This window comes from Manis pentadactyla, chromosome 5, assembly GCF_030020395.1.
Source record: "Manis pentadactyla isolate mManPen7 chromosome 5, mManPen7.hap1, whole genome shotgun sequence".
NCBI classification, from domain to species: Eukaryota; Metazoa; Chordata; class Mammalia; order Pholidota; family Manidae; genus Manis; species Manis pentadactyla.
In genome coordinates, this window is record NC_080023.1 from 41,753,808 (window position 1) to 41,825,896 (window position 72,089).

A 72,089-nucleotide genomic window follows, 5' to 3' on the forward strand; every position below is an offset into this window, starting at 1 on the left:
TCGAGGTGCTGGGTGGGTGGCGCACCCAGAGAGGGCGTGGATGCCCCACACCTCTTCCCACACACCTTGTCCTGTGCATCTCTTCTGTCTGATTTTTCCTAGGTGGTATCCTTTATGATAAACAGGTAATGGTAAGTAAAGCACTTTCCTGAGTTCTGTGAGCTGTTCTAACAAATTACTAAATCCAAGGAGGGGGTCGTGGGAACCCCCAATTTATAGCCAATTGGTCAAAAGTACAAATGACAACTGGGGACTTGCAGCTGGTATCTGAAGTGGGCAGTAGTCTTGTGGGACTGTGTCTTGACTGTTGGGGTCTGCACCAACCCTGGTGCTTGGTGTCATAACCGAATTGCAGGACAACCCTTTGGTGTCTGGATGGTTGGAGACCTGGCTGGTGTGGGAAAAATACACACATTGGGTGTTTGAGAATAGGAGAAAAAGGGGTTTTTCTTTTATATATACATAGCATTGTGTAATAAGCCTTTGGGTTCCTTATTAAAATTTGCTTTTTAAGGACTTAGTGGGCAAGACCAGATAAATAGATGTGAACTGAGGAAAAATGTGAAAATGATTTGTACAATTTAGGATGGCTTGTTTCATTTGGTCCATTCTCTTAAAGAGCTTTGGTCAAGGATGACGCCAGAGCTTGAACAGCTCATTCTTGAAAAGGTAGCATCCTGGGGTTTGAAAGAGCAGAAGTTTATTTTCCAGGGAGTTTCTTACTTTTACTTTTACTTCCCCACAGGATCTGACTCAGTATTATTCTTTGATTCCTCCCTCCTTGCGTATAATCTTTCAGTAAAGGGTCAAACTCTGGCCCTGGTCCCCCTGACACCAATGAAGGAAAGAACAAGGGAAACTTGGACCTGTAGAAGTCCAGGGAGACCCTTTGTATGTAGGAAATGTGCCATTTGCATTTATTTATTTTATATATGGTTTCAAATTCTTTGAGATCCTCGAGGACTTTGGTTTGGCCAACCGTGGGGCACATCAAGAGAAAGTGTATGTGACCCAGCATCTGGTTGGCCCCCTCTCCTGATCTCTGCTTTGCTCTCCTCTCCAAGACCTGCTTTGTGTTACAGACAAACATATTTTGGAATTTGGCATTAGAATGGATTCTAGGAATTAAAAGTTAAAATAGACCAAAGGTTAAAAAGATGGACTACTAGTCTTGATGGCAGGCATATACCTCATTAAAAAAGAAAATATTTTACATATGAAACTGCCCTCATAGTAAGGAAGTTTCACCCGTAAGGATTAAATTAAGTCAAACCACAGTTGCATTTTAAAATGGTTTTTAAAAGGGGAGGGGGAGGAGAAGGAGGTATTGGGAGTGTCTGTAATATGATATTATATTATATTTAGCATAAACCATGTAACCAGAAGGATTTCAGTGTCTCTGCAGATTCTTCCTCTTCCCCATTTTGCACGCTGTCATTATGTTAATCTTCAAAAAAGTTTACTTTCATCTTAACATGCCAAAAAATATTTACTCCAACCATCTCATTCTAAATTTAAAGAAACTGAAACCCAGAAAGTTTCTTCGGCCAAGGCACACAGCTCCTCCACGAACTGCAGCCCAGATCACCTCATTTCCCATTGAAGTGATATATTTCCTGGTGACAGAGACATTGAGTGGAGGAGAGGTGGAAAAAGAACTCGGAGCCAAGAGAGCTGAGCCACTACCCAGGCACTGCCCTTCATTAGTTGCGTTTGGAGTAAAGTCTAAAATCCTTAGTCTAGCAAATGGTTCCCACCCCAGTCTGATCTCGACTTCTTTTTCTACCCACCTCCAAATAAACTCTCCATGGGAGCAACACTTAACTTCTTTCTGTGCTGCAGATCATTTCCCTTGCCCCCATCTTTGCTTTTGCACATTTGATTCTTCCAGCTTTTTCTCTTCTCTTCCTCCAAATGCCCCATCCCTTGAGACCCAGCTCAAGTGTCCCATATCCAGTATGTCCTCCCCAAGCCTCTAACTTCCAGTTTTTATGGAAAACATGACCAGAGGCCATGTCAATTTCTTACCTGGTCTATGTTAGTCTTCGAAGATGCCCCACAAAGTCTATGGTTGCTGAACATCTGTAACTATGTCAGTCATTCTCCGTCCACTCAAATGCAGAGGAACAGGCAGGAAATGACCATGAGGCTCCTTCTGGGTTGCTTGCCGATAGACTCTCTGGGGAAGTGCTGGTTTCACCCATGCAGTGCCCAAACCAAACTTTCCACATGAGCATCAGTCCCCTCTACCCAGGGTTAAGGCATGTTGTGCACCAGCCCCTTGCATGGGTCCTCAAGGCATCCAGGTGCTGGACATGTTGCATTCCCCAGCCTCCCCTAAATGTCTCGCATCCGATTCAGACTGACAACATCCACTCCTAATCAAACCAGTAAGGCTCACTCTCAAGTTCAGCTAAAAACGGGGAGAGCAAATGGGGCGGAAGACCTGTCCTGGAGTATAACCCCATGTGTTCAGCAGGCTGGCCTGACACCTTTCTGTAGAACTAAGAGAGATCAAGGAATCACATATCTTATCTTGCTAACTTCTAACCTCCAAACTCCAAACTCGGAGGTGCACCTTGTCCCGTCTTGCCACAGAAGCTCAGTGCAAATGGGTCCGCAGCTAACTTGGGAGCCCCTAGAGCTTCGGCTCTGGGTGCTCTGAGTTCTCCGGGCACAAAACAAAGTAACAGACATACTGTTATGGAACAGAATGCCATGCTCAGAAGCTCACGGTAACTACTTTGAACTGAGCATGTGTGCTGTGCCTGACCCCAAGTGTTTTCATTTAATCCTCACAGCAGTCCAATGAGATAGGCACTATTATTACCTTCAGTTTTTTTTTATGAAACTGAGACTTGGTATATTCAAGAAACTGGTTTAATGCTTCTCAGCTAGTAAATGGCAAAGAAAAAACCCCAGATCTGTTTGACTTCTAAGTCCATTTCATATATATATATATATGGGTCCTAATAAACGAACTTCATGTATATATGAAGTCAAATAAACACACCTCCAAGGGCAGTTCCTGACTGACCCGTTCTCTGGCTCATGGGGTGAGCTGCCATACACCTTGGAGAATGGGCTGCCTCCTTCTCCAGCCAGGACTAGAGGGCCAGTCCACCTGTAGCCAGCCAGAACCTTTCCACAGCTTTCTGTAGGCTTTGGAAGATAACAGGCACACTTTGGCACACACACACACACACATATATAATATAATATATAAATTTTTTTTCTTATTACCAGGAACTAAAAACTGAACATTTTTAGTTAATCCAACTCTATTTTTTAATAAAAAAAAATAGTGAAGTTCCCATTAATAGGCACTCTGCCATTCCCATTGTTATCATGGGTTTGTTGTATATTCTTATGGTTGTATTCTATAGCTTTCTACATAAAAGTTTATGTGTGCATCCACTAGCAATATAGTTTGCCAGGCATATGTTTAAAGGTTTCAGAAATGTCATCAAAGCAGGTGCTGGCCCTCCCGAAGCCTGTCAGTCTCACTTTCTGGGTTCTCACCAGTTGTCACCTCGTGTCTACACACTCGGCAGTGTGGCTGTGGGGACTAGCAGGCTGTCCTTGGACGGCAGTCGCTGCCGAGCAGATCAGCTCCTGGTTCTGCTGCAGTGCACCTTCCCCTGGACCTCTGAGTGCCTGGGTATGCCAGGCCCTTTAACGGCATGTGTGTATGTGTTAGTGGTGTTTATGCCAAGGTGGTTTGAAAGTCTCCATTTCAACAGATGATACCATCAGTCAGGGTCTGAAAAACTTTGTTTATTCCAGGGCCATCTTGTGCTAAAATCCTGAAATTTAAACCAGTATCCATGGGATCACTACAGGTTCATTTGGGGCCTTTATCAGCAAGGCTGGTATAATAAACAGCCAGATATGGGTCTGGGTCCTAATAAACAAACTTCCAGAACTATAAAATCTACCTTTTATTGATTTTAGTTACACTTCTTAGGGTGATTTTTTTTTTTCCCTTATGGCCAAGTCATCCTTCAATAACAAAAATTTTTTCCAAGAAATGTGTGCTGCCAAAGTGTGTCTGTTATCTTCCAAAGCCTACAGAAAGCTGTGGAAAGTCCAGGCCAGCTGCAGATGGACTGGCCCTCTAGTCCTGGCCAGGGAGGGAGGCATCCCATTCTCCAGAGTAAGCCAGAGTGCGGGTCAGTTGGGAACTGCCCTTGGAGGTGTGTTTGTTTGACTTCAAAGCCCATTTAAAAAAAAATTTGATATCTCTATCATCCAGAGCCAAAACGTAACACTTAATATGTATCCATCAACAATACAGAGTTTGCCACATTTTTGCTTGAAGATCTTATAAAATGTAAGGATTGAATGAAGGATTACATACAATGCAATGTACACTGGTCTAGGTTTTACTTTCAGTACCTAAGGGAAATCACGTAGAGCTGTGTTCTTCCCAGATCCTCCTCAAATAGCCCATGAAGTACAGTATGGAAATGTGACACTTTAACTGTAATAGGAGGTACAGCACAGAATGGGCACTCAGGGCGTACACAGCTAGTGGGGGGACAGTCAGCCTCACCCACACAGATACAGTTCTGCATGGCACAGAGCACAACGCACGTCAGAGGTTCTCCGTCAGGAAGGCATCCTCCCCTCCGAGGACACTGGGCAATGTGCAAAGACATTATTTTACTGTCATGACTGGGGGTGGGGCTGCTACTGGAATCTAGAGGGTAGAACTCACAGATACTATTCAACATTCTACAGCACACAGGAGAGCACCCCCCCTCAACACACACATACAAATACTTACCTGGTCCTAAATACTAATAGTGCTGTGTGTGGTTGAGATTATGTGGTATATATAACTTTGTTTGTAGTGATGTGTCTGCATAAATGCACCATGTTCAAAAGGATCTGTAATTGAAAAGTGTCTCTCTAAACACACAGTAAAGACTCACAGCGGTGAGCCTTTCTGGCCCACCTCAAGGTTTCCCTCCCATCTCTGAGCCACTTGCTCACAGACTGAGGGATGGATGGTGGAGCTGCCTGCACTCAGACTTGTCCAAGTGTGTTCATGCTTGGGCTTGCTCAAGCAGGTTCTTTCTTCAGCTATGGAGTGAAAATTCCTTAAATCATATAAAAATAAGCCCTTAACTTTGGAATCTTCAATGAACCAACAACTGTAAAATGGTTCCTACTTCTACTTTTCCTGAAAGTAGTTAATTATCAAAGTATTATATCATAATAATGGAAAACTTGGATAATATAAAAAAGTAGAAAAAAACAAAACAAAATAAAAGGCTGCCCATAAGGCCACCACCCGGAGAATATGACAATTAAATTATAGTGGGGTCCAGTTTTGTTTATTTTATTTTGTTTTGCATCCAGCTTTATTGAGATATAATTGACAGCATGTGTATGTTTAAGTGTACAGTGGGATGATTGAATATACATATATATTGTGTACATATATAAAATACACCCATCATCTCATATAATTGCTTTTTTCTTGCGGTGAGAGCATTTAAGATCTATGCTCTTAGCAACTTTCAAGTACATAATACAGTATTGTTAACTAAAGTCACCATACTGTGTACCCTTTTGTGTTCTTTTAATGAATGTATATTTTCCTCTGCTTGAGCTCATACTATAGTTTTACTTTTGCACCTTAACTTTATGAACAGTTCATGACTGTATAATTAAATCATGTGTATTACAACATATTTATTTCCTTTTGGCAAAAATTTAAGATTGTTTACACTTTTTTTGCTGATATAAATTGTACTGCAGCGAACATTTTTGTAGCTGACCCTTTTTCTATATTTTTGTTTCTTGATAGATTTTCACAAATTTATTTACTGGAACAAAGATCATGCACCTATTAAAACTATTAGTGTACATTAAAAAAAATGTGGTGTCTTAGAAAGAGAAGGGTCTGTGGGATCAGATACAACTTTATAGAAATCAGATGCCTACCTCAAGTCTTCAGCAATTCTGATAGTCATTAGAAATCACTACTAAGTACCTAGGGCACCACACCTATTTCCCTTCACTCTCTGAGCTAAGAAGCACCAGCCTAAGATGCCCCAGGGATTTCTGAGACAGGTTGCTTTCTGAAGCAACAGCTCTTTCAAGGAAGAAGAAAATGGTTGCCATGGGGATGGGAGTACAGCAGGGAGAATATAGCCAGTGATTCTGTAACATCTTTCTATGATGACAGATAGTAACTGCACTGATCGGGTGAGGATTTAATAATATGGTTACATGTTGAAACACTGTGTTATATATTTAAAACCAATATAAGACTGCATACCAACAATACTTCAATTAAGAAAAAAGAAAGAAGAAAAGAAACACTAAAGATCAAAGCAGAAATCAATGAAATAGAAAATATAAAAATAATAAAGGAAAATTAATTAGAAAAAGAAAAACTTAAGATATAATGCCTTTCTCCCAATTTGAGTAGTCCTTTGTAAATTCTCAAACCACTGGTGATTAAAGATCAGATTTTTTTTGTTTTTCACTTTTTATCATCACAGAACAATACTTTTGTGAAATATAGAAAATTCCTTACTAGCAAAATTAAATGAAAAAATACAAAATACATGGTCAATTTATCATGATTATTAGATTCAACAGACATAAAATTACAATTCAACAAATGTAGTCAGCACAAACTAATATAAAAAAAATCAGAAAAACTAAATGTTTCTTGAAAGGATAGGTGATTAAAACAGAACTGAAATTATATTTGTATATTTCTACTTTCTGCTATCATATAAAGTAATTAATGAGTGAAATAGCCCATATTAGACATCTATATGCACACTTAGCACAAACCCCATGTATATTAATTTTTAAGTTATAATATGAATAATGAACTAGTTGCTTGCTGAGTAATTTCTATCACCTAAGCAGGATTGATGGCAAATGATTCTCACAGAGGATAATATATATCTAAGTAGTTTGTATATTTTGTTTTCATAACACTCATAGTATAGAAATTAATCTCACAGAAGCATGTTGATAGGAATAGAAGATGAGATTTTAAAGCAATTTCAGCAAGTTTAAGATACTTACTTTTAATTTCGTCCAAAACTAAGCAAGTAGTGCTGTAATTTCAAACTTTTCATCAGTAATATGTCCACTTACACACATACATCCTAGCTCTGCTTCAGACCCCCTCCTACCACTGTATCTAGCAGAACAAGAGCTCAGAGTCAGAAATGAATATGGGTTATGGAAAACTTGCCAAGTTAGATTCCCCTTATGTGGGGGTTGGTGAAAAGAGATTCACATCCATTAAATATTTCAAATATCAAAAATGTGACTTTTAATGGTATCTTGTGAAACTTATAAAACCTACCAAGGACAGTTGTTTTGTTCGATCTGATTGCTGAGCACAACCCCTCTGAATCTTCAAAAGCACTTAGCTTTGGTAAAATGTCTTCCTTTAATTGGACTTCCTTCTTGTGTATTTAATGTAAAGAAGAAACATACATTCCTGAGAAAGAAGTATTTCATAAGGCGTTAGATTGGGGACACAGCCAAATGGAACATGGTAAGATGTAAAATGTATAGCAGTAAAGGTGAAGGGGCAGCTTAGCCAGTCACCTTGAGGACCTTCTTCAAGGTCTGTTTAAAGCCCAAATAAAGCCCAAACACCAAGCACTGGAAAAAAAGAGGGAAGCATCATACTGTTTCTCCATCATCTCTTTTAGTTACAACTGAACTTACTTAGCAAACAATGAATAAGTAAATGGAATAAATTTTTCTCTTTTTAATAGCTGACATTGCTATTTTGATCTTGCCCCATACAATAACAGAGGCAATAGTGCCAATAATAGATTTTTTTGTTCAGTGACATTTTCTTGAAGGAGTCCCAAGTTTAATAAAGTGGAAACATTTCTTCAAATCAACATAAAGCCTTGTGTCTCTGTAAGTAATAAAGTATGGAAGCAAACACCTCTAATATTTAGTCCAATGTTGGGGCTTTTCCCCAGGGTGGTTGATTAACAAACACACGAAGCTAACCATAAAATTCAGTGATGTGTCTGCCAACAAGAAAAAATTGTTGCTGAATCTGATGTGAGAAGTAACTAATATAAGGCAAAAAAACAAAACTATGGGATTAGGAATTGGAGAAAAAGCATTAAACTATTCTTGATTCACTTAAAGGAGCTTGTATGTTTCAGTGAATTACACTGGAGAACATTTACCCTCGGCATCTATTTTATTATCCACTAGGAACCCATGCAGATACCTTGGTTAACCTCTTCCTTGTCCACCAAGGCAAACACATGCCAAGAAGGGATTGGGTTTGGCCAAGAATGAAACATTCTTTACTCCTTCAAGTGTTTCTTCTCTTTGTCATAAAGGAGTGCTCAGCTGGCACTCCAAAGGCACACGTGTGAGATAGACTGACCTCTGCCTGGCGTGGTGGCTCTTCCTGCCTCGGTATGCTTTCATGAGGGCTGTGTCTTTCCCCAGTGGGACTTGGGTGATTTATAGCTCTGGAGAGAAGCTTACACTCCAACTAATTGGGTGGTCAACATTTGGACTCAATTTTGAAATTGTTTTTCCTTCTTCTGTCCTTGTCAAACAAGTTGGATAAAACAAGTATAGTTAATCTGGTTGTGTCTGGTCTTTTCATCCATCTGTACCTTGCAGCTTCAATGTAAAAACAATTAGGTCAGAAGACACTTGCAGTCAAAAAACTGCTCTCTTACAGGATGTGTATGTGATTGCAGGAAAGAAGCAGGAGTTACTGGATTCAAGCTCCTTGAGGGCAGATTTCATTTTATTGAACTTTGTTTCTCTCATGTCTGTAATGTAGTATCTGATACATAGTAGACACTCACAAAATGTTTAATTCAGCCGCTTTCTTATTTAATTCTCACAACACCCCTACGAGGTAGGCACTATTATCCCCACTTTATAGCTGGGGAACAGAGATGCAGAGAGGTTAAGTAACTTGCCCAAGGTTGCACAGCTAATAAGGTAGGAAGCCCTTGCAGCCTGACTCTCACACCTATGCTCCTAATCAGGCCACACCCGCATGCTCCCTACAGCACCACAATTCTGTCTGTACACAGTACAGGGCTGGCCCGCTACCCAGTACTCTATGTCTGCTTAAAGTCAACTTTCTTCTTCGCCCACAAGTGTAACTTCTATAATGAAAGAGAGGGTTTGTTTAAGCTCTACTGACTAGCAAACAAACAAGAGCTTCATGAACCAAGTGTAAGGATTCCATTTATGCAACCCTGTGTGTGCCTGTGTATGTGTGTGTGTGTGTGTGTGTGCCTAAACTGAGGTACAAAAGAATTGTTACCAAAACATATTCATATCTCAAGACAATGGGATTTCAGGTGAATTTGACCTTTTCCCTGTGTTGTTTGATTTTTCACAATGAGTAATATACAATTTATATAAACAAAAAAAAAACATGCTAAATCATTTTTATTGCGCAATACAGAGTGATGACTATGGACCCACCTTGGACTTGAATCACTTTATTCCTAAGGTTGGGAGAGTTTCTTACCCTCCCTAGCTTAAGCTTCCTTTTCTGCAATCAGGGGCAAATGACAGTACCTGTGCTACATTAGTGGAGGGAATGAGAAGACAGAATATAGCAGAGTTCTCCCCACAGAGCGGGACCCTTATTCCCACAGGCCGAGGAAGGATGGCAACGCAAGCTGGCCCTTAACTGTTCCAAAGCCCCTGCAGGGGCTTCTGCAGAGACAAATGAAACTTACACCCTAAGATGGCCCACTGGCTCCCATTTCCAAGGAAGCCCAGGCCATCACGTGGCCACAGCTGGCTCAAGCAGGTAGACAGGTTCCAACTCCTTTCTGTTGTCAAACCCCTTTCTGTTTTGTATCAGGAGTGCAGGACAGCCCCAGGCAGCAGCACTCCTAATGGCTCTACCCTTTGCACTCCTTACATGGGAGTCTGCATATGAACAACATTCCAAAATGTTTAGTTCTATTTGTTCTATTTGTCTCCTTTTATCTGGCCAAAGAGGAAGCATTTCATATGAGATAGGTACAGTAGTTCTGTTCTTGAATGCTGTTGCTACACATGTTCGCTCTTTGCAAAGGGCGGTGACTGGCAGTACAACTCTTCCGTGGAAGAGATGGAGGGTGGAGAGAACTGGGGAGCTTGGGTTCACTGCTGCTTGTGGATGGGGACCTCCTGGAGATGGCCACAGCAGTTCAGAAAAGAAAAACACAGGAGCCAAGGGTCTGAGCAATAAAAACCACACCTCATCACCTTCCCTGGTTGCAGAAGAACTTTAGGGGGAAATCCCAACTTCCAAGGCCAGGTTCACTAGGAATCTGCATCCTTTGGTCCCCAGAGCAGACAGAGCAGGGCATGTGACAGGGGCTCCTCTAGTCACGCTCCCTCGGGTGAGACTTCTACTTTGGGGGCCTGTGCTGTGGGTGAGTGCCACCCTGGACGTATCTGGTTTCCAGAGGTGTCAAAGGTTTATAAAGTCAAGGGCCTGGTGGGGCAGTGGCCCAGAGGTTTTTCCAGTGTCTGGTGGGGCAGTGGCTGCAGTTTCCTCCCCAGGTGATCCTGTGCTTGGTTTGTGCATGGTTCCTGGAAGCTTAGCTTCAAATCAGCCAGTATCTTTCTGCTAAACTCTTCCTGCTTAGTTGGCAGCAGGCTTCTTTATGTGTAACTGAAAACCCTGAAAAAGACAAGTGCCGAACACTAGAGAATATTTTTCAGCCTTCCAGGAGCCTGAGGACCACTTATGGGCAGAGCTACTGCGAGCAAGTTTGCTCTTGGGGACTGGGAGCACAAGCCCTCTCTGCCCACTGCTCCGCGTGGGCCAGGACGCAGCCACCTCAGGAAGCCGGCTCCCCGGGCCACACGCTCTGGGGTTTCGGCGCCCTCACTGTTCTTTACACATGTTCCCATACCAGTGGTTCTCAAATTTTGCTACACATTACAATAATCTGGGGAGCTTTTAAAAACCTCTAATGCTCAGGCCATCCTCCATACACATTAAATGAGTCACTGGAGGTGGGGCCCAGGCATCATTAATTTTTATGTAGCCAAGTCCCAGAACCAATGTTCTAATCGGTGTTTCTCAAAGTGTGCTCCGTCCTCACCTGAGTGCTTGCTAGAAATGCAGTTTCTTGAGCCCCACCCCAGACCTACTGAATCAGAAACTCTAGGGAGTGTTTTGTCACCCCACAAATGGCAAACTATTTTTTAATAAGCCCTCTGGGTGGTTCTGATGCTCAGTCAAATTTGAGAACTACTGGACTAAATCACTCTCAGGCTGTCACTTAGGCATTTTTAAAGCTTACTCTTTCAAGTCACTGCTTAAGAAAACTTTGATTCTTGCAATTAATATGTCGGGATAGAACTTTCTTCATAGAATTCTCTGTGTCCCAGGGTAAGACAGATTCCAAACCAACTCTACCCCTCCTACACAAGTTTAGAGTGAATTCATTTTTTTAAAAAAAAAACTAAAATATCAGTTTCATTATGTTTATTCAACCAGACTGTATTTACTTAATTCTGAAAGGTTGAACTAAAAATAAAATAAGGGGGGATGGTTAGCATATAGAACACCACCAGAGACTTCTTGAACTATAGCAAATACACACACGTGTACATGCATGTACACAAATGCACATATCCACACATGTACAGATTCTCTGTGCACAATTCCATAAGGTGAATATTGCCTGTCCTTAGCAGCATTCCTGGACCTCAGGGACAGGAAGAAATTGGTGGTTGACTAGGAGAGACCTATATAAGATACTGCTTAGGACAAAATCTTACCATCCAAGGTGAGGAAAGGTTATCCTGTGACCTTTTCTGTGTAAGAGAAGATTGGTCTTGCTTTCAAAGCAGCCTCTTCTACTTCACAGCAATGAAATGAGAATTGTAATTTCGATCCTATAGTAGTAAGTCTCATCAATAAGTGGTTTTATGGTTGTTAATTTTATTATTGCTGTTATCATCATCATGGCAGTGAGATCCCAGAATGCTTCCAAATATAATCAGCCTCTTGCGATTTGGAAGCACACAGAAGGATTTCCTCATCAAATTAATTTTTTTTGTCCAATCCTCAAAAAGGAGCCTCCAAGGAAGCCTGAAAGAGAGGAGAGGTTGGGCAAATTTCAACCACAACCTCCAAAATAAAATAAAGCAACTGCATTTCAGGAAATCATATAAGAAAGTGAGCGATTCATTTAAGAATATTTGTTATAAGAAGTCTATGTAATACGCTCTTATTTGCTCTTTTTAAGATAGCCTAGCTATTAGCAACCAACATCTGTCCAGGAAGGGGCTATTACGGGACTAGAAGAAAAGGAGATGTTTAGCCATGTCTGTGCAGTGGAAGGCCTTACAGTAGGTTATAGCAGTTTAGAAATGATGAAAGCAGAATGCCAGGGGTTTCAGAAGTAATGGTTAATAATCACAACCAACAAAAATTAAACATTAATTGTTAGACCCTGAGATAAGAACTCCACCTCATACAATCATAGTTATGCCCCATGTGACAGATGGAAATTGAAGCACAGAGAATTTATGTAAAGTTTCCCACCTGGTGAATGGCTGGGTTTGAACCTGTTCTCTGCTCTGGACCATCCAAAGAGTAAGAGGTGACTACCCTCCTCCCTGTGCTGAAAATCTCTGGAGTCCTGCTCATCTCTGTTCTAAAAATGCCATTGTCATTATGATTAGCACACATAATTTGGGTGTGTGGGGGGCACAGGGAAGGCAGTACAGCACAGAGAAGACAAGAAGTGACTCTATAGTATCTTAATAGACAGTGACTGTAATGGGGTATGTGGTGGGGACTTGATAAGGGGGGGAATCTGGTAACCACAATGTTGCTCATGTACTTGTATGTTAATGATACCATAATATAATTAATTAATTAATTAATTAATTAAAATGCCATTTTGTTTACTGCCTACCAATTATGCACCAAATGTTGTCTTAGTTTGGGATGAATATAATGGTGGGTGAGACAGGCCCAGGCCATCTCCAGGTAGGCATACAGAAACAGAATTGCAGTAAGATATGATCTTGTCACCCTGGGGGCTTCTCAGTGACAGTTCTCGCTGAGCTGGGACCTGAAGGAGTTATCACTGGCCAAGGAACGCAAGGAGAATCCCAGGCAGACAACAGCCCTTTGGAAAGCATGGCCCCTTAGCAAGTAAGAGTTCAGTGTGGCTGGAATGCCGGTCAAGACCCTTACTGGTTTCCTTAAGGGCTTTTGTTTTAACCTGGCCAACTGAGGAGTCATTGAAGGGCCTTCCATAGGAAAGGGTCCTGATCAGATTTGAATTTTAGAAAAATTGTTCTGACTCTTGCATAGAAAAATGTATTAGATTTGGATAGTTGCTGACCAGAGGCAGGGAGATCATTAACAAACGTTTACTGAGTGCTTACTATGTAACCATCACTATTTCAGCTTTGGGTTCTGAGGTTAACAAGACAGCAAGGGCCTTGTTCTCTGGAACTCACATTCTAATGGGGGGGAAGGAAAAAGAGTAAGTCTCCACAGACACAGAGGCCAGGGTGATGCTCCTTCAGGCAGCAGACTGGACTCCTCTCCCCCATGGTGCTCAAACTGTCTGCAGCGAAGGATTGGATTTTTTTTTTTCCAAATCATCCCAGATCAGTATGTGATTCCAAAGGGCCTGATTAGTGCACCCCCACACTGCATTGACCTGCCACTTGAGTCTGACAACACCTGAGTTGGCCTCCACTCCAATTCATTCCAGGAGACAAAGTCCACTGATTTTGCCCATGGATGTTGCAGCAATGTGAAATTGCAATAAATGTTTTACACCCTTACCCTCAATTGCTCACAACTAAGGGAGTTATGAGATAGAAGCAGATCTGGAGGAGGGTTCAGTTTGGAGACATTGATTACAGGTCGCCTGGTGAAATACTAGAGATGTCTGGACAGTTGGGCTTAAATTTTAATTTGCAAACTCAGGTGGGAAGAGAAACACGCATCGTCATTTCCATTAGTTCCTTCAAATCAACTTATATCTGATTCTGAGTCACTGTCCCAGCATCTTGGGTCAACTAATTTAAATGACAGAGCCCATTACAACTGACTCATAGCGAAAAAGAAACAAATAATATTGCAAACTAAATTATATTTGGGAGTCTACTTAGTGAGAATGTGGTGGGGATGGGAAACTGGGTGGAACAGATCTAGAAGCAGTGTGATTTTTAGTATACACAGTGTAGTGAACTGTCCTCTGTTGGTAGGAAACTGCATTTTTCCAAGAGGCCTGGACTCCCAGGTGAAGTCCTGGAGTCTGTGTTCTGAAACCTGACCAGAAATCCTTGTTCCTTCATCTGCAGGAAGCAGAGGCAGCCCCGGCTTTCCCTGTGGGGCAGCCAGCAGTGGGAAGTTGTCTCGGGGGCCTTCCTTCTGTCCTTGCAGCCACGATCTGAGATTAGGACTTGGCTCCAGGCTCTTCTGGTAGCCTGCAGCCCTGGGACAGCACCTGGGGGTAACCTGCCTATGCAGAGGCACCTCAGGGACCTTCCTATACCCAAGAGAAGTTTTCTAACAAAGATGACGTAGGAGGGAAGCCTACAGCCTTTCACCTCGGTTGCTGGGGTGTTGGGAAGGCTAAGCCCAGGGATGCTGCACCCCAACCTCCCCTCTTTCTTTGCTTCTCCTCACTCACCCTCAAGGGTGCTCCTGAGAATCAGTCTCCTCCGTGCTATCAAGGGCGGCGCAGGGGCAGGGGAAGGGGGAAGGCTCTCACCTCACCTCCCTGCTGAAAAGGGCTTTGCCATCATACCCAATATGGTGCTGGACGCAGTCGCAGACCAGGATTTACTAAGGGAGTGAAAGAAGACGGCCACTATACCCCTTCACTAGGCCAAACCACCAGCAGTTGGCTTTGATTTATATTTTTACAAATCTAATTATTCTGTGGAAGCACAATTACAGTATATTGTATTTGTGTGTGTTTAAAAATACCAATCAGCAAAACAGAAACATATTTTAAATATCACAAAATGACCATTTCTTGCAAAGTAAGCCAAGAATCTCAAATAATGGAAATTGCCTGGCTTTCTGTCTCCTCGGAAATCACTGCTTCCCCGTCATCCATCCACCTCTGGGAACCTGTTAAGTTCATTTCCTTAGTTAAAAAAGGAAAAAGAAGGCAACGATTTTCCCAGCAGGGGGCAGCAAGACACAAAGAATATGACCCTCGAGTCAGCTTCTCCAGCCCCCACCGTCGTCGGAAACCATGGAGTAGAAGTGTTTCAATTGAGAAGAGAGCCATGGGGGAGCAGGGATGGAATCCAAACCGCAGAACCGAGATTCATAAAGTTAAGTGGATGCAGAACTTGCTGGGACAAGATTTACGAAGGACGATAGCCAGAGTGCCATTTTTTTTGAAGCTCTATGGAAGAAGGAGGCCCAGTGGAATTTTTAGAGAATCTGGTTTTCTGCAGTGATACCCACAAAATTGGTAATATGTTATTTAGAAAATATCCCCTGGATAAGACAAAAGAATGTGGTTCACTTTAAATAAAGCCCTACAGCCTATATTCACGCTGCTATGAACTGGGAACATGGCTCTCCCAGGCTGGGAATACCGGGGCAGCTGACATGGAGGGTACCCGGCCCTGGGCTTCATAGGTGGGACTCACCTCATCGGGTGAGAGGACATGTGGGATGCTGGAAGAGGGTGGGGGCAGGTAGGCGTGTGGTCCAGGGCTGAACCTCTCACTAGCCCCTGATACTGGAGGTGTGCAAAACTGTGAACCCTGATACAAAAACTGTGGGCCCAAAGGGAGAGTGTAAAGGAAACGGGAGAGGAACTGATTGTGATGGGAGGTACTGCTTAGGAAATGAACGTTTGCCTGGGGTCCTAAGCTATAAATGGTGTGATTAAAAGTCTTGGCAACAGTTGCATACAACACATGGGCTTGGTTCCATTTCAGGGACTCTGTTGTTTCCTGGCTGCCGTAACAAAGAACCACCAACCCAGTGGCTATAACAACAGAATTTTGTCCTCACACAGTCTGGAGACTAGTCCTAAATAAGGTATTGGTGGGGTCACACTCCCTTGGAAGTCTCTAGGGAAGAATCCATCCCTGCCTCTTCCTAGCTTCTGGTGTCAGCAGCAATCTGAGGAGTTCCTTGGTTTGTCACCACACTGCTCCAGGCCCAGCCTCCACCTTCATCTTCCCTGTGTGTGTGCATCTGTGTGTCTGGATCTCCCTGCATGTGTGTCTGTGTGTCTGGATCTCCCTCCCCTTTCTCTTGTAAAGAGACCAGTCACTGGATTTAGGGCCCACCCTGATCCACTGTGACCTCATCTTAATGTAATCAATTATATTTGCAAAGACTCTGTTCCAAACAAGGCCACATTCCGAGGCTCTGTGTGGACATGAATTTTGGGGAGAACAGTATTCAAGGCAGTATAGGCCCCAAATAATAGTCATGTTGTGTCAATAAAGCTAGACAATATTGCTCTCAAATCCTGCCTCAGCCTCCTCCTGTCCCTTAGCCTCCCTCAACCTTGGCATTCTGGTCTGTGAGATGGTAACAAGAATCCTTAAAGGGGTTGTGAGATGGATGGCAGACGCGGGTCTGATGCAGTTGGTGCCCAATAGTAGCGCAGTGGAAGGGCCGGCACAGCAGCAGTGGAGGCTCCTCTCTCCCATTTGCAGGCAGCCCCGGGGGCCTTAGCCAGACTCCCCAGAGTGTGCCAGGCATCTTCCCAGTGGCCTTGCCCCAAACTTTACTTTCAGGAGCTTACCACACTTCAGCTTGGGATCCAATACATTGAGCTTTAGATGTGAGTTGGTGTGTACCTCCTCCTAGGTGTGATAGTTCAAAGGGGATATTTCCTACTTAGACTCTGCTTCACCCTCAGTGAGAGCTGGCGGGAGACTCCGGATGGCAAACTTTGAGCAGAGCTGTGATTCCTCAACCCTCAGTGACATCTGGTGGAGACCACCCAACCTCGTCCTTGTGGGGCCCTCCCTGGCCATAGCTGGGTGCTGTTTTGGGAACCTGGTGTAATTATCAGTCCCAAATCCTGAGGGCAGACAGCAGGATCATTCAGAGTGGTGCTGCAGGCCTTTTATGGGAATAGTTCTTGTTTCCAATGGCTTTTTCTTTGAGACTGCTTAGGCACTGTTTCTGCATTTAGAGTCCACGCCGACTCACTGAGACAGATAGCTACAAAGGTTATTTGATATTTGATATTGGTATTCACTCATTCACTCATCTGAAGTCTTTATTGTGCCTCTGTTGGACGAATTTATTGATTCTGAAAGTGGATTTTTCTTGGGCTAACAACTTTTTTTGTATAATCAAGGAAAGTTGGTTTTTTTTTATAAGCTCAAGATTTCAGTAAGCCTGACTCTTCTTGAGTGAGTTAATAACAGTCCACTGGAAATGCTTACCTTTCACAGACAGATTGGCAGAACCCAACTAGACACAAATAAACACTTTAAGAAAGTGCCCTCTCCATGCCCCACTGATTCAACAAAACTGCAAGAACATCTCAGTTTCTGATAATTAGAGCCTTCCAAAAATGGACCTTCACTGAAACATGCCTTGACCTACAAGCATCAACCAGATAGGCTGACTTTGTCAAGTTTGTTTCTTTCACAAAAATTGGCTTCAGACTTTCTAACCTCATTTATCCAGTTATTCATTCATTCAACAAGCATCCAGGCATTACATGGTGGAGCTTCTGAAATGTCTCCTAACCATCCCTACCACCTGGTACTATGCACTTACATATCCCCCTTCACCTGGATGTGGGCTGGGCCTAGTGACTGGCTTCTGGCAAAAGACATGGAATGTCACAAGCTTGGGTTGCAAAAGACTGTGACTTCTGTCTTGCTCTCCTTCTCTCTTTCCCTTTGTCTTTCTGTCTCTCTCTGGTCTTTTTCACCTGCTTGCTCTGATTAAGTAAGGGCCATGTTGTGAGCTGGCTGCCCTACAGAGTGGCTTGTGAGGTAAGAAATTAAATCCTGAAAACTGAGTGAGCAAGCTCAGGAGCATATCCTAGCTCAAGTCTAGCCTTGTGTTAATTGCAGCCCAGCTTGACATTTTCATTCCAGTTCTTGAGAGACTTTGATTTGGAAGACCCAGATTTCTGACCCACAGAAACTGTGAGATGTTAAATATTGTTGCTTTAAGCCATCAAGTTTTGGAGTAATTTGTTACACAGAGATAGATAATTAATACATACTTTACTGGCATTGAAGATAAAAGTTGAAAAAAATCCATTATCTTTCTCTTAAGACATTCATTTCCACAGGAAGAGGTAAGTGCCCTCATTGAATCTCATTCTAAATGTGGGGGTAACATAATGAAAATGTAATTTGGGTTCTTAGTCCAAATATATAGGATTCATGAAACTACTTTTTAATTATGTAAGATATTTCTGATTACTTGGAAATGACTTACTTTAGACTGAAAAATATGTATACATTTCAGAATAAAAGGTGTCTGAAACTTGGAATAGGAATTGTTTCAGGAGTTGATATCTGCCTCCACAGCACTCCTCTTCATTAATGGAACCCCCATAAACACAGCTGGAAAAGGACATGATGGTCTTCCCACCAATTTCTGTCACTTCATTTTCAATCAGTATTATGTTTCTTGCTCTAGAGCAGTTGCAGAACATAAACTAAAAATTAAGTACACAAATAAAATTTATGCCAATAAGAATAGAAAGACTTTGAAGGAAACCTGGAGGAAAACCTCTTGATAAAATTTTGGTTCGTGATGCACGAACTCAAGATACTGAACTTTAGAATCTGTTAGAAATTTCCTTCATTTCTGTTCCATCCATACCTGAGTTTTCAAATTTAATTCCAGAAAATTAACTTGGTACTTAAATGGGGCAAATTTAGGTAGTTGAATATCAGTCCTTCCATGCTGGGTGAGATCTCCAAGGGAGTGGTGGTGATAGAGAAGAAAAGATCCAAAGACTGAGGGCTCATAAACTCCAGTGTCAGGAGGACAAGAAGAAAAGGAGAAACAAAGAAAAAGGAGAAGGTTCAGTTCAGCCCCATCCAAAGCAGGTGTCACTGGGAGAGGGATAAAGTTCACATTGACTCATGAAGATCTCCATCCTCTATGCTTTCAAGGTTAGTTATATCATTTATTCTGATAACCATGAAAATTCCTTTCCACAGAAATGACTCCAAAGTCTATGTCTTTGTTCCTACCTTCTGGACTTCTCTACCTACATATCTGTACTCAGGTGGCATCTCAATGCAACGTGTCCCAAATCAAAGTGACATAAATCTCCACATATATGCCATCTTCCAAGAGGCCCTCCTGGATCACCTCACCTAAGAATGCCACTTGCCCTTCCGCAATCATCATCTTAATTTGTCTTGTTTGCAGTAATAGCATTTACCAACACTGCATGCTATGAGCTTATTTCTTTGTTAATCCCCTCTCTCCCACACTGGACTATAAACCCCATAAGGACTTAGCCTCTTTGATTCTTGTTATATCCTTAGTTCCTAAAATGGTCCCTAGCCATAGTAAGTGCTCAATAAATATTTCTGGATTCAGATTATTTTGAAGTCTCTCATGGATGGACTTTAAAAATTAAACTTATTATTTTGAGATAACTTGAGATTCACATGCAGCTGTAAGAAATAATACAGAAGGGTCCCAAAGTACCTCTTACCCAGTTTCTTTCAGTGGTAACATCTTACAAAACTGTAGTGCAATATCATTACCACAGGATCGACATTGATACAGTGAAGGCATGGAACATTTCCATCACAAGGGTCCTTTATGTAGCCATTTTATGGCCATAACTGCCTCCTTTTCACCCCTACTCCCTCCTCAACCCCTGATAAGCACTAATCTGTTTTCCATTTCTATAATTTTGTCATTTCAAGAATGTTATATAAATAGAATCATATAGTATGCAAACTTTTGGCATAATTCTCTGGAGACTGATTCAGGTTGTTGCATGTATTAATAGTTCCTTCCTTCTTTTTGACAGCAGTAGTATACAGTATATGTGTGTTCATTTGTTTAACTCTTCAACCATCGAGAGACTTCTAGGTTGTTTCCACTTTGGGCCTATTACAAATGAAGCTGCTGTAAAATTCATGTACAGGTTTCTGTACAAATTCAAGTTTTCATTTCTCTGGGATAAATGCCCAAGGGTAAAATTGCTGGGTTGTATGGTAGTTAAGTTTTTTAAGAAACTGTCAAATTATTTTTCAGAGTAGCTGTATCATTTTACATTCCTACCAGTGATGTATGAATGACCTGGTTTCTCCACATCCTTACCAGCATTTTGTGTTTTCACTATTTTTTAGCTTTAGTTATTCTGTTAGGTGAGTAGTGATATCTCATTGTGGATTTAATTTGCATTTCCCTATAGGTCAATGATGTTGAACATGTTTCCATTTATTTATTTTCCATCTGCATATCCTCTTGGTGAAATGTCTGTTTTGGTCTTTTACCTATTTTTTAATTGGATTATTTGTTTTTTAAATGTTGAGTTTTCAGAGTTCTTTATATATTTAAATGCTAGTCTTTTGTTACATATGACTTGCAAATGTTTTCTCCTAATCTGTAGCTTGTCTTTCCTCCTCTTAACTTGGTCTTTCTCAGAGCCAAAGTTTTTATTTCAATGAAATCCAATTTATCAATTTGTCTTTGATGAATCATGTTTTTGGTATGACATCTAAGACCTCTTTTCATAACTCTAGATCTTTCAAGTTTTCTCCTTTGCTTATTTTTTTTATTAAGGTATCATTAATGTACAGTCTTATGAAGGTTTCACATGAGCCACATTGTGGTTACTACTTTCCTCCCATTATCAAGTTTATTAAGTGCCCCCAACATACCCCATTATAGTCACTGTCCATAAGCTTAGTAAGATCTCCTTTGCTTATTCTTTCTAAACGTTTTATAGTTTTACATTTAATCCTATGATCCATTTTGAGTTAATTTCTGTACATATTGTGAGACTTAGGTCAAAGTTCACTTCTTTGCCTATGGATATCCATTTGCTCCGGTACCCTTTCCAGAGAAGGTTATCTTTCCCCCATTGAATTACTTTCACACATTTGTAAAAAATCAGTTGGGTGGAAAATGACAGCCTCTTCAACAACTGGTGTTGGCAAAACTGGACAGTTACATGCAAGAGAATGAAACTGGATTATTGTTTAACCCCATACACAAAAATAAACTCGAAATGGATCAAAGACTGGAATGTAAGTCATGAAACCATAAAACTCTCAGAAAAAAACATAGGCAAAAATCTCCTGAATATAAACACGAGCAACATCTTCCTGAATGCTTCTCCTAGAGCAAGGGAAACAAAAGCAAAATGAATACATGGGACTACATCAAACTAAAAAGCTTCTGTACGGCAAAGGACACCATCAACAGAACAAAAAGGCATCCTACAGTATGGGAGAATATATTTGTAAATGACATATCTGACAAGGGGTTAACATCCAAAATATATAAAGAACTCACATGCCTCAACACCCAAAAAGCAATTAAACCTGATTAAAAAATGGGCAGAAGATATGAAGAGACAATTCTCCAAAGAAGAAATTCAGATGGCCAACAGACACATGAAAAGATGCTCGATATCACTAATCATCAGGGAAATGCAAATTAAAACTCCAATGAGATATCACCTCACACCAGTAAGGATGGCCACCATCCAGAAGACTAAGAACAACAAATGCTGGCGAGGATGCAGAGAAAGGGGAACCCTCCTACACTGCTGGTGGGAATGTAAGCTAGTTCAACCATTGTGGAAAGCAATATGGAGGTTCCTCAAAAAACTAAACATAGAAATACCATTTGACCCGGGAATCCCACTCCTTGAAATTTATCCAAAGAATACAACTTCTCAGATTCAAAAAGACACATGCACCCCTATGTTTATCACAGCACTATTTACAGTAGCCAAGATATGGAAGCAACCATCAGCAGATTAATGGATAAAGAAAAGGTGGTACATATACACAATAGAATACTATTCAGCCATAAGAAAGAAACAAATCCTACCATTTGCAACAACATGGATGGAGCTGGAGGATGTTATGCTCAGTGAAATAAGCCAGGCAGAGAAAGGCAAGTGCCAAATGATTTCCCTCATTTGTGGAGTATAACAACGAAGCAAAACTGAAGGAACAAAACAGCAGCAGACTCACGGACTCCAAGAAGGGACTAGCAGTTACCAAAGGGGACAGGTGTGGAAGGGTGGGTGGGGAGGCGGGGAGAAGGGGATTGAGGGGTGTTATGTTTAGTACACATGGTGTGGTGGGTCATGGGGAAGACAGTGTAGCACAGAGAAGGCAAATATTGAATCTGTGGCATCTTACTACACTGACTGACAGTGACTGCAATGGGGTATGGGTGGGGACTTGATAATGTGGGTAAATGTATTAACCACATTGTTTTTTCATGTGAAACCTTCATAAGACTGTATATCAATAATACCTTAATAAAAAAAGTCAGCTGGGTGTAGTTTGGGGGTTCTACTTCTGGTTTTTTTATTCCATTGATCTGTCTATCTGTCCCAGCAACAGCACACAGGCTTCCTAACTATAGCTACTTAATAAGTCTTGAAATCAAGTAAACTGATTCCTCTCACTTAATTTTTATTGTTCAAAAATGGCTTTAGCTATTGTAGTTCTTTTGCCTTTCAGTATAATTTTAGGATAATGTTGTTATATCTACAAAAAAAATTTTTGCTGGCATTTTGATAGAAATTGCATTAAATCTGTATGTCACTTTGGAAGGAATAAGACATCTTTGCCGTGTTGTCTTTTAATCCATGAACATGATCTATCTTTCCATTTATTTAGATCTTCTTTGATTTCTTTCATCAGGATTCTGTAGTTTTCAGTGCACAAGTCCTGTACATGTTTTGTTAGATTTATACCTAAGTTTTTCTCCTTCTCTCCCTCTCTCTGCAGTAAATGATATTGTGTTTTTAAATTCAATGTCCACATGTTCTACGTTTTATGAAATATTTTTGCTTCTATTTTATTAAGAATTTTTTTGTATCTATATATTAATGACGCATACTGTCTGTAATTTTCTTTTTATGTACTATATTCATTTGGTTTTGGTATCAGGGTAATACTAGCTTCATAATGAACATGGAAGTTTCCTTCCTCTTCTATTTGACATTGTGCAAAATTGGCATTAATTTTTCTTTAAAGTTGGGTAGTTTCTGCAATGAAACGATATGTGTCTGGAGATGTCTTTTGGGGGAATTTATAAATTGCATATTCAGTTTCTTTAAAGTGGTGGAGTTATTCAAATAACCTATTTCATATTGGGTGAGGTATGGTTAGTTTATATTTTTTGAGGGATTGTTCTATTTCATCTAAGTTTACCAACTTAATGTCAACATGATGTCAAATTTGTTATTTCAACAAAAATAAAATTTATGTGTGTAGAGGTATTCAGAGTATTCCCTTTTTATCCTTCTGGTACCTGCAGGGTCTGTAGTGATATTCTCTGTTTCATTCGTAATGTTGATAGTTTGTGTCTTCTCGTCTCAGTTTGCTCTTCTTTTCATAGATTCTTAAAATGGAGGTTTATATTATTTATATGAGACTCCTTTTCTAATGTGTGCATTTAGTGCTACCAATTTCCCTCTTAGCACTGCTTAACTGTGTCCCACAAATATTTTTCCAGTTTTATTGAGATATAATAGACAACTAAAAATTATATTTATTTAAGGTGTATAAATTGAAGTTTTGATATATGTATACATTGTAAAAAACCACTATAATCAAGCTAATTAACATATCTCACCTCACAGTTACCATTTTCTTTCCTTTCTTTCTTTGTGGTGACAATACTTTAGATCTACCTTCTTAGCAAATTTCATGTATATAATGCAGTATTGTTAACTATAGTCATATTGCTGTACATTAGATCTTCAGAACTTATTTATGTTGTATAACTCAAACTGTCCCACAAATTTTTATATGCTGTATTATAATTTTTATTCAATTTTTTATTTTAATTCCTTGAAATTTCCTCTTTGATCTTTGGATTATTTATAGAAGTGTGTTGTTTCCAAGTGTTTGGAGATTTCCCTGTTTTGTTTTGTTTTTAAATTGATTTCTAGCTTAATTCTCTTTTTGAGAACACTGTATGATTTCAATTCTTTTCAATTTGTTGAGCTTTATTTTATAGTCCTGGAAGAGGTCTTTCTTGGTATATATTTTATGGGCACTTGGAAACAATGGGTGTTCCACTATGGCTGGATGGAGTGTTTTATAAATATCAACTATATCTTGTTGGTTGGGTGTTGAGTTCTTTATCTTCACTGATTTTATTCCATTTGTTCTATCAATTGTTGAGAGAAGGCATTGAAGTTACCAACTCTAATTGTGGATTTGTCTATTTCTCCTTTCAATTCTATCAATTTTGCTTCACATATTTTATACTTCTGTGGGATACACATTTAGGATTGCTATGTTTCCTTGGTGGACTGGCCCATTTATCATTAAACATGTTCCTCTCTGCCTCTGGTAATTTCCTTTGCTTTGAAGTTCATGTATCTAATATTAAAATAGCTGCTCCTACTTTCCTTTGATGAAGGTTTGCCTGATGCAAATTTTTCCATCCTTTTGCTCTCAACTGGCCTGTACCATAATATTTGAAGTGAATTTCTTATAGACAGTATAGAGTTGGTCCTGTTTTCCAATCCATTCTGCCAATCTTTGTCTTTTAATTGGCATATTTGGATAACGGTCATTTAATGTAAGTATTGACGCTAGTGTATATGCGTGCCATTTCAATTCCTGTTATTTGTTGTCACTGATTTTCATTTCTCTGTTTTTGTTTTCTTTGCTTTCTGTGGATTGCTGGAACATTTTACAGCTCTCCAATTTTGGTTTATCTATAGAATTTTTGAGTGAATATAGATTTTTTTAGGGGTTGCTCTACATATTACTGTATATACACATAAATTAACACAATCTACTGGTGTTGCCATTTTACCAGGTTGAACGTAGTATAGAAAACTTACCTTCCTGTATGTCTCTACTCTTCCCCATTTGTAATGCAAACTGTTGTATTTCTTCTGCATACGTTTAGAACCATAGCGACAATGGTATCCTTTTTGTTTCCAGTATCAAAAATAATTTAGAAAAGAGAAGGAAAGCCTATTTGTATGTCTGTATTTTTGCTGTGTTCTTTCTTCCTTCTTGATGAGCCAAGTTTTCTTCCTTTATTGTTTTTGTTTAGAGTTAGCCATTCTTTTAGGGCAGGTTTGCAAGTGTCATATTTTCTTCTTTCCTTCATCTTAGAATGTTTTGATTTCTCCTTCATCCCTGAAGATTATTTTCCCTGGGAATTAGATTCTGGGTTCATAGTTGGTTTCTTTCAGCATTTGAGAAACGTGCCACTGGCCTCCACAATATCTGATGAGAAATACAGTGTTTTTCAATTTGTTTCCCCTTTCAGTAAGATTTATTTGCCTCTCACCACTTCAAGATATTTTCCTTTGTCCTTATTTTTTCAGACATTTGATTATGTTGTTTCTTGGTGTTGATTCTGTTTGAGATTCACTCTGCTTCTTGCATCTGTAGACTTCTGTCTTTTGTCAGATTTGGGGACTTTTCAGCCATTATTCCATTAAGTACTTTCTCAGCACCACTCTTTTTTTGAAACTCTGATGACATGAATGTCAGATCTTTTGTTATAGTCTGACCATCTTTAGTATAAGAAATGTCACTCTGATAAGTTGCAGGGATGACATTTACCATTTTTCTTACAGCACTGCCTCTAGCATCTATGCAAAAAGAAATCCATGCCCATTGTGAATCCAGTTCTGTCACAATGCAGTGACCTTCTGTTAGGACTCTGATATTTCTTTCTTTATTAAGGCATGTTGGGACTTCACAGCATTTAATGGGTTTTTCATCTCTTAAAGAAAATCTTATAAAAGAGATAAAGAAAAGGCAAAATGAAACTTGGAATAATGGAAATAATTTTTAGAGAAAAAGGTCAAAGTGGTAAAAAGATTAAATATAATGTTTTGTTAAAAGGCTGGCTCTGAACATAATACTCCCTCAAAGATGTTTGAAGAGAAATAAAATGGTGCTAAAAATTCTTAATGGAGGCTTCACCACAAAGTGATTTCCACTTGATTAACAGCTGAAAAGCCCTGTTATGAACGAGTTTGAGCCTCCCTTTTTGAAGACAGGTGCCGGCAGCTGAACAGTTTATTCACATTTATAAAGATGCCACGTCCATCATGCGTGTAAGCTCTGGTATCCTCATTTGGGGGCTCATGTCTTTGCCGCCCAGCCAAACTACATCCTACTTGATTGACAGGTGAAGAGTCTAATGGTGCCAGAACATTATCATATGTTCCTGGAACAAACCAGAGAGCATCCCCCAGCCCCCAAAGTGACTCCAAAGGCCCTTGAACTTCCCATAACACTTGTAACGCTTTGCTGACACTCCTGCTTGAACTACACCCCCCCATAAGTAGGCTCCTTGCTCTGTAAGGCCTGATGAAAATTTCATCTTTTTTACCAAGCACAAGGGGAACTGAATAAGTGTTTGTCTAATAAATGTCTTAATGAACAAGATCTCTCTATAGGCATAGAAAAAGATTTACCCACTTCATTCTCTATAGCTAATTCATTTAGTTATTTATGCCAAAAAGGTTTTAAAGAATGTCTACTATATACCAGGTAAGGTGCTATGTACTATAAGTGCAAGAAAAAAGAATAGAAGTGATTTATATTCTGGCCAGGAGCGCCTGTGGAAATATCATTTCTGACCTATGCTTCCACAGGTTGGCATGGGCTCCCATGTGTGCCCCTAGATTAGGGGTTGGCAAATCTGGCCACCACCCTTTTTTGTAAATAAAATTTTGTTGGCACATAACCACACTCATTCGTTTATGTATTGTCTGTGGCTGCCAGTAATGACTTGCAAAAGCCTAAAATACTTACTCTCTGAAAATTTGTAGAAAAACTGTTGTCATCCTCTGCTCTGAATCATAGATTGGGGAATGTCTGATAAACCCTCCCCTAACTTGGAAATTCTTTCTGTATCAAACAGACAAAGTCAGTTCCATCCTTTAGCCAACACATCCTTTGGTCAAGACTTTTGGGGGAAAATACTTAAATAATAAGCAAAATACATATGTTGTCCCCAGAACATTGCCAACCTAACCCCCTGACTTTATTTGAATATATGGGGGAAGATGTATTCATATTGGAATAAATACACTCTTTAAAAATGCTAGTGATGTAGTCAAATACCCTAGGAGGTTAAAACATAGTAAAATGTACTTGCCAAGTAGGCAAGTCACATTAGGACTGAGCTCCCTGCCATTTCTTGGAAATAAACCATGATGTCCCAGCTTGAAGAGGGGTGGGTAGAGAGGAGGAAGGCCAGACCTGACATGAGGCAGGGCTAGGAGGGCAGCACAGGGGAATATTGGCTGGGCAAGTAAATGCTATCCAGGGAAAAGGCAAGAAATACTAAAATGCAGCAGTGGACTGTAGTGGGCTTCCAAGAAGAAACAGGAGGATTCCAACAGAGGCAGGAACATAGTGATGGAAATAAGGCATCTTCTGAAAGGTTTTTCTATGGCTAAGGCTCACCAGCAGAGCTCAGACCTGTAACCCTGGTATCCCCACCTGAATGCTGGGCTCTGAAACCCTGGCCTCCCCTTGCCCACACACCCCAGCCCCTGGGCCTCTATTTCAGGAAACTCCCACAGCCCAGCCCCCTTGTGAGGGAGGTTTATTCACCTCACCCATTGACAGGTGGTCAAGTTCTCTGGCTCAGGAGTCCAACAGCACGGATTTCAACACCAGCTCCTGCCCTGCTGTATGACAGTACTTCTCTCATGCCTTCAAGACTCAGTTTTGTGATCTATAAAACGGGCACATCAGGAGCACCTCCTTCTCCACATTACTTGTGTGGCATCAGTGAGACTAAGCACTGAGCCTGTCACATACTGAGTGCCCCTGGGATGGCAGCTGTGACTATGATGAGGATGCAGACTGCCGCTCAGTCTTCTTTTCACCGCTTGTCTATCAAACTGAGTGACTGTCTCTTGTAACACAGAGAAAGATAAAATGACTCTAAACTTCCTTTTGTAGTTTAAAAACTGGCAATGAGTGCAGTTCTTTAAGAAGGGTTTTGTGGGTTTAGCAATTACATACGAGGTTTCTATGGAAAGATCTTGGAAAGATGGTCCTTGTTTGCATGTAAGAATTCCACTGTGTTATTAAACAACAGACTCTGGCTTTAGAGTCAAGACTAGATGTATGAGATGCAAAACTCAAGAAGGGGAAAGGAATAACTTCTACTACCATTGTGAGAGTTCACATATCTAGAGCAAAATCGTTTTGCTTCAGAAAATGCTAGTACAGGCAGCCTTGGTGTTAATTTTTCCTATATGTGCAGCCCACATGACTACCTTGCCAAATGCCTTTTAATTCTTTTTAAGGAAATGCTGCATCCATTGGTTGTCCAGTCCCTTACCTTAAGGAGAAGTCGGCATGAGGGTTCATAGTAAGGCACCCTCCTCAAGCTCTGATCTGATTTCCTAAACTAGCAGAAATACTTCTGCAAAGCAAATGGTATAATGTAGCAAAAGCAACAAAACTTTTAGAAATTCTCTAAGGAAATGTTAATCAGAAGGCAAAAACTATATGAAAGAAGATGCTTCCTGCAATGTTATCCAAAAGATAGTAAGAACATGAGTAGTTAATTAATTGCACAACAATGTTTAGTGGGAATAGTTAATGGGAATAGTTTAGTAACATGAAATGTTGTGAAAACATTGAAATTTTAAATATAAAGGCTTTGGAAACAAAAACCACTTTTGATGTGATGTTAAGTGAGGTGGCAGAATACAAAATAAGACATTGTTTTATGCTTCCCAGGGCATACAATGCTTGTGTGTGGATGAGCACGGGTTGATAATGGACGAAACCGAAACATTACTTTAAGGTGCTGGAAATAGAATTTGTCCCTTTAAAATATTTGTTGATGCTGTTGCTATGACAACTTTTCAAAAATGTTGAAAATAATTAAGCCAAAGGCACCAAAGATGTGGACTCCCTGAGGCTGGGCGAGATGATGCACTCTCCCTTACTCTGCTTACTGGAGACAATTCCTCATCTGTTGCTTTGGCACAGGTTATAGAATTCAGTCCACTCTTAAGAAGCAGACATTGCATTATAACTGACAGTAACTTGGACTATGATTTTTCAAAGGACAGATTTTTCCCACAGATGGATATTTCTTACATTTCCCTCTACCAAAAAAAAAAGCAAAATCACTTTTTCCCACCAATAGCACTTCTTTGAAAAGCTTGACTAATAGATCCCAGACCTGTTGTTTTTCTAATGAGCTGACTTTGTTCAGGGCTGGGACTTAGGATCTGAGAGGAGTGGGGTATGACTATGCCATTTAGACAGCCTTTCTAAAAATCCTATGTCTTGATCACACACTTGGCAAATGTTAAACTGCAATCAATTCTTGGATGAATTATCTGACAGGTGCTCAAGGTGATGATATTCTGGGCTGTTGGTTAAAGAGTGATAAACTGCAATCAATTCTTGGATGAATTATCTGACAGGTGCTCAAAGTGATGATATTCTGGGCTGTTGGTTAAAGAGTGATCCACATGCTTCAGGTGCCAGATGTGCAGGCAGCAAAGTCAACAGTCAGTTGAGAAAATGTAGGAACCTCACTGATCTTTTTCCCAGATGGGCACCTGCAAGTGAATGAGGTGTTTTTTTAGAGGTTAGGTCATAAGGCAGGAAGAGATCATTCCAGCCTGGAAAAATAGAAAGGGAATTCAAAAATCATTTTTAGTCTGCTTGGATCTCAATCAGTTTATTTTTAAATGACTTACCCTTCCATTTGAGAAAATAAATGCAAACTGAATACCTACTATACTGTGGAAGACAGGCATTTTAAAGGTAACTATAATATAAAAGAGAGGGTAGCTATTCTGTATTGGCTGCTCTTCGTAACACTACTCTGAGCCAGAGTAAGGCTGTTGGCTAATGGAATAAGGCACTTGGGTTCCAAAGAGATCTGTCCTCAAATTACACATAAACTCACCATATGCAAAACACCATACTTAATTTTATGATATATAATCAAAGAAAGGTGACATCTATCTAAAGCAGTGATTCAGAGCTGGGCCATTCTGCCTCCCAGGGGACATTTGGCAACATCTAGGGAAACATTTTCTGTCGTCACAACTTGGAGGGTGCTACAGACATCTAGAGAGGAGGGGCCAGGAGTGCTGCTAAACACCCTTCAGTGGACAGGACAGTACCCTCCCAAACCCCCCACCCCACCACAGCAAAGAAATATCTAGCCCAAAGTGTCATAGTGCAGGTGTGGAGAAGTCCTGCTCTCAAGGGAGCTGTACGGTCACCTCATCTTTCTAGCCTACCTTCCTGGTCAGCTCATGAATCTTGACCATTGTATGTTAGTCTTTCTGTCTGCAAGTCCCTCTCCTTTTCTTGCTGGCATTTCTTAGCTATCCTTCAAGACTATATTCAAATGCTAGACACCTCCCTCATGACCCCTTCTCTGATCCCCTTCTTCCAGCCCACCCTTCCCCTGTAGGCAGAGAAAATGTTCTCCTCTGCCTCTCTCTATGGCACGTATCACATTGCATAGTGATTTTTGCATTGTAGAGAAAACTGAGCTCCTGTCCTCTACATCTCTGTGTTCGTAAGACCTGGCATCACACCTAACACTTAGGAGGTGAATGATAGTTTTATGCCAAATTACTCCTTTAAAAGGATCCCCAAGTGAACCCTCCTATACTGTTGGTGGGAATGTAAATTAGTTTAACCATTGTGGAAAGCAATATGGAGGTTCTTCAAAAAGCTAAAAATAGAAATACCATTTGATCCAGTCATCCTACTCTTAGGAATTTACCTGAAGAAAACAAGATCCCTGATTTGAAAAGACATATCCACCCCTATGTTTATCACAGCATTGTTTGCAATCCATATCAACCTAAGTGTCCATCAGTAGATGAATGGATAAAGAAGATGTGGTACATATACACAATGGAATATTATTCAGCTGTAAAAAGAAAACAAATCCTACCATTTGCAACAATATGGATGGAGCCAGAGGATATTAGGCTTAGTGAAATAAGCCAGGTGGAGAAAGACAAGTACCAAAGGATTTCACCCATTTGTGGAGTATAACAACAAAGCAAAACTGAAAGAACAAAACAGCAGCAGACTCACAGACTCCAAGAAGGGACTAGCAGTTACCAAAGGGAAGGGGTTGGGGAGGGTGGGTGGGGAAGGAGGAGGAAGGGGTTAAGAGACATTATGATTAGCACACATAATGTAGGGGGGTCATGGGGAAGGCAGTACAGCACAAAGACAAGTAGTGACTCTATAGCATCTTACTACACTGATGGACAGTGACTGCAGGGGGAGGAATTAATAATATGGGTGAATGTTGAAACCACAATGTTACTCATGTGAAACCTTTATAAGATTGTATATCAATGATACCTTAATTTAAAAAAGAGAGAAAAAGTACTGCATAATAAAATCTAGTAACTGAAAAAAAAAAAAGATCCCCAAGTAGTATGCCTTTCCCACAGGGAACCCAAATCTCACAATAGAAACAGCTTTTATTGTGACTCCGGGAGAACTCGTGTTGTCTGGGTTGTACGGAAATCACCTAGCACAACGGCAGACACGGAGGTTTCATTAAACGAGCATGGTTTTCCTTCGGTTCCCTTCAGAGCCGCAGGGAGCTCCCTGAGATGCAGAGGGAATATGCAGGTGAGAGGGTATTGCACCACTGCTAGTACAGACTAGTGATTGCCGCTGAGCAGGTATATCCCGCCCAGTTCTCGTCATTGCCTCTCACCTCTATTTTGGGCCTTGTTCATGCGAGGCGAAGCGACCAAGAGTGCAGCTAGACCCATCCTTCTCTTCACTGCTCAGGCACAGCGGGAAGGGGCTGCCCGGTTCAGGCCTGCACTGACTAGCCTCCTTGGAGCTTGCTGTGGGCAGAGGACTAGTTCTTCTCAACAGGAAACAAGCAGATGTGATGTGGGGGCTGCAGCCCAAATCATTTCAGTAGCAGGCACCTCCCCACACACTCTCTCCTCTTCCGCTGGCCACCTGCAGACACCAGGGGGACCCTGGGGGATGGCAGAGACCATGAGATAGGTGGAGCCTGGGTCCCTGGATCCCTGAATTAAGGAAAGCCACTGCCAGAAACCTTGGACTATTCCATTAATATGAAATAACCTTCTGTTATACCTTACGTTTTAGAATCAGCTTATTACAGCAGTTTAGCCTACCTTAATCAATACACCATGTTTATGTTTTTATAATTAAAAAATGGAGCAGTGTTCAAGCTGACAAGCTGACGTGTTTATCTCCTCTCTCTCCCAAGGTTACATTAAGGTGGCACCAAGTCACAGGAGGAAGGACAAGAGGGGGCCCATCAGAGTGTGAGAGATCTTAGCACGTTCCCAGGAGACTGAAAGCAGGCGGAAGAACACTGGCTAATGAGGCAAAGTGGGCAGTGCAGCACCTGTTCCTGGCAGGTCCGGAAGCACGAGGGCTAGAGAGTCTTCAGGATCCTGCAAACTAGAGTCCTAAGGACATGCCAGCCTTGGAAACTGCATGTGGTGTAATGGAGGACAGGAGAGAGACATGAGAGAAAATAGAGGTGATACTACATGGTCAGTTTAAGGGAAAAAAGTCCCTAGGAACACCCCCGCCAAATCTTTGCTCAGGGGAACCAGCAGCCAGGCATTTAGCTCTCCCACCCGCAAAAATATAGAGAAAGGATTCTTCTCTAATGAGACCACATATGCTGCCTAGAAGCAAGAATATGAGAGTTACTGTCACATGCATCTCTCTGCATTCTGATGTTTGCGGTGCCCCCGGGGTTACAGACAGCTTTCTTCTTACCCTAAAGTGAAACCTGTTAGCCAGCAAACTTTACTCCCACAGACACAGTTCTGAGCCCTCCTGTTTATTGATTTGTATCTGAAGATGAATATGTAATCAAGGATCTCCAGAAACTTGAAAACAAACTGAAATAATAAAAGACAAGGCTAAGCAACCCCCTGAGGAAACAGGGAAATTCAGAGAACTAAAGAGACCCTTCCTACCAAAACCTGTAATGGTAAGGTCAGGAAATACAGTCCCTATAGCACACATGAATGAGCTCCTGAGAGAAAAGGACAATCTGAGAGCAAGTACAGGATTTTGGAAATTAACGATGTGGCTGCTTTGCTGGGGAGAAGAGGCAAATAATTTGCATAGATGCTCCACCCTCAAAGAAGGGGAACATAACTCCCCACTCCTTAAGTGTGGTCTGCGCACAGCGACTTCCTTCCAAAGACTAGACTGGAAAAGGGGAGGGGAAAGAGTGATTACAGAGGAGAAACAGAGGTACCACCTCAGGCTGGTGATCCAGGCCAACAGCTGTTCTGAATCATGTCAAAGGAATATGCCCCTGATAGATGGGATGAAATGGCACTCCACCTCTGCAGGCTTCCTCCCAATAATCTCCAATCCCAGTTTTATCATGAGAAAAATATCAGACAAATTCCAGAAGAGACATGACAATCAAATGCAATGTGGTCTCCTGGGTGGGATCCAGGAGAAGAAAAAGGACATTAGGTAAAAGCTAAGGAAATCTAAATAAATGGGAACCTTAGTTAATAATAATGGGTCAGTACTGGTTCATTCGTTGTAACCAATGAGTTACTAACATAGATGTTCATAATAGGGGAAACCGGGTGTGCCCGTATGAGAACTCTCTGCTATCTTTCCAGTTTTTCTATAAACCTAAAAGTGTTGTAAAACAGTCTATTTTTTTAAATGTGTGGCTACTGAATTCAAAAAGTCAATAGACAAGTTGAAAAAGAAAACTGAAGAATTTTTCCAAACTTTGAAAACAAAAACAAAGAAACCAAGAAAATGGGAGATAGTAGTATAAAGGTAAGAGAGAGAAGTGATTATCTGGTTTACTTACTACTAATATGGATTCTAGAATGAGACAAATGGAAGAGACCATGAGAAACATTTATGAAATAAGACATGAGTCTTCAAAATAAAAGTATCCACCAAACGTCAAGTGGGAGAAATGAAAATAAGATTATTAACTGTGAAGTTCAGTTGTTGTGTTGTTTGAGAACATGCAATCCTGCTATAGGAGAAAAGAAAACAAATAAGATGGATGAAACTCAATACGTGACTTACATTTAGATAGAGCATGTGTATATTAAATGGGATGGATGGAAGAATCAAAGATAACTAATATTCATTAGATACTAAATATCTATAGGGCACCTGGGTACTAAATATTCATGACATATTGAATATATGCCAGGAACGAAATTCTCGTAATTCACTGAATATACATAAGCCATGAAGCACTGAGATTCCTGAGCCCTAATTCACCCACCCATTAGTGACGCCCATTCTGGCTACGTGTCCTCTGCTCAAGAAACAATAATAAAACCATGGCTACTCAGCAGGCTCCTTGGCTAGCTGCAGCTGAAGCCAGGCATCCTCGTCCTGAATCTCTCCAACAAAACAAATGAGCACCACTGGCCCAGGGCAGCTTCCAGCTGTGTGCTCCCTTATTTAAACACCATCCAACTCTGGTCCCACAAACCTACCACCAGTGGGAGAGGCTGGTGTGGCAGAGAGAGACAGAGGGGAGTGGGGGACATATGTACATTGTTCCCTCGGGATTAGCAGTGTTCTTCTGCTGGCACCCTGTCCTAAGGGTTGCCCTATCCAGTTACTTTCCCTCACCTTCTTGCTGTATGCTTTAAACTGATTTAATAAAACGTGTGCTCTGAACATTTAAATTCGTCTGCAAGCCTTTCTCACCCATGACTGCTGGAATAGTACGCTAATGCAGCCTGTACTAAGAAGTGAACTTGGAAGCGACATGGCACCTAGGCAATTTTCTACCTGATGATACTGGACACATCATTATGAAACGTTGGAACATTAAGGATGAAGAGAAAATTCTAATACTTTCAGAAAGACAAAAGAGTTCACTTACAAAGAAACAAGGATCAGGCAAAAGACTTCTCACTGACAACAACTGAGACTAGCAGACAAAGGAGCAATGCCTCCAAAGAACTGAAGAGGAGTTAGGTTCAGGCAGCAAGGCTGTACACTACCAGACATCCATGAAGTCACTGCCGGGCATGCAAGGATTCTAAAAGCTTACCTCCCTCCCACCCCAGCAACATGAAGGAGTAAAACAAAAATCAGGAAGACACGGATATAGGAAACAGGAAAACAGAAAATGCATGGATGTTTCTAGATGTATAATACTATGCATGAGGCTTAAACGTCAACTCAGAAAAAAATAAAGCTAGTAAGAAACAACAGATTATGCCTCAGAAGATTGGAGACTGACGAAAATTAAGCTTGGGCTGGACTAATGATTGTGCATTGAGCATTGTCTCCCCTATACAGAATTTTATTGTCGTTAAGAACCATTTGATCAATAAATATGAGAGATGCCCTCACAAAAAAAAAAAAAAGAGGACAGACTTACAATGGTAAAATAAATAAGTAACCGGGAGGTAATGTATAGCATAAGGAATATAGTCAAGATACTGTAACAGCTTGGTAGGGTGATAGCTGGAACCTAGAATTATGTATATAAATGTTTTATCGCTGTGTTGTACACTTGAAACTAATGTAATGTAATACTGTGCGTCAACTACCCTTCAATAAAAAATAATCATCTAAAAAAAAAAAGAAACAACAGAAAAAACTAAATCTACATAAAGCCAAAATGTAATGAAAGCAAACCATCTGACACCACATGAATAATCTTTTTGTAGTCATAACAATGTAAGCACTATTTGCCAACTGTGCACAGTTAGAACTAACCTATAGACACGCCTTACTCATGCTCACAGAGAGGAATCTAAATGTCATCATCAACCATGATGATGTAAAGGTAAGACAACATATGGCAAAAGTTGGAGATAAAATGAAAGAAGAAAGCTGCAATTGGGTGCAAGGGACTAATATTTTTATCTTAGAAAAAGGGAGTCAAGAGACAATCTTTGTAATTGATAATTCAAGAAATAATGATGTAAATAATTTTGTTTAAATGTCCAGAAGTAACCAATTTAGGAGCTAGAAAGAGTATTAAAACTGTTTGGGGATGAATGACAGGGGAACTATTTTAGATGGATAACCCTCATCTATCAGAGGGAAACTGATAGATAATTTCTAAAATTGGTAAGTAGTACAGTCATATATTTAGTGACATGGAGGAACCACCAGAAGAATTAGAAATAGAAACTATTAAACAAACTACAAATAATTGTCTTTGGAAAGCCTGTCTTAGGAAGATGTTGGAGATCATTGCTTTTGGTTCTAAGTTCTTATGTATCATTTTTATAAAACCACATACTCATGTTGCTTTGATAAATATTTGCATGCTCTTCATCCTGGGCTGGCACCAGGCACCTGGTTCAGCACCACCCCTTTGCACCCAGCCATAAGGCCTGGAGCTGAGATGCTGGGCACTGCCTCTCAGATTAAGCAAGTCTTGGTTAAGGTGGAAAGCAGAGAATAAAGTAAATTTTCAGCAATCAGGGTTATGCACAGTTACAAGTTTAGCCCACACATCCTGCAAGACTTTGGGTTCCTGCTGAGGGAAAATGCAAAAAAAAAGAAAGGAAAAATTGATCTTCTTCAATCTGTTCACCATGCATTACAAATTCTTTTGTTCTCTTCTCTCCTGAAAGTCCCCCTGTACCTACCCCCACCACCTCCACTACCACACACACACACACACACACACACACACATACACACACACTTATAAAAAATCACACACACAACCAGATACATTCACATGCATAAAACACCACCCTACCCACACATCCACACACACAAATTCTTGCTCAATCTATTCAGTCCGCACTCCTCAATGGCTTTCTCACCCACCACCCCCACTGTCACACACAGACCCACACACACATTTGCATGCATATTTTATCCACCTGACAAATTCCTAGTCATCTCTCAATCATTCTGGAATGATGCCTGGCCCATGTAGGGCCTGAAGAAAGTGTTTACTGAGGCAACGTGCCAGGCCATGCCCAGGGTGTGAGCGTCTGCTTCTCCCTGTAACTAATTTCCTTCAAAGCTGATGCTGTGTCTTCCATGACTCCATAGCAGGGTGATTTAGGGCTTCAAAGCAAGAAATGGAATTTTGAATACACATTTATTAAATTGAAAAGTACTGAAATTAAATACCATTAGGTAAATCAAAGTGTTTTTAACTCAATAGAAATTCCATAAATGTCAATGTTTTAATCCACCATTAATTCACACATTTTGGCTGTCATTTGTCTCAGGTTAAACTTAACACTCTGAGTTCAAAACAGTTTTTTTTCAAAATAGCTGCCACCACTTTTGCACTTTGGAAGATATTTGCTTTCTTTATAATGTAAACAGTCTGTATTTGTTGTTTTTGGTGGTGAGGACCAAGCAAAAACATGGAGTCACCAAGGATTTGAGTTTTAGAGTTAATTACCTGGGTTCAAATTCTTATCTTCGCCACATAATAACTGAGTATCTAGAGCAGATTCCTTGACCTCTATGTGCCTCAGTTAAAAATAACCTATAATATCATCAGTGTATTTATTTTTAATAATAAGCATTCCTTCCAAAGTCACGAATGCCAGATGCTAGCTCCCCTAGTACCTAGTAGTGACGTGATGAATGACTGAGAAATAAAATCAGCAATCAGAGGATTGCTCTTGGTAAGCAAAGCTCAGATCACAGAGTGGTCTCAAACAGCATTTCACAAGGAAACAGTCCTACAGAAGAGTCCTCACTGGCTCCCCGCATATCCAAATATTCACATAGGGCTTTTTCCTTACTTTTTTTGCTCACTTTCTCAGAGAGCAAAGAGCAAAGTCATGCCAGACAAAAGAACTAAAGCTCAGAAAATTAATCTTATTGAAATTCTGCTTCAGTCTCTGGAGGTAGAAGCAAATTTAGAAAAGTCAGACTCCTGGCTAGATACTATTTAGGGAGTAGGAAGCACCAGCAAGTATTTGCACCCATACTACATATTAAGCACTCTGCTGGGTATTTGAAAGATCATATGATATGTAATCCTCACACAAAACAATAATGTTTTATTATTCTCTAATTTTCAGATAAGGAGATTAAGTGCAGAAGCATCATTGGAGATCTAAGCAGACCACACATATGGCCAGACTTTGAAGCATGTCTAATTATAAAACACAATTATTGGAGACTTCTGAACACATAGATCTGTAACTATTAAGAGTCTACTACCCTCAAGAGAACTCAGTAGTTGTGTAGATGGAATAGAGTTATCTATATTCTAACAAATACTAATAATGAGCAAATATTTAGTGTTGATGTAGTCTAGAGTTTCTTATATGTGAACGCAGAGATGGAAGGACAACCTCAGTAATTTGTCATTAAAACAAAAGTAGCTGTGATTTAAAGCTTATTTATAATGTAGGCTGTGTCCTTATGCTGAGGTAAAGAGGGCCCAGCTGAATCAAAATAGATGTTTTCTAATTAAAAGCAAATGTAACTCTTTGGCGAATGTGATTAGTACATGTTTGAAAGAAGGAAAGATAATCTGAGACTGTGTGATGACAAACATCTGGATTAGGGGGAATGGCTGGCTGGCTGGACGGAATTGCCCATGTTTGGACAGCTGGATTTGGTCCTATTTACGGCAGTGTCTTGCCCTGGCTTCCCACCAAACAAATGTAAGGTACTTCTCCAAAGCCATCCTATGCCATGTTTCCAATTTCCCCTGGTGCGCAGATGGTGGGGGCTCGATGCCGTCACTTATCATGTGACTGACCAGCAGTGCAGGCTACCAGGGTTGCACAGGAAGCTGAAAGCCTTCCAATTACAATCTTAGCATTCTGGAGACTTCAGAAATAAGTCTCTGTCTTGGTTTCTGAGAGCAAAGTCATGTCATCTTGCTGCTGTTCTATTTCTCTTTGCTCTCTGCTTAGAGAAGGAAACAAGGTCATCATCAGATGCCAAGTTATTTTTCTATTTCAACTAGTTCCCTATCTAAAGTAGTGACATTTTGAAATGCCCTTGTTCTCCCTTCAACATCATTTGAGCAGTGGCTGTTTGCTTGGCTTCCTGCAAGATGAGGAGCTAAGGAAGAGATAAAAGGTGTGTTCCCTGTTCGTACATTAGAATTTTCATTGTAGATGTGTTCATCATAATGAAAAAATGGAAACAGCAAAAATACCTAGCAATAAGAGGTTGGTTATATAGATCATGGAACATCCATAATTATGTACTTTGAAGCTCTTAAAATTTGTGCTTTAAAGAAACAATTATGTCATAGAAAAATGTTCATAACAAAACACATAAATTTTAAAATAAACAGATTATCCTCATCATGATGGTGCTGGTGGGTATCAGCAGAAGAAGATGAAGAAATGGCCTCCATGCCTCCTTAGAAAGAACCAGGAGGTTCTGAGTTGCTCCTCCCTGCCATGTATAGCTTCTCGATGGTCTTGAGCAAATGGGCACTCTTAAGCCACACCAGTGCTGCCCTCACAGTTTTGACAAACTCATGTATTATCTGTACTATTATTTGCGCCTTTAAATCTCACACTCTTTAAATTCAAAGAATATTATTTTTAAAGGAGATTTTTGTTTATTATTAATGAGAAATTTATTTTTAAAACATATATTATTACAAATGAAAAACAATGCATTACTTGGTGTAAATTAGAAATGCCAGCAGAATTTTAAAAGGCAAAAACAAAACTTCGTAATTAAATTCTTAATGTGCCCAAGCCTCTGAGCCTGCAATCTGCTCATTCTTCATTAAGAGTGAACCCGAAAAGCGTGAGAACGTGGTGGAGCATCACAGTGCTCCACTACGACTTTGCCTTTCATGAGCTCTGAAGGACTAGAAGAGCATTGAAAGACAATGGCTTTCTTGGTATGTGGTAAAATGTCATTTAATGGCACATCTGTGTGTCACCTAAAATCATACCACACGGTTTGGAAACACTGTTTGAGGGAAGAATTGTTTCCATGCACCTGGAACATTGGGTGCTCCTGTATTGTGGGAATGGCGGACCCGTGAGGGCAGAGGCAGCATGAGAGGGAAGAGAGGCGGAGAAACAAAAGGGCAGCTCTGTTTGCAGAGCAAAGTCACTGAGAGATGGGGACAGGCGGTTTGGTAAAAATACCTGTTTTTACTTTTTTTTTTTAAGTGCCATTAGCAAGAAAGAAACCATAAATTCAGGGTCAAGAGGTCAGGGAACAGAAAGAGAAAAAGAACTTTGATACCACAAGCTTTGTAAAATGTCCATGTGAACAAACAAATTGTCACCAGCAGGGTCACAGAACACTGTCTGGGAAGTGATGGATGACTGAGGTGTCCTCATCTGTGGAAATGTGAAAGCGTGCATTTCTTTTCTATCTGGAAAGAAAACCCAGAACTTTGGAGTAGGCTTTCCAATTTATGTGGCTGATTTCTTGCATGTTTAAGAGTCTAATCCTGTCTTCAACAGTAGGAACATTTTTTTCTCTGGGAAGTTGATGGAAGGGGTGAGACACTACATGGATGTTCACACAAATATTCTCATGTTTATCTTCCCAGCAGCCCCAACAGATAGGTAATGCTAGCTGCACTCTTACATATATCTGAGGGTTACAGAGGCCAGTGAGCAACTAATCTGAGATTCACCCCAAGTCCATGCCTTTGCCACCATCCCCACCACCCCCAGGTAAAGTGAATGACCTTTGGTGATTTTTGTGTGTGGCTTTTCTTCTTTGATTGTGCCCCTAAGGACTTCTATGCTCAGCATTACCATTAGATGCAAAACGCAGCCCTCAGCAATTTGCTGTTTTCTCTGCACACAATTATTAAGCTGCCTAGACTCTGGTCAGCCCACAGACATCTCAGATAAATGGGTGGAAAGCAAATGCCCAGAACTGGATCCAAATAATATCCAGAAAACCCACTGAGTCATCTAAATCTTAAGACTGAGGTTTTCATGTTGTATATATACATTTCTTTTTAAAGGGGTTGTTATTCAGGACCTGGGAAATGTCTTTTGGTTTGATGACTAAATATTAGCATCCTCAGGTAACCTTTACCAAGTGCCCACACAGACTGTGAAGACCACAGTACTGCTGGTGTGCATGCAATTAATTAGTGGTTTAAATGTTAATAACAAGTCTCTCAGGAGCACATCAAAAGGAGTTGCCAAATAAGTGTCTAAAGCTGACTTGAAGGGAAGTCCTGTGATTATAATCAGCACAGACGTACCGAGCTGCTTCCTGTGTTCTAGGATAACTTTCATTCTCTCACAGGCTCTATTTAAAATACCCAGGAAGCAAATGTAATGTCACGAAGTGCCTTGTGTTTATCCACACGTTTCTGTGCTCAGGAACTTTTCTGCCTGCCTCTGAAGATCCACACAGTTTAAGGACTGTCCATGTGCCCAGATCGGTTTTCACAGAGGATCCAGATTCCCCAGTTTTGTTCAACAAGCAGACGCTCACTTGTTCGAGTGATATATGAATGGGGATCAAGATGATAGATTTCTACTTCCACTTTGCTAACTTGCTGGATCTTGTGAGATGTGTTATACTTTACCTCTTCAAAATGAGGAAATGAGCTGGAGTCCCTCCAGTTCCTAAAGCTAAACAGATAATTGAAAAAACCTGAGATCTCTGGAGCTTGAATTTTGATGCAGAAAATCCACAAAAGAGCAGCGTTTCTCAGTGTGAATGGTACCATAGGGAAGCTGACACATTCACGAGGCCTGTGATCGGGTCTACAAGCTGGAGGAATGTCATTCCCAAGTGCTCTGCACATGGTCATTGCTGTTCCACTGTGGGGTTTGAAGAATGAGGAAGAAGCAAGCGCAGATGCCTCACTAGAACATGATGCCTCCAACCAACTCCACCCTAGTCTATTTGGGGTAAATGTAGATTGCCCATGAGCAGAAGGGTTAAGGTGGCAGCCCTGAAATCCCTTAGAAAGCAACCCTTAGAAAGGCCTGCTTGCAAGGTCAGCCCTTAGCTGGCATTGGGGAACTTGGTGCTTGGGATGTCCCGAGTCAACAATGAACTGATATTGGAAACAGCAATCTTTGCCACAGAATGCAGGGAAACAGTGGGGGATCATTTTTTAAACCGAGAGCAAGGTTTTTAGACCACTGCCTCGATTCTGTCTACTTTCCTCCTGAGAGTTTGGAACTTGGATACCTGCTGGACAGAGGGTGCCTAAGATGACCCTCTTCCCTCAGGTTGCTGAGTCTCTACTGGGCTTCACCACACAGGCAGCACACACAAGTTGCTGCATGTTCATTGCTGGGGGAGAGTGAGTTCTGTGTGATCCCTCACAGGAGGCAGAAAGCACAAAGAAGCCTGCACAGGAATTCCTCCAGGGTCCACTGGTTTTTTCCCTTCTGATCAGTTGTGTATCCTTATTATATGGCCGTAACAGATCTTAGCTGTGAGCACAGTTATATGCTGAGTCCTGTGAGTCCTCCAAACAAACCTCTCGAAGTGGGGGTGGCACTGGAGAAAGGGAGATGGTTCAGGACCAGTGGGGCGGCTCCACAGTGGGAGGGACCTGCTGCCGTGGTTTGCTGTCTTCAACGGGCTTCTGGACCTGTGGCCCAGGATGACCTTCCTTATGTCTACATTCCAACCATCAGGAAGGAGGGAAGGAACAAGAGAACAGCAACCCTCCACTAATTAATTATAACTCCAGTTATACAACTACATCCCACTCACCAGAATTTAGTGAGAGCCACACCCAGCTGCCGAGGTGGCTGGGAAATGTTGTTATCTTTATTCTGGGCAGTCACGTGTCCAGCCAGTATCCTGGAGTCCTGCACCGAGAAAGGAAAAAATGGATATTGGAGAACAAGCCTCAGAAGACAAGGCAATAGTGGGGGATTATTTTGTCAAATTGAGATCAAGCTAAAAATCTTTATGCCAGTGATCAACATTAGACAGCTCAAAGTATTACATCGATTTTGAGCTGGATTTTCTAACAGTGAAAAAGAGGCAGGCTTCTTGCCTATTAAAATATTTATTCTGGGACCAGTGACCAGCTGCTAAATCATTTATAAGCTACTAAATGATTTATATGTGGGTGGAATTGATAATTATTGGACATTGAGTCCCTACCATTTTCCTCATTCTCTCTTTCACCTCACTTTCTAAATATTTCTAAAAATAAAGTATTTTGACTAGAAATTTTTATACCAAATGAAAAAATCAAGTCTATATACTTGGTTCTTATACATTTCATAAAACACCTACTACATAGGACTGTACCAGCCCAACATATTATAACTCCTGTCCTCAAGAAATTTCCAACTTAGTGCATGACAATATTGAATATCATGATGTATTTTTATGCAAATGTCCTATACACTACCAGCCGCAGAGGCCTGGGTCATAAACCTGGGTGTTCACAGATGGACTGCAACATTATGTGTGAATGTGTATTTTTCTACAATTTCATCATCTGATCAAAGGAGTCTGTAACTCCCAGTGATTACAGGTCTTCCCACTCATCTAGAGATGATGGATGTGCTGTGATACATTCATGTTAAATTCCTGGAGTCTAGTAATGAGGGGGAGTTCACCAACCAGACAGGGCCAGAGATACAGTCTGGACAAGAAGCAGAGCAAGTAACAGGCCCTAGAGGGTTAAAACTCATGTGCTTGGTCCTAATTATAGTATAGATCTTCCAAGAAACATCTTTTCTGAGAACAAGTCACTCTCAAACAACATGCCTGACTCTGACTCAGGAGGGCTCAGTCTCCTGGATCAGCAGTTAGCGCCAATCCAGAGACTCCTGTTTTCCATAGAAACCCTGGGTGTCTCCCACACAGATCTCCTGCAGCAGCTCCTTTAAATGTGACTCCTGCTGTGTCCTGGTGATGGCTGCAAAGCATGAGCAGGGTTAGCAGAGCAAAATCCAGAAGCCCAAGTCCAAACAGGCAATAGATCACATCTTCATGGGTGACCTTCAGTAGCCAAGGTCAGTGAGATTTGGTATTACAGTCTGTGTTGGGGAATACGGGTAATAAAATCACTCACTCTCGTTTGTCATGTTTCCTTCTCTGTACATTTGATCAGAAGGTTGCAGGGCAATGTAATGGCAATCTGAGCTATTCTGCTCAGTGATGGGAACACAGACTTTTTCTCCTGAGGTTAGCAGTTTGGGTACAACGGTAGTTACAGTCTTCTACCATTTGATGTCAGGTATATGCAGGACATGGTCTGACATCTGATGGCCACAGGAGACTTCTGAAGCGACAGACACATCCAGGACCACACTGTTTAGGGACTAAGCGCGATAATGCCAGACGGCAAAGGGGCCTTGCCAAGGGGCCACTAGGTAACCCAGTACAATGGCACTTTTTATATATCTAGATGGGACAGCTCCCACACCCCAGGATGCTTTGACTACTGCTCTTCCATAATTATATTAGGCAGGGAATAATCTAGGAGATTAAAAAACAACAATGGTTTAAACAAAAAACAGAGGTTTCTTTCTCACTGACTGCCCAGAGGTAGGTGGGGGGTACAAGTTCCACTCCCCCCAACTGTCCAGGAACCCAGGCTCCTTTCAGCTTGCTGCTCTACCTTATCGGGGGGCCACCAGGGCCAGGACCACGTTTCAGGCTACAGAGGGAGAAAGAGGATGGAGAGCAGGCAATCCCTCTGAGTATGTGATGTCCAGGTTGCTCACAGCTTCCTCTGTTCCCATTCTACCGGGGACGAGTGAATCACAGGGTCACACCTGGCTACAAGGCAGGTGGAGAGATGGAAGCCACAGAGGGGGCCGGTGCTCTGCTCAAACTGCTCTGGGGAGGGAGAGAGCCATTCCTATTACTAGAAGGAAAAAAGGGAGAATGGGTTCTGGGGAACAACGAGCAGTCTCTGCCCTAGCATGGATTCTCTTACAGAGCTAGTCAGAGGCAGTAGAATGCAGTAGAAAGATCATGGGCTTTTGAGTGAAACAGACGCCTCTCAATCCTGTGTCTCTCACTTAATATCTGAATTTTTAACATATGACTCTACTTCAATGAATCCCAGTTTCTTAACTATAAAATAGGAATAATAACACCATTTAACTCACAGACCTCTGAATATTAAATAATAATATACTCACAGTGCCTGGTATGTAGAAAAAAAGAGGTGGTATATACATAGACACGCACCTATCTACATCTACACCTATACTTATCCTGTGTCCAAATCTATCTATAGTTACTTTTATCAGGTCATGCAAGGAAAAAATACGAAAAAGGCAAATGAAGGTTGCTTTGACCTTGAAAACTAAAACGAGAAATGGGATAATTTTCCTTTGTAAAAGTTCCATTTAGTCTGTGCCCTTACCTAGAAAGCACACTCATTTCTGAGGAAAAATAGAATGAAATGCTTCCCTTGTGTTAGTAGACCAGCAGATTTAGTCTAAGATGCCATCAACTAAGGAATTGAGAGTCCCTGAGTAGATGTTACACTTAAAACCTTGGGTAAAGCTTCACTAGGAATGTTAAGACCTTGAAGTGACTATTTCTTCCATACCTGTGACATAATTTATCCTCTCTGATTTTCAGAATCCTGCTCTTCCAAGGCCTCGCTGATGTGCTAACTCTTCTTCTGAAACCTTTCCCTACTTTCCCACAGGCAGGACCAATGGCTTCTTCCACTCGAGCTCCACACTATGTTTTCTGCCCCTGGTAAGCCCTTCTGCCTACGTGACTGCTAGTGGCTCGCATGTCCGCATTCTCTAGAGGACTCTAAGCAACTTGAGGGGGAAAAAGGAACATTTTATATTTTATTTATCATTGTCTCCCGCCCTCTCCAGCCTCTAGTACAAAACTTCACATATAATTCATGCAGAATTATCAATTGGTGGCTAAATGAATAGTTGAAGGAATCCTTAGTTGGTCGCTCCAGGTCAACATTCCAAGGACTGTATATTTGGAATAAAAAATTAGGACTTGTTATCTGATAAAGAAACATATCAGGATAAAGAACAGATTGCCTAAAACCTTAACTATCCCAGGAAAGACCTGAAACATTTGGTTAAGTTCAAAGGTCATGCATGTCTCAGTGAGTTAATAAAGCTTTAAGTTTGGTTTGCCGTAAGTCATATAACCTATACAGCTTCTCATTCCTCTCAGTCCAGTGCAGGTCACAGTACTTGACCTGCCTATTACACAGGGCCACTGCGATGAGGAGCAAATGAAACCACAATGTGGTGAACTCTCTTTGGGAAATTTTAAATCACTGTAAGATCTGAGGTCATGGTTACAGAAGCAGCTTCTCATTTTATGGGACATAAAAGTTAAGCTCCTAATTTTGACCGTCTGGCCCCATGGTTCCATAATCCTTCATAGCACAGACTGCTGTTTCTTCTAGTTTGGGAGCAGTGCCCTCTCATCTTTCATAGCTAGGAAGTTTCCAGACTGGGAGGTCTCTTGAAAAACAATTTTGCGTTAATCCAGTGAATCAAAGAATTCAATGTCTGATTCAACTTCTCATTTTACCCCCTAGAGATCAGACTCGCTATTTCCTTTCTCTCTCTGTGATGGACTTTCCTCTCTCACCCTCTGCCCTAGAATGTACAATAATCTACCATCTTGAAAGGAAATTCTGCAAAAATAAAGTTTCACTGAAATGATGGATGAAGGCCACCCTCGCTATTATGACATTAGATTTCCACAAAAGCAGAGCTGACTGTAACTTTGAACTTAACAGGCAGCATCAATCTAAGATATGGTCTAGTTTCCTAAGGCTACGATCTATTAACATTACAGGGAGAGTTGGACAAAGGACTTAGTTATATGGTTTTAGAATTACACAGAAGAGGAGGAAGGGGAGTGCAAAATTCTCCAGGAAACGGGAAAAGGTCTGGAAGATCACAAGCTCTTGTCTCCAAAGTAAGCTTTCATTATTTATGCAATTCATTTTTAAAAAGCAGAAGGGCCCAGAGGAGGCACAGTAGATAAGTAGCAGCACGTACAGGAGGCCTCCTCTTGTGTCTGAGTGACAGAGGGCACAGAAGAGTAATTCAGCAGAAGCTGCTGGAGGAGGAAGGAGAGTGGATGCTGCAAAGCTGTGAACTCTGTGAATATGATGACTTTTTAATAGTTTCCCGTGTTTTTGAGCAAGGTTTCTCAGCCTCAGCAGTACTGCTATCTGGAGCCAGATAATTCTTCACTATGGGAGGCTTTCCTTTGCACTGTAGCACGTTCAGCAGTCTCCCTGGCCAGTAGCACCCTCCAATTCTCACACCAAAAACATTCCCAGGCATTGCCAAATGTCCCCTTGAGGACAAAATGGCCTTTTTGGCCAAGGAGCTGACACTAGACTGCATCCCCTGTCTCTAAGTTTGATGCACTTTTCACTGGCTGCGCTTTATAATTGCATTTTTACTATGCACCAAATATTTTACATAGTGGTGTTCCCTTGAAATGCTTTGGGCTGCAGAGCTGTGTAGAGAACTTTATCTAGAACTTAAACAAGGATCTCCTGTTACAAAAAGTCCAGAGGTGAAATGTCTTCAGGTTTGAACAATTAAGTAGCCAACCAATGTCACTGGGCACCTTTCTATCCTCACCTTTCTATTCTGCCATTCTCAGTAGGTTGTTTTGACTTAGTTAATTCCTTTCATGGCTCCAAAATAGCTGCCACAACTCCGAACATCACAACACAGGGGCAACAAATCACTTCCTATATACCCTGGCCAAAGGAGAGAAATCACTTTAATTGGCTTCCCTAAGCCTGGAGATGGAGCTCAACTACCTTGAGCCTGTGTTTCTACAGATCTCCAAACAAAATTGTGATCCATTAGCAAGGAAAAAGTGGAGAACTACTATTGAGTCAGCATTCAAGGATATCTACTCTATCTACTACATAGATTATTTAATTTAAACCTCACTACAATTCTATATGGGAGGTACTATTATTAACTTCATTTTACAGATAAGAAATTTTGGCAAAGTTAAACACCTTGCCCAAAGTCAGTCGGTAGGGTAAGTGATGGGATAAGGTTTCAAATAGTTGGTCTGACTTCAGACCTCATATTTCTTAAGCCACTCTATGCTGTACTGATTTGCACCTCAACACATACCCACACACAATATTTGTACTGACTAAGCTACTGCTAGTACCCTGGTCCATTAGTTTCCAGAAATAGGTCACATTTTTAAGGTCTTATCTGAACAACTCATAAGTTTTTTTAAGGGAGGTGTGTGTATGTGTAAATACAAAAGCTAACAGAGTTTTTCTTTGCTTTTCATTTTCTTCCCTCTTTTCTTGCAACAAAACATAGTAATTTAAAGTCCTACTCTGTCTGATTTTTCTTAATTCATTAATCAACTAATTTTTAAACAGAGTTTCAATGTCTACATCTGCTTTAAAAAAAGAAAAAGACCCACTTGCTAGAAGTCAGTTCATGGAGCTATTTAAGTACTTAGGGAGTGCCCAACTCCACTTCTTGGTACAAGTGCATCTCCACACAGACTAAGTCTCTGAGCCTTATCTTTCCTATCTGAACATAAGGACAATGATTCCTCCCTCTATGCAGTGGTCATGCTCAGTGATAATGGAGACAATGTGTGTTGAGCACATAGTAGAGTATGGCCCGTGTAGAAATGCAGTTCACTTCAGTTCTCTTCACTGTCCTCCTTGCTTATCAGAAATTGCCTTCTCTTGAGGTCCACCCCTACTTCCTACCCCTGATTTACAGCAGAGCTCGGGAATACCAGCTTTCGGTGCTGCCATACTTCTTTCCTCCTCAAACAGCTTACATACATGCTGCTCCTTCGCTGGGGAACACTTCCCCCTCCCCGCCCCAGGAGTCTTTCTCTTAAATAACTCTTCCTCTTCCTCTGTGTCTCCTCTTAAACATCACTTCCTTAAGAAAGCCTCCTCTGATTGCCTAGACCAAGCCATGTTCTCCTGCTGAATACTTTTTTGACCATGTATTTGTCTTTCATACCACTTAATACCATTGACCCTTGAACAACACAGGAGTTAGTGATCCCTGCACCGTCAAAAATCTGCATATAACTCTTGACTCCTCCAAAATTAACTACTTATAGCCTGCTGTTGACCAAAAGCCTTACTGATAACATACCCAGTTGATTAACACATACTGTGTATGTGATATGCATTATATATTGTATTCTTACAATAAAGTAAGCTAGAGAAAAGAAAATGTTTTTTCAAACCCTTTTTCAAATCTCCAAAATATTTTCCAATATATTTGTTGAAAAAATTCGCATATAAGTGGACCCACACAGTTCCATTCAGTTCTCTTCACTTGGGTGGGACCCACCCAAGAGTACATTAGTGATCAAAGTACTGGTGTGATGAGTGACTTAATGTCTATCCTCACCTGCAGACTGAGAGCCCTCTGAGGGGAGTGACTACATCTGTCTTGTGTGCAGTTGTATCAGCAGCATATAGAAGACACTCATAGAAATACCAAGTCAACAGATGAATGAGCCCCCACTACTCCCCTGCTTCTATTTAAGAAGTAAGCTTCATGTCAAAGTTCATCACAGCTCCTGTAAGATGGACGTGGACCAGGCAGGAGGGCCTCACACTTTAAAGTGTCCTGCTCTGGCCAGCACTGGGTGACATCTCCTCCCACTAGGTGAGGAATCTGTGCACCAAGAGGATATGCCTCAGGAGTGCCCCCAAGAATTGACTGCACCCAATATGTTTGCACCCCTACACCTGAGAAACGATGGATTGTGGAGCAGCTGTTTGTAAGTGTGTGGCTAGAACTGGGATAGAAAAGCTATGGTTGTTGGGATGGGACTGGGGATGGGAGGAGAAGAGAAGCAGGCTGCAGCCTGTGGCCAGAAATTGACTGACCTTTAGTGCCATGTTCAAACTCAGATTTCTGAGGAGTCCAAGTATTTTGAACTCAAACCTGGCCTTCCAGTCTTATAAAGGTACAGTTGTCAAGGGCAAAGGACATGAATTTTATTTAACAATTTGTTAAGTCAATTTATAATTTCTAAATGTTTAGATGTAAGGTATACAAACCTGTGTTTATACCTTGCCCTGGGCCTTGCGAAAATGTGGGGCAGGCGTATGTAGCAAGAGATTGAAACTATCTGGGTGCCCTTCATTTCTTTGTGAGTTTTTTTTTCTTTTGGTATTATTAATGTACAATTACATGACCAACATTATGGTTACTAGACTCCTTCTATTATCAAGTCCCCACCACATACCCCATTACAGTCACTGTCCCTCAGCATAGTAAGAGGCTATAGAATCACTACTTGTCTTCTCTGTGTTACACTGCCTTCCCCATATCCCCCAACACTACATTATGTGTGCTAATTGTAATACCCCTTTTTCTCCCTTATCCCTCCCTTCCCACCCATCCTCCCCAATCCGTTTCCCTTTGGTAACTCTTAGTCCATTCTTGGGTTCTGGGAGTCTGCTGCTGTTTTGTTCCTTCAGTTTTTGCTTTGTTCTTATACTCCACAGATGAGTGAAATCATTTGGTACTTGTCTTTCTCCGCCTGGCTTATTTCACTGAGCATAATACCCTCTAGCTCCATCCATGTTGCTGCAAATAGTAGGATTTGTTTTCTTCTTACGGCTGAATAATATTCCATTGTTTATATGTAGCACATCTTCTTTATCCATTCATCTACTGATGGACACTTAGGTTGCTTCCATTTTTTGGCTATTGTAAATAGTGCTGCGATAAACATAAGGGTGCTTATGTCTTTTTCAAACTGGGCTGCGTGTTCTTAGGGTAAATTCCTAGGAGTGGAATTCCTGGGTCAAATGGTATTTCTGTTTTGAGTTTTTTGAGGAACCTCCATACTGCTTTCCACAATGGTTGAACTAATTTACATTTCCACCAGCAGTGTAGGAGGGTTCCCCTTTCTCCACATCCTTGCCAACATTTGTTGTTGTTTGTCTTCTGTATGTTGGCCATCCTTACTGGGGTAAGGTGATTTCTCATTGTGGGTGGTTTTAATTTGCATTTCTCTGATGATTAGGGATGTGGAGCATCTTTTCATGTGTCTGTTGGCCATCTGAAATTCTTCATTGTTCAGCTCCTCTGCCCATTTTTTAATTGGATTATTTGCTTTTTGTTTGTTGAGGTGCATGAGGTCTTTATAAATTGGATGTCAGCCCCTTATCGGATATGTCATTTATTTATAAGTATATTCTCCCATACTGTAGGGTGTCTTTTTGTTCTACTGATGGTGTCCTTTGCTGTACAGAAGCTTTTTAGTTTGATATAGTCCCACTTGTTCATTTTTGCTTTTGTTTCCCTTGCCCAGGGAGATATGTTCATGAAGAAGTCACTCATGTTTATGTCCAAGAGATTTTTGCCTATGTTTTTTTCTAACAGTATTATGGTTTCATGACTTACATTCAGGTCTTTGATCCATTTTGAGTTTACTTTTGTATATGGGGTTAGACAATAATCCAATTTCATTCTCTTACATGTAGCTGTCTGGTTTTCTCAACACCAGCTGTTGAAGAGGCTGTCATTCCCCTATTGTATGTCCATGGCTCCTTTATCATATATTAATTGACCATATATGGTTGGATTTATATCTGGGCTCTCTAGTCTGTTCCATTGGTCTATGGGTCTGTTCTTGTGCCAGTACCAAATTTTCCTGATTAGTCTGGCTTTGTAGTAGAGCTTGAAGTCAGGGAGCATAATTCCTCCCGCTTTATTCTTCCTTCTCAGGATTGCTTTGGCTATTTGGGGTCTTTTGTGGTTCCATATCAATTTTAGAACTATTTGCTCTAGTTCATTGAAGAATGCTATTGTTATTTTGATAGGGATTGCATTGAATCTGTAGATTGCTTTAGTCAGCATGGCCATTTTGACAATATTAATTCTTCCTCTTCATGAGCACGTGATGTATTTCCATTTATTGGTGTCTTCTTTAATTTCTCTTAATGAGTGTCTGGTAGTTTTCAGAGTATAGGTCTTTCACTTCCTTGGTTAGGTTTATTCCTAGGTATTTTATTCTTTTTGATGCAATTGTGAATGGAATTATTTTCCTGATTTCTCTTCCTGCTAGTTTATCGTTAGTGTATAGGAATGCAACAGGTTTCTGTGTATTAATTTTGTATCCTGCAACTTTACTGAATTCAGATATTAGATCTAGTAGTTTTGGAGTGGATTCTTTAGTGTTTTTTATATACAATATCATGTCATCTGCAAACAGGGACAGTTTGACTTCTTCCTTACCAATCTGAATGCCTTCATAAGGGATTTTAAACTGTAGTCTCTTCCTCCTCCTTTTTCTTCTTTTTTATTTCCTAAGTTTTGCATACAAGTTTTTCTGGTTTCATAGAATGAGTAGAGACTATGTAGAATTGGCATTATTTCTTCCTTAAATATTTGCCAGAATTCACCAGATACATCATTTAGACCTGAAATATTCCTCTTAGAAAGTTTTTAACTATGAATTCTACTTCTTTAATGTGTGTAAAACTATTCAGGTTATCTTTTCTTCTTGTGTAAATTTTGGTAGTTTATGTCTTTCAAAGAATTGGTCCATTTCATCTAAGCTATTGTATTTACAGGCATAGAATTGTTTAGAGTATTCTTTTGTTTTATTTTTAATGTCTATGGGGTCTATCATGATATTTGTTCTTTCTTTCTGATTTGGTAATTCATGTCTTCTCTCTGTCAACTCAGTTTGGATTTTATACAACTTTTCAAAGAACCATCTTTCGGTCTTACTGATTTTCTCTATTGTTTTCCTGTTTTCAGTTTCATTAATTTCTGTGTTTAATGTTTCCTTTCTTCTATTTGCTTTGAGTTTAATTAACTCTTCTTTTTCTAACTTCTTATGGTATACTACTAAATTTTTATATGAAATCTTTGTTCTTTACTAGTAAGTTTTAATGTTTTTAATTTAATATTTTTATTTAATCTTTTAACTTTTCCTATAAGCATTACTTTAGTTCTCTCCCACAGATTTTGATATGGTGAAATATTTTTAAATGTTTTTGGCTAATTTCTACTCATCTATTTTCAAGTTACTTGACTTCTCTGTTATCCACATTCTGCTATTGAACCATTCTATGGGGCTTATCATATCAGTTATAAGATTTGAGGTCTAGAATATTCATTTGATTCTTTCTTAGAGTGTTTATTTGCTGAAAACTGCAATATTTCCCTTCATTTCAAGGGCATTTGCCCTTACTTCAGAAAGCATAGATGTAATAAATGCTTTAAAGTCTCTGGTATTTCCAATGTCTGGATAATCTTGGGGTTGGAATCTGCCAATTACATTCCCCATAGGAATAGTTGAGATTTTTCCTGGTTGTTTGTATGTTGAGTAATTTCAGAATATATCCTGGATATTTCAAATATTTTGAGTCTCTGAGTCCTTTTTAATTCCTTTGGAAAATGACACTTTTGTTTTAGCAAACTGTCAATCTGATTAAGTCTACAGTGCAACTCCTGATACACCTTTGTGTGCTGTGGCTTCAATGTCAGTTTAGTTTTCAGTCTTTGCTATATTATCTGAGTCTCCGCCATGTGAGCACTGGGACCTGAGAGTTGGCATACACTGTAGTCCAGTTCTCCAAGCTTTTGCTATGCTGCTTCTGATCAGTTTCATGCAAGTGCAACCCAGTGATGAGTCCAGGGTTTGATACACAGATTTAGAGGACCTCTTTGTTCAGTTCCCTTATCTCTGTGATATCATTCATACTCTCCAGCAATAAGGGTCCCTTTTCCAGGTACTTAGCTAGGAAACTGGATTTTTATCCTTCCTGCATTGTCACCTACTTCCTGTGACTGAGTCTACTTCAAGCACATAGCAATGAGAGACCCCAGGGTCCACTGGCCAGAGAGGAACATTGTCCCTCAGAGACTGGAAGTAGGTATTTTAGATCTGAGATTCAGCTCTCTCAGGGATTTAAGGAATAGTCTCTGCTGCCACCACAGAAGGACAGCTTCATGATGGGCGCTTGTCTCAGGGTAGGACTGAGAGAGTAAAAAGAGAGAAAATAAAGGGAAAGGACAGTTCTTCCCCATGCTTTGTCCTGCAAGGGCCCTACTGCCTGGTCCACTAGCCAAAATGTGAGGGATTTTCTTGGAGCTTTTTCTGTCCTCACATGCTACACAATTCTAGGATGCAGGCTGCTCTCCACTACAAACCAGAAAATAGGGTGGATTAGAAAGAAAAAGACAGAAAGAAATTTACCACTGTATCAGTCATTCTTTAAGGTTTTACTTTTCTCTCCAATATGCTTACTATTATTTATTTTTCAGGTTCTCAGACAGTTTTTATATAATGTCCAAAGTTTTCACTTATAATCCAAGAGATGGGGTGGAGCATGCTTAATCCATCACAGCCACTCAAAATTTACTTGACTATAAGCTATTTTCATTTTATTCACCAACTTTGGAATCTAATCCCTGATTTTAGATTCAACCTCCCCCCCAAACCAATTTGTTTTCTAATTCTTTTGTCATAACAGTGTTATCAGATTTTGCTGGTTGTCCTTCCTTACATGAAAGAGTTTTTAAAGCTGCAAAGGGATTTACGAATAATAAGAACATTGTGTCATGAGAGGAGCATGTGGTTTGAAGTCAGAGGGACTTGAATCAAGTCCAGTTCTGCTGCCTATCAGCTACGAGATTTTGCATAAATTATTAAACTTCTCTGAACTGCAGTTTCCTCATCTGTAAAATAAGGAATAGCATACAAACCTCGTAAGACTGTTGTGAGGATTAAGTCAGACATTATATGCGTGGGGACTGCTTATCCTAGCCACTCAGGAAATGGTAACTATATTTATTGTTAGAAAGAGTTTGCTGATGTTTCTTTAGCCAGTTCTGGTGGAAAGACACTCTTCTTTGCTTTGTGGTTTTGATTCAGTGCTCATTGTAACAATAATCTTGCAATAATGCAAACTATGGGTGAGACCAGTCAGAAGCATCTTGAAAAGGAAGATACACAAGGGTTCTCTTTGCTTGTATATTTTCTGAGGATGTGGTTATGGCTGACAGCAGTAACCCAAAAGTGTCATTGGAGCAACATTTTCCAGGGGTCTGAAAATCCAGAATTCAAGAATCAAAATGGTTGTAGAAACACGAAGAAGGGTATGAGAGTGGAGTGACATATTTTACCTTTGGCATCAATATTTTAGCCAGTAGCCTTTTAAAAAATTGTATTTTAGACTCACTTAGTTCTTTGTTCCCTGAAATATCCTGATGCCAATTCTTTTCTGTTCATCAATTCTCATTGTAAGTTTGAAAGCTTGCCACTGTCTGGAATTTCTTTGTTGAAGTGGAAGCAGCCTTTTTAGGATTTCAGCTTTTGCAAGGGGCTCTAATTATCTTTTTCTTTTCTCTAATTAGTGGTCATAACTGCTCTTTTTCCCCTTTCTCATACCTGACAGGCTATAGCTTGTTTCTGTGTTTGCATCTTGATTCTATTCTTCTTGCTCACTCTCTTGTTTATGACCTTATACTGCTTGCCTGGGACTTTTTAATTGCACTATTTGAACACAAATGGCTTCTGAACTTTTTATTCTTTGCATTTCTGTGACAATAATAAGTAATAGAGTCAAGTTTAACTAAATAAGAAGAATATTGAAAGTTCTCTAGAGCAGAACACAGACTAACACAGCATTTCATTAGTTTTCAACACCCACACTAGAAATCTCACTTGCTGATAATTCTTTTCCATTCCGTTGCTATTGCTCTTGCATTCTCAATGTCTGCTATTATTTCAAAGGTGCCAAAATAGGGCAATGATTCCTTCCACAGGGAAATGTAGGGCTGAAAATGAGCTGACTGCTAAGGAAAAGTACCAGTTTTACTAAATATTGAAATTCCACATCAAGCAATAGCAAAGGCCTATTGTCTATATGAGTGCCTACTGTATACTTAGCAATGTATGAAAATGAAAATGAAATATGTCAAAAGTTCCTCTCTTTTCTACATCATCCCCTGTTTCCTTTCATTCTAGCCAACTGATTATCATCCCCAGTACTCTTTCCTGAAAACCATGAAACTCTAAAGTTCCCAGGTTAGGCTTTCTAGCACCGCAGAATATGTAGGTACAAAGAAACCGGAGAGCTCAAAGGAGTGGGCCACCAGAGGCAATGCGGTATCGCCACACTGGTGTGCATGGGTTTTGCAGAAATGGCCCAGACGCAGGACTGAATTGTGAAGGAAGGTACAATTGCCGTCCTCTGTTTTGGCTGAGGAATATGGAGATCTGCCCTAAAACTTGTTTGTTTGATTAATTTTATTTTTTAAAAAGGATATTATCATGATAGCAGGAGAAGGAATGAACATCTGAAAAAAGAGACCCACATGAGCAAAACATTCCAAGCTGTGATCTGGGTTTATGACTGCCTTCTGTATTTCTGATATTTAAAAATTTTTTTAGTCAGCTGAGGAAAAATATATTTTACAATGATAATGCTGTGTCAAAAATCAGTTTCTGATAAAGATGAAATTCTTTATCTTTATCAATTCTTTATGAATTCCTAATAAAAATGAAAATGTCAACATACCTGACTCTCAAAAGTTGAACCAAGATTTTTTTCTTCCCAACATGATGGAGTGAATAGTTTTGAACAAGCCCTATGGTGTTGAAAACAACTATAAAACTGAAAAAGCTATTTGAAACAATTAAGTTATTTGACTAGAGGAAGCACAGAACTGTGATCCCTAAGAGAAGGGAAGCCAGCAAGGGGAGCCCCACAACCGGTCCTGTGCTTTCTGGGCTGTGGCATAAAGGGAGGAAGAACCCTAGAGGACACTGGCTGTCTCAGAGAGCTGAGGGACACAGATTAGAATTCAGATACGGAGTTGGCTAGGATGGGGGCCGGCGGTGGGGGGTGCCCACCTCAGCTGCAGGGCACTGCCCAATCCATTGTCATGGCCTTTTTGAAGGTTTAAAAGCTAGACCTGAAATTCTATTGAGCAATCTAGGCTTCAAAGCTCCCTGTCTGCTAGGTAAGCCAAGGCTTGTTAGGCTATAAAAAGGTATGAGATTCTGATACATGTTACAGTGTGGATGAACCTTGAAAACATTATTTCAGTGAAAGAAGCCAGACACAAAAGGTCACATATTGTAAGATTCCGTTTCTAGGAAATGTCCAGAAGAAGCAATCTGTACAGACAGAGAGTAGATTGATAGCTGCTAGAGACTGGGGAAAGAGGAACATGGGGAGTCGCTGCTAATTGGTACGGCTTCTTTGGGGTGATGAAGATGTTCTGGAACTAGATGGTAGTGATGACTACCCAACATTGTGAATATACTAAAAACCACTGGACTGTACACTTTAAATGAACTTTGTTATGTGAATTGTATCTAAAAAGAAAGTCTGTGTTTTTTTTAGTAGTATAGAAATAAAATAACTGATACAAGTTCCCAGACCACTGCAGCCATTATCAGACTAGAGTTTCCATTAACTCCTTCCTAAAAGCCATTGCTGGAATGACCTAATTTTTAGTATAGAGAATATTATCATTGTATCCATAAAAATTATGATTCTTCCCAATGTCTGTTCCAGAGAGACTAACTGCTTTCTCTTCCCACCTACACACGAGAGGATGGTGCACAGTGTTACTTGTATAAACTCCGCCACAGCAAGAGGTTATTTTTTTTTTGAGTTTGAATAAATTAAATCTGGATTCTAGTCTGCTTAATGCAGAGTACTTACAGTGTTTCTGTGTTCTAACACTTGTATTTTTACTTTGGTGATGTTGGCATTCGTTTGTGGAATTCAGTCACCAATTCAGCTACCAAAGAGACTTTAAAGGATGTTCTGTTCCAGGTGTGACCATTAAAATAGCAAATTATGTTTGTTCTCCACATATTCCCATCATTTTAGCCTAGGAAAAACTTCCTATGAAAAGTGAATTTTTATTTTACAGTTTCTAGGAAGATTATTCAAATAATAGGAAGCCTAAGATCAACTGTGCTTGAAAAGTACTACAGAAATATGACTTTCAGTAAAACACAGTATATTTTTATCCTTAATGTGACAAGGAAACATTCTGTGGAATGAACATTAGACTATTAAAAGACTACATCTAGTCCCACATTTGTGGCTACCTAATTTGTGGGAGTCACAATGGTTCTGGTCCCCAATTCTCCCATCTCTTACATAAAGGGACTAAATCAGTGGTTTTCAGGGTTTTTTTTAAACTAGTTTGTTAGGATTCTCCAGAGAAACAGAGCTAAAAGATAAGTATAGAAAGAGAGGTGGAGGAAGGATTTGTTATAAGGAATTGGGCTCACATGGTTATGGAGGCTGAGAAGTCCCAGGATCTTCAGCCAGCAAGCTGGAGACCTGGGAAAGCCAGTGGGGTGCATTCCAGTCTGAAAGCCGAAGGCTCAAGACCCAAGATAATCCAATGTTTCCATCTGAGTTTGAAGTCAGAAAAAAACCAATATCCCAGCTCCAGCAGTCAGGCAAGAAGAGTTCTATTCTATTTATGCAAGAGCCAGCCTTTTTGTTCTAAATTCAGAACGTCAGCTTATTAGATGATGCCCACGCACATCAGGGAGGTAATCTGCTTTACGCAGACTATTGGTTCAAATGCTAATCTATCCAAAAACACCCTCACAGACACACTCAGGAAAATGTTTGACCAAATTATTTGGGAATCCCATGGCCCAATCAAGATGACATATAAAATTAACCATCACAATTGGGTAACCCTTTCTTCAAATAGTATTTTATGCAAAAGACAAGTGTGTGAAACAAATGAAAGAAATGCTATACCTGTTGAAAGATACATTGTAGGGTCACCTCCATGCCCTCTCCTCATCCTGTGATGAATTCCGGGGTGGATGCAGAATAAGAGGTAGGCCAGCCACTTGCCCAAGTGCTAATCTTTAAGGGAGCACTAGAAACCTAAAACATCAGAGGAAAAGAAATAATTGAAGCAGACTGCTGTTTTTGTATCAGTGTCTACCTCCTATCTCCCCTGGTGATTGGTTTAGCTGAGACTTAAGGCTGCTTTGACTAAAGACTATATAGCCTAGGCACCCTTGTGACTGAGTACTGGCCAGAAGGATGAGATTAATGTGTGTGCAACTCAAGATTCTGTCCTTAAAGTGAAAGGACACACCTATGCCTTCCTCCTTCCCCATTCCCACTGGCTGGAATACAAACATGTTGTTGAGTCATTGTGGACCATATGGATGAGCACACCACCACACAGCTGGTGGGTCAACAAGAGAGAATGAGTCTAGGCTCCCAGTGATCCTGCAGAACACAGCTGCTAGACCAGCACAGATTTTTCCATGTGAAAGAAAGAAACTTCCATTTCATTTTTGCCATTTCTATTTTGTGTCTCTGTTAAATGAAGCTGAAATTATATCTTAACATAAAAGATGAATCTTTAAGAATTTCTCTAAAGGGGAATAATATAGATGTTTAGAATAGAGACATGAAGTCTTTAATAAAGAGCATGCTTAGTGGAGACTTTTTATATCTGTGAGGTAGGCACATTGAGACAGTGCTAGACTGCTTGGTTCAAAAGAGCAAAGGCTGATAATGACCATGAGTCATCCAGCTCCTATACACTGAACAGAGATAAAGTAATTAAACAAAAAAAATTTTTTATATTTGTCCTCATGTTAGCCATTTAGTTTTATTCATTGCTTTTGAGTATCCAACTGGTTGTGTTTTCCTTCTACCTAAAGAACTTCCTTCAGCATTCTATAGTGTGAATGAGTCTGTTTGCAAAGAATTCTCTTAGCTGTCATTTTAATGAGAGCATTATTTCACCTTCCTTGTTAAAGGATATTTTTCATAGATATGTACTTGACACGTCCAGTCCAGAATTTGTACTTGACAGAGTATTTTCCTTTCAGGACTTTAAAGATGCTATTCCATTGCTGTTTTCTCCATAATTTCTGGTGAGAAGTTAGCTGTCATCATAGTTTCTAGCTGAGAAGTTAGAAGTTAGCTATTATCACTACTCTCTTGCATGTGATATGACTTTTTCCTCTGGCTGCTTTTAAGATTTTTTTCTGTCTGGTTATCAGCAGTTTGATTACAATGTGTCTAGGTATGTCTTCATGTTTGTCTTCTTTGAGATTATTAAATTTCTTGGTTCCATTTGTTGATGTTTTTCACAAAACTTGAGTAACTGTTTGCTAATGTTATAGCCACTCTGGCCTCAAGACTATTCCTCAAATAAGCCAAGCTCCTTCATTGTCTTTGTAATACTCTTCAGTACAAATGTCAACTTTTCAAGGAAGTCTCCCCCTGGAAACACTATCACTCTTTAACCTTTTATTCTGCACTATTTTTCATAAGATTTTCCACCACTTAACATTTTATTATATGTTTTTTTGTTTGTTTTCTATTGCCTTTACTCACTAGAATTCTACCCTTATAAGAGAAAAGACTTTATCTCATTCATCATTGTATCATCTATAAGAATGCCTGGCAAGCTGAAGCATTCAATAAACATCTGTTGTCTGTTCATTAATACCTTAATGCATAGTTCTCTCAATGATTTAATATATCCTCCTAAATTAGTTTCCTGGAAAGACAAATTATTTTACGCTCTAAAATCATGAGAGGCCTTTCACAGTGAAAGATGGAAACATGGAAACGTCTTTGTAAATACTGATGGCTTCTTTGACTGTGGTCTTTAACTCTTTTCTGTGGTCATATAAAAGAAAATTTGCCAGTGATAAGAGGTAGGAAAATCTACTCAGAAAATTTTTGTAAGCAGTATACTCATATCTGCCTCCTTATTGCACTCACAAGTCTATGAATCTGCAGCCAATCAAATAGAGAGAAAATCTTTCCAGAAATTCTTGTATCCACGTCCAGTGGCTGGCTGACTTGTAACTACTATTCTAATGCAGTGAGACAGCCATGATAAAAATGGATTTCAAGAATGAATATGTCATTGAGTGAGAAATACTGCCACAAATACCCCCATTTTCTTCTCTAATAAAAACATGAGAACTTTTGGATAACCAAAATTAGCTCAACTCAATGCAACTAGGAACACTTCTTGAGCAGCCACTATGTAACATGTGCCATGAAAGAGGAGGGGGAAAAAATGAATATTTTACATTAAAGTAGATTGTCCAGTGTGGTTAAACCTTAATACACAATATATTTAGTTATTCTGATGGTTTAGTGACTTATCACTGAAATTAAATCTCCTTGCCAGAAATAGTCCAGCTTATGATCTGATTGGTCCCAGCTCCTTCCTTTCCTCTCACCCTTTTGCTACCCCTCCACCCACAATAATAAGCCAAGGATCATCAAAACCCTGAAAATTTGACCTCTCCCTAAAATTGATCAGCTCACACAAGCAAGCACAGATCTCCTTCTGAACTTTACAGTTGCTTATAAACATCTTCTGCACAAATGCTCTAATATTGTTCATCAAACTGAGAAAAGCTTTAACATTTATTCCAAATAAATAAAAGCCCAAAGAGGGGGAGGAGGAAAAGAGAGAGGGAGAAGAAAGAGGAAAAGGAAGAGAATGAGGAACAATAGGAGGGGAAGAAGGTAGAGGAAGAAAAGACGAGTAAGTCAGCCTCTGATAAGGGAAATGGAATAGTGAAAATGATTCCTGTTTCTTCTCACCTTCACCAAGTTCACACTTCACCACTTCTCAGCCTTCAATGTAATTGTTACTTTCCCAGGGAAGCCTTCCCTGTTAGACCACAAAACAGGTTTCAACAAATTAAAAAAGATTGTTTCATATAAAGTATCTTCTTCAACCACAATGGAATGAGAAATCAACAAGAGAAGTAGAGCAGGTCAGTGGGGATCAGCAAAGTGTCAGGGTACAAGGATGAAGTGATCTTCCTCAAAATTACCAACTTCTGTTCTCTGAAAGAATGTTAAGAAAATAGAAAACAAGTCACAGACTGGGAGAAAATACTTGCAAATCACAGATCTGATTAAGGACTTTTATTTAAAATATGTATTTTTTTAAACTTTCAAAACCCAGAATAAGAAAAACATCACAAATAAAACTGGGCAAAATATTTGAAAATGGGCAAAATATTTGAACAGACACTTCAACAAAGAATATATACTGATGGTGAATAAATATATGAATATATGCTCAACATCACTGGTCATTCAGTTAAGCAACAACATGTCAATACACACCTGTTAGAATGACCAAAATTGAATAGTGTTGGTGAGGATGTGGAGGAACTTGAATTTTCATACACTGCTGGTGAGAATAGTACAACTACAGATCTTCCTCTACTTACAATGGTACTATGTCCTGATAAACCCACTGTTAAGTTAAAAAATATCAAGTTGAAAATGTATTTTAATATACTTAACCTACTGAATATCATAGCTTAGCCTACCTTAAACATGCTCAGTACATTAGCCTACACTTGCGCAAAATCATCTAATACAAAACCTATTTTATAGTAAAGTGTTGACTATCTCATATAATTTATTGAATATTGTACTGAAAGCAAAAAACAGAATGGTCATATGGGCACAAAATAGTTGTCAGTGTATCAGTTATTCGCCGTCCTGATCGTGTGGCTGACAGGGAGCTACAGCTCACTGCTATCGCCCAGTGTCACAGGAGGATCATACCACTCCCTGCCAGCCTGGGAAAAGATACACATTCAAAATTGGAAATACAGTTTCCACTGAATGCTTATCACTTTTGCACCACTGTAAAGTCAAAAAAATTGTAAGTTGAACCATTGTGGACCATCTGTATTTTGGAAAACTCTTTGGACGTTTCTTAAAATGTTAAAAATACACCTAGCATATGACCCAACCATTTCTCGCCTAGGTATTTACCGAAGAGAAATGAAAAGAATGTCCACACACAGACTCACATAGGAATGTTCACAGCAGCTTTATTTGTAATACCCCAGACCAAAAAACAACCCAAATGCCCATCAACAAGTGTCTTAGTCCATTGGGCTGCTATAACAAAATACCAAATACTGAGTAGCTTATAAACAATGGAAATCTATTTCTCGCAATTCTAGACACTGGAGGTCCAAGATCAGGGTGAACACGGCCAGGTGCTGTCCTTCCTCCAGGTCCTCCTCCTCTGGCAGACCTCTCATTGTATCCTCAGGCACAAGCTCTCTGGGGCCTCTTTCATGAAAGCACTAAATCCACTCATAAAGTCTCTGTCTTTATGATGTAACCACTTTCTAAAGGCCCCACTTCCTAATATCATCACTTTGGACATTAGGTTTTCAACATACAAATTTTGGGTGGACACAAACATTTAGACCGTAGCAATAGGTGAGTGGAGGAACAAAGTATGCTATATAAATACAGTGGAAGAATACTTAATGATAAAAATGAATGAGCTTATGATACATGCAAAAACAGGTGAACCTCAAAATAATTGTGCTATGAAAAAGGCCAGAAAAGAAGTGTACATACTCTATTTATATAAAATTTTAGAAAATGCAAACTAAAATAGCAACAGAAAGATCAATTGTTGCCTAGAAATGAGAGAGGTAAAAAGCGAAGGAGGTAGGAATTAAAAAGGAATACAAGGAACCTTTGGTAGAGGTGAGTATATACTCATCTTGATGGGAATGATGGTTTCATAGATACAGTCGTATGTTAAAATTTATGGGTAGTATACTGTATTTCAAGGATGCCTTAAAGCCATTAAAGAAATAACCACATTTTCCAAAACAAATTAGTGCAAAAAGTGTCACTGCTTGACATTTTTGTACATCTGTTTCATGTCATGCTTAATAAAAGACAGCTGGATTCTCATGTCTGCTTGCTGCCTTCAGTTTGTTATATTATGTTGCTTTTAGTTTAAAAATATAGAGAAAATCTATCTTCACACCAGTATACAGTTGAAAAAAGAGAAATATTTTAATAGCCTTTTCAGATAATTGTGGATATTCTTCCTTAACCATATCAAAACTTGACAAGTGGTAGTTTCTTAAACGTTAGTTGCAGTGTGGGATCTGAAACTATGCTAACTAATTTTTCATATGCTGTTATATTAATATCCTTTGGCCCACTTTATAGTTTGAATAATTCTTTTTCCACACATAGTGTTATAACAACATGGTCATTCGGAAAACACTGGCTCACTGAGTTACACAGATCTTTCAAGTGTCAACACATTTCATTACATATACATGTATTTCCATAATATACCATTGATCTTATCAAAAAGTCTTCAAGTATTGGAAAGCTGTCAAACTCACTATTGTGGATACAAGTTAGTGGTGGGTACAAAATTCTAATTTTCAGTTGAAAGCCCAAATTTTATAATTGCCAACAATACTTTTCATTGTTTCTCTTGAAATGACATCCTCATTTCATTCATTTTCTAGAAAATGTCTGCCAAATATTCAAATCTAAGTAACCATAGTTTCTATGTCAGTCATTCTTTATAAAATGGTTTTCCTTCGGGAAAGTGGCTAGTTCAGCTACCAACTCAACATTTTCACCAGGGCTTTTCTTTGAGACGACCATTACACTTTGGTTTGCAACAAAAGTGCTTTATGCATATTTCCCTTTTCATCACACCAAATATTAACAAGTCTTTTACTCAAGGGTTGAGATTTAATATAGTTTTTACATCAAGAACATTCTTAAGTAAAACTGGTAATTCTTCTTTCTACGTGCACAGGGTGAATCAGACACTAGGTGCAGTGTTAATAGTACTGATTGGTGGCATTGCTTTAATTTGTGCTACCTCAGCAGCAATTTTACCCACCATTGTTTTTGAACTATCAGTCCAAATGTTAACACAGTGAAAAAGGGCCTCCGGGTCCCCCATGGGTCCACAGGCCCCACTTTGGCAACTGCTTCCCTAGACTAATTACAACTCTTTGTGACTGACCCACAACATCCTGCTTAGAAATCAGTGTGCCCTTAACAAGAGCAGCCAGGCTTCAAGAGTCCCACCTCATTCATCTCATAACTATTTACTGTGTGCTTACTCTGGGCCAAGTCCAATTCTAGGCTCTGGCAATAGAGTGAATGAAACATAAGCCTTGGCCCTTTACATTTTATATTCTAGAAAGGAGAGACAGACAATAAACAGCAAAAAGTAAATATTTAGGATGCCTGTTGGTGGTAAGTGTTATGGAGAAAAACTAAACCCAGGAGAGAGAGTGCTAGGAGGGGGGCTTTTTAAAATAAAGTGTCAGGGAAAGCCTTCCTGATAAGATATTTGAATAAAAATGTAAAGGAAGTGAAAAAGCTAACTATGAAGCCATCCTGGGGGAAGAGCGTGTTGCACAGAGAGAGGAGCAAATGCAAATGCACTAGGATGCTTGGCAGCTGGAGGCACCACCAGGAGGATGTGTGGCTGGAGGACAGCAAGCAAGGAGAGAAGCAGATGTACCATCAGAGATGAGGAAGACAGGAACTGCTGGCTCTTGGGCAGTGACCTTTGTCAGTAAATTATTACAAAATACAAGTATACACATGGAATATAAAGATATCAGGGAGTTATTAAAATCTTCCAAGAACCTCCAGTTTTGAAAACCGATGCAAAGCAAATATCCACAGACTTAGAAATTAAAACTTAAAGATCACTACATTTGATGGAAAAGAGCACCATTTCCATTTAAGCTTCAGTGAGCCAATTATTAATGAGGAAGACAATTTTTAAATGAATTTTCCTGTGTTGAATATACAGCAACAGCATGAATAAACTGGCATTTTGAGTTACATACGTTATCATGAAGCCACTTTGTTTCTTATACTACCTCCACAAGTTACAGGAACTGTCCGAAGAAACATTAAAATGTTGTATAAATTTATGCTTAACATTAAATCAAACTTACACAAAGCAGATTTGTGTGAAGAGTTAAATCGTTTTAGAAAAATTACTCTGTTAGGATCATTAGCTCTCGATGTACTAAAAGTTACATTTTGAAAGAATGTATAAAAATGTATGCCAGTGTGGTTACAAACTGTAAAATAATAAAAACTCCAGTAACAGTTATGTCAGCAGAAAAAACCCTCAAAATTAAAAATGAACAAAAATTATTTGCAATATTGCACTTGCCAAGAGCAACAGATGTCTCTTCCAATTATAGCAATTAAAAGTAAAGTTGCTAAAACTACAGATTTTAATGAGCTAATAAATAAATTTGCAGAAAAGTGAACCAGAATAGTCTTATGATCATCAAGACATTATATTAATGAAGTATTATTATGTATTATAATATAATGTCATAAAAATATGACATTAAAACATTTTTTTGCAGTTTGCAAGTTTATGTAGTTACTCATATATTACTCTTATCCCTATTACATTTTATAAGTAATAAAGTATTTTTAATGGAAAACAGTCTTTGTGACTATAACAGCAATTTTACCCCGGGTTTCTTAACAAAGGGCACCTGAAAAGAAGCCTGATGAAGCTTCAGCTGGGGCTCTGTGTCCTCTGACCAGAAGCAGACTCTTCACATTGTCCACAAACCAATCAATGCAGAGAGGAATCAGGCCTCTATCTTCAGATGCCAGCCTAAATTAACAATGAGTGATGCATAATCATGGGGATATTCTGGCTTCTTTACTGGCAATCCTAGGACATTTCAAAATTATTTTGTTAAGGATATTGATTTCAGTGTGAGACTAAAAGAAACAGTTGATTATCACGCATAGCTTACTTAACTATGACCACATTCATCTCAGAGTATGCATGTCTTTTCCATACAAAAGTAGTTTCACTGAAGACCAATATAAATGTCATCAGCTGCGGTTAAAGTGTAATGAGGAAATTTATTCAAAAGGCCTACAGGTTCCAGTTGGAGTCTAAGTGCGAGCCAGACAAGGCTGGACATGTCTGGCAAATTGGTGGGATAGGTCTGCGGAATGTGGCCCGTCTAGAGGACTGAAGGCCTCCCAGGAGAACTCATCCTGAGGGAGGAAGGTGCTGGATAAAACCAGCTGGGCTCAATAAAATGTCTGTAGTGTCTAGAAAGAAGGGGTGGCTATGTAGAGCATGGTGATTGTAACTGGGCCCCCTTTCTGGTACAACCCCACAGCTGGGGGCCAGCACTAAAGAGAACAAAGTGAAAGTTATAACAGTTATGGGACTAAAGTGTGTAACTGGAGCACAAGCAGCACTAGTATGAGCACCTTTAACAGAGAGTTAACGGAAGCGCACGGTGGAAGTGCAGACAAGCCCACAGTGAGAGAGACGGAGGGGCACGCTTGCCTACTTCAGGCTGTTCTCCAAGCAGCCTGAAGAATCTTAGGAAAATGATCAAATAATCAGAGTTCTTCCTAGAACCTTTCAGATAGATCTAAGGATATGGTTGATCTGTGACAAGATCTTGAGATGGAGACCAAGCTGAAGTCACAAATATGTCCACTAACCTGCAATTTAGAATCATCATATTATACACTCTAAATATTTTATAATTTTGTCAACTATACCTCAATAAAACTAGTGGGAAAAAACCCTCACTGGCTTCCAGTCTTTACAATGGACTAAAAAGCCCCCTGGGGCCCCCTGCCCTAGCCCCACCCTCTCAGCTCACCCGGCACCACTGCCCCGCGGCTCTCCTCACTGGCTGCCTTTACCTGCATGCACCTCCAGGCAGTACACTAGGCATCCCTCTGACTGGAGCGCTTTCCCCCAGTAGCTGCTGGCTACTGCCTCACTTTCTTCAGGACTCTACGCAAATGTCACTTTCTCCATGAGGCCATCTCTGGACACCCTTTATAATTGGAAGCTGCCCACCACCTGGAACACTTCTGATTCCCTTTCCCTGTCTCATTTTTCCCTAAATACATATCACTATCTGACATAAGATACATTTCACTTAATGGGTTTATTTATTGTCTGTGTCTGCTCAGTGGGGTAAAAACAAAAACCCTGTGGGGGCAGGGATTGTTGTCAATTTAGCTGCAGTGTGTTCCTGGCTTCACTAACAGTACCTGACCCAGTAGTAGATTCTCAATAAATAAATGAATAAATTCATTGATCATTCTAACTCCAATTTGAGGCCATTGCTCCTTGCAAACCTTATTTTATTTTCAACCCTCTTCACACCAACCTTATCCTGGCAGCTGCCAGTGGCATGTGAAGTAAATTGTGCCTGGAAAAATCGTCTCTCGCAGAAGCCCTAGAAGCATTACTAGGGCGACAGATTTTGTTTTAGCTAGTTTGGGCTCAACAGTTTCCTCTCATCATTCATAAATCTGGAACAGAAACTGGCAGATAACAAGCTGACTCTGGCCTCCCAGCAGTTAGAAAGGGACCTTTGATAGGCTCCCCTCAGAAGTCTGGTGACCCTGTCCGGAACCAGCTGGACTCTGGCAAAGGCCTGGAATTCTGGGAAGCTATGCATCCGCACAGGAAGCACTAATCCTCCTCTTCCAGACAGGCTGACTGGCTGTTCCCATGGAGAAATCCTTCTCTGTAAACAACTTCCATTACACTAAAACCAGACCAATGCTGCTGCCTTGCTTGGACTGTTCATGTTCATCACCCATCCGAGGACTTTGAGATTAAAACCGTGATATCTTAGGTTGATTGTGCCTCTGCCCAGAAAACACAATAGTTTTAAGTTGCCTTTTCAAAATGCTTTGTGTACGAAGCATCTCTGTTGGGTGACAGCCCTCAGTGGGCACACTAACCGTGGCTGGCCAGTCATCTGAGTGCTAACAGTGGTGAGTCTGTCCGGTTCCCAGCAGCTCTCCCTACTCTAACTCACCCAGATGATAGAAAAGTCCTGTTGCCTTCACCACCTCTTAGGGGCTGAATTGAATCTCCCCAAAATTCATATGTTCAAGTCCCAAACCCAGTATTTCAGAATTTAACTGTATTTAGAGATAATGACATAAAGAGGTGATTAAGCTAAGATGAGGCCATTAGGTTGGGGTCCTAACCTGGCAACACTAGTGTCTTTATAAGAAGAAGAAGGTCTGAGTGCACAGAGGATAACTACATGAGGACACGGGGAGAGGGTAGCCATCTGCCAGCCAAGGAGAGAAGCCTCAGTAGAAAACGACGACCAGCATCTTGATCTTGGACGTCCAGCCTCCCAAAACCATGAGAAAATAAACTTTTGTTGTTTAAGCCATCCAGTCTGTGGTATTTTGTTATGGCAGCCCTAGCAGACTAAGACATGACCTTATTTCTCATGCTCTCTTTCTGTTCCCATCTGTTCTATCAAGAATCACAAAATGCTGCAAATTCTGAAGATGTGAATGCCTTCTGATGCAAATGAACTTAAGTACCTGCTGCAAAGTTTTTGCCAATGCCTTTATAAATTACAGCACACAGAAGATTCCTATGGCAATGGTAAGACTTCTTAAAATAAACTTCCATGGGGTGATGGGATGATTTAGGGATAACCGTGAAGTTAATTTGCTTGAGAAAGCTGACCAGAATGTGCTCTTAATTTTGTTAGTGTACCAGAGTTGATTGAAAACAAAAATGCTGACTTTTACCGATTTAAGCTTATTGAAATACACAAACTAAACCACACACGTCTGACTTTACATTGAGAGTTATTTCTGTCTAGTGGCTAAAACACCACTACTCCTTTTTGAGGCATGGTCTTCCTACTCACAAAATCCTGGGGAAGACCTATTGGCAACCAGCAATCAGACGTGAGTTGAGAGTGTGGCATCAGATCAAAGGAAGTGGTGGGTAGTGGTAGAGGTGCCCTTCCAGCAGAGGAGCCCTGCGCCAGTAGAGGACTCCTCCAGGCACCAGAAAGCTGGTGCTCCCCGGGGAGTATCTTGCACATCTTGATAATGCCAGGTACATGTGCCAACTTGGCATACTCCAAGCTGACCCTGCCCTTTCTGTTTACCTACTGTAAGTCTGGGGAAAGGAAATCTCAGGGCAAAATACCTCTAAAAACCAAAATCAGTCAAAGGGAGTGTAAAGAAGTGCAAAGAGCATCAAAAGTCAGGAAAAAGAACTAATAAAACCTAGCTAAACCCTAGAGCAAGAGCCACCCAGTTTTCGTAGAAACTACCCGAAGCTAACACGCCTGCCCTAAGTTAGATAACCAGAGGTGGGCAGTAGCCTCGGGACATAACCCGTGATAAGTCACGAAGACATGCTTGTGTGAGCTAGAGATTACGGGGAGCGGTTAGGTAACTGGGGTGTTCTCATTTCAACTCCATTGGTTAAAATATAGAATGTATTTTAAACTTATTGGTTGTAGAATTGCGCAGGCTTCAGTGCAACGGCTGTGAAAACCCTATATAATCCCCACCTAAAGTTGCCTGGGGGTTGGCAGCTCGGACTTGGCCTGCGTGTCAGGGGAGGTGCTGTCGGCCCCAGCTAGCTGGCTGAATAAAGACTTTGCTTGGATTTACATCTCCGTGTCCGTGTGGTTTGTTCTCTGGGGAAACCCCGGAGTCCTGGACCCTAACACTTTGGGGGCTCATCCGGGATCCGAGCGGCTTCCCTGAGAACAAAGGACGGCTGGAGGCAAGGTCTAATTGTCCGGACGGGGCAGTGTAATTCGAGGGTTGCCCCCTCGTGTCTGCATAAATCCACTGTAAAGCGGGAGTTGACATCCAGTGTCTGGTCTCGGGTTAGTGATCCCAAGTGAGGAAGTCCGGGTTGGTAGTCCCGGCCCCCAGGTTAGCGACCCTGGGTGAAGCCCAGGTAACCAATCCTGGCCCTAGGGTCCGAGTGACTCGGCCTTAGGAAGGCAAGTCCGATGGCAGGAACCTGGCACCTGAGGAGGAAAAGATCGCGCTCGTCACCCTGCAGCAGTCCGAGTGGACACCTTTCGGGAGAGTCACGAGAGTTTTTGAGGATCCTGAAAGTAGTGAGTGTGGTGCGCACCAGAGTGAGAGAAGGACCGGTCCGAGCGAGTGCGATCAGATGTGGTGTGTGTGTTTAGTGTTATCGTTGATTGTTTTATTGTGTTTTGGTTTCGGTTTATATTTCTTTCTGCGTTTTTCATTTTAAGTTTCCCCTATTCTGAGGTTCTCCTGTTCTTTCAGCCTCCTCCTCATCTCCTGTTCTTTCCGTTCCTCCTTTCTGCCACTAAATCATTCCCCGCGGGCATGGATTGGGCAACTAAGAGCCATTAGGGCGCCTGCCGCTAGAAGACTCCAATGACAGGATAATGGGGTCACAGCCGCGAATCCCAGATAAATTCGCGTCCCCCGCAGAAGAAAAACTGTGCAACGACAGGCACCCGTTCACAAGCACATACACCAGTCATCTTGTTTTAAGTGGCATCTCTATCCTTCGCCTTTGTCTTCCTCATATTTTTCACTATGGGCCAGACTCAGCCTACTCCTAAAGGTCTGATCCTTTCCCATTTCCTGAAGGTCAAGGAACGGGCCTTAAATATGGGCCTTGGCATCAAGAAAGGCAAGCTCGACACCTTTTGCTCGGCCAAGTGACCTTCCTTTGGAGTAGGCTGGCCGACCCAGGGGTCTCTTTCCCTGGACCTTATCAGCAAAGTCAAGGCCATTATCTCCCAGCCAGACCCTGAGGGCCACCCTGACCAATTTCCCTATATCCTTGTCTGGGAAAACCTGGCTGAGAATCCTCCTTCCTGGCTGAGGCCCCTCGTGGTGGAGAAACCTCACACCGACCCACTAAAGACCTCCATCCTAGTTGCCCAGGAAGAATTAAAACCCTCTGATTGCAGGGCCAGAAACCCTGTGCGCCCAAGTGCGCCGCCTGTTCTCCCTGACAGTTCTCCCCTCTACCCCCCTCTGTCGATTGAGCAACCACCCCCATATGCGGTTCCATGGGAGGGAGGGGGTGAAGCTGCCGAGGGGGTAGAAAACGAGGTTGGGGAGCCCAGCAGGGACCAGGTGGCAGCAGCTTCTCCAGATTCCTCAGCAAGAGAAGACAGGAGGCCAGGGAGAGCGGGAGGAATGGCCGCAGCTTTTCCAGGCTCTCCAGCAAGAGAGGGCAGGAGGCCAGGGATAGCGGGAGGAATGCAGTTAAGGCCTCGGAGGGCCAGGGAACAAGAAGGGGAGGCTCTCTCCTCCACCTCAGAAGGAGCAGTGCCGGTCCTGCCTGTGCATGCCATCAGTGCAGGCAGTCCGGACGGAGCTCAACAATATCAGTACTGGCCCT